General features: G+C 33.2%; 1 long non-coding RNA gene across 2 annotated transcripts; it reads left to right on the top strand.

Moving 5' to 3' along the window:
* Positions 1–12,407: 12,407 nt before the first annotated feature.
* Positions 12,408–69,979, top strand: LOC131803849 (uncharacterized). Of its 2 annotated transcripts, XR_009342800.1 has the most exons (4): positions 12,408–12,606; positions 12,716–12,880; positions 68,657–68,860; positions 69,801–69,979. It is a non-coding gene; the product is annotated as an uncharacterized LOC131803849 (long non-coding RNA). The 2 variants fall into 2 exon arrangements; XR_009342799.1 differs by lacking the exon at positions 69,801–69,979 and having other exon boundaries at positions 68,657–69,281.
* Positions 69,980–72,089: the final 2,110 nt, after the last annotated feature.

Here is a 72,089-nt window from a genome sequence, read left to right as displayed (position 1 = left end):
AAAAATTCGTTTACTAAAGAGCTTTTTTCTTCATGCATATTTATATTTTTGTTCATTTCATTCTTGAGAATTTCCATGGTTTTGGCTGAAGCCACGATACCACGTACATTTTCCTGAAAATAACTCTGTTGCAATTCAAAATTATGTTTTAAAATTTAGATTGCCGTATATAATTTGCAATGTCTCTGATATCTGAGTATATACGTCATCGAAATTTACGTAAATATAAAGATCAGAAATCCTCTTTTCGATTCAATTGAAATTTGTGGTATATTTCATATAAAAATTTATTCCATTGCGGCCACTAAATATTATCGAATTACCATCCAAAGTAGTAGGCTTCTGCCCTGCCTTAAACTCCAATCCCATGCAAAGGTATGCAACATAGATGGTCTGTCAGAAATTCTGACGTATATGACATACTTTTCCGACGTATTATACATACGTCGAAAAAGTCAGAAACCTAGACAAATAATAAGAGTTTTTGACATTAAAGTGGTAATTGAACACGAAGGCATATAATATATGGGATATTTTGTTGTTGCATTATTTCAATAGATGGCGTTGGTAGTGAAAATATATATTATGACACATTATCTTATCTGTTGCTTTTCTCGACAGCTTAAAGGTATTTTTTTTCGCGATATCGGCTAAAATATTTCTGCAAATTTTCTAATAATTTTTTGCCATGTCGTCGGTCATCTATTACCTGATCGAGACAATAAAAGGCTATGTGTATTCTGTTCAATCTTTACAGTTGTATGCCTTTGGAACAAAACGCTAGACTCAGATTTAAAGCTCTATGAAATAACTTTGTCAGATTTGGAAGACTTACACAAGGAAACTATCCTCATTACGATCAGCAAAGTTTCAATAATACGACCTAAACGTGGGATATTATAGTATTTTAGACGTTTATGACATTTATGCTTTTTCTACGTTTTATACACGTATATGACGTTTACAACTTTTCGACAGTCGGAAACCTAAAAATCTGTCAAAGAGACCATCTCTGGTATGCAACGATTGGCCTACAATTGCTACCTGTAGGGTGGCTGTAAAATCAAGGAACAATTCAGTTGTCGGTTCATTATATCCCCTAAAAAAGTTCCGATTATCTCGAAAATTATGGGCTACTACTCTGGGCCATACACAAATTGCAATCGTGACGATCGATTAATAATTGCAACTTATAGGGTGAGAACAAGTTAACTAGAAAAGACGGGCTCACACGCATAGGTAGATCGCAGAGCCCTTTCATATAGGAATCAGTATACTAAATTGTGGATTTAGGACAAACAATAACAAATTGTACAAACTTTAGTTCAATTAATCTTTTAGAGTGTAATAGAGCAATAATGTTGTGTACAATTTTGTACCATGCGCTTACTTAATCTTATTGATCGTTTTTAGTTCTTTAACTTTTGAAACAAAATATTGCTGTAAAATTTACGTCTATTATTATTCATTGCATTTCTGATGACACTTTAAATTGTATGCACTCGTATTAAAGTATAATAAAGAATCTCCATCATTTCATTCCATACATTTTCCGCAATCTTCTTACAGATGTAAAAAAATGCGCATATCATGGCGTATGATGTATGTATGTTGAACACCAATGTATTGAGATTGGTAATCATACGCAACACAGAACATACATCTAGAATTTTTGTGCGTATAACAGATATCCCTGTTGGTATTGAATTCAATAATTAGTCTTTGATATTAAAACAACAATCATAACATCATATGCAAACTCATATAAATATACATACAATGCAATTCGTATATATTAATCATACCTGATGGTGTGAATTGTTTTTTTTAAGAATATTCTTGAAATGATGCATCAATGTTGAGAAAGCCACAAAACGAATATGTAAATATAATTATGTAGTCTGACATGGGCGCAGCCATGTACGCTTATAGTCAAGAGCAAAAGTTCGCGCACATTAAAAAAAATTATTATTCCATTTACTCAATAAACATGTATCATTCAAGATGATAGTTTGGTATTAGAAAAATACAAATTTTGAAAAAAATCAATCCTTAAATATTTTTACAATAAAATTTTATGGACTTTTAGTGAAAATATGTTCACCACTTTCATGTAAAAAATAAAAAATAAAATAAAACACATGAATTATGAGCAGTCGAATGTCTATATATGTATATCTCTGTATTTTTGTTTAAAGATGTCGCATTTAAAAATACATTGTGATATGTCGTCATAAAATAAATAAAAAATAAATCAATAATTGTGGGAAGTAAACATGGGTGCTTTTTGAAGAATTTCCTTAAGGGTCTACAAGATTTGAACAGTATTCAACACTGTACTGCATTGTATTTATAAATACAGATATTTCAATTGTGTGTGTCCATAGTTTAGTCTATGTTTTGAACAATGTAGGGGTAATATTTTATGTATATTAAACTAACCATAAAAAAGTCACAGTTTGCCAAAATTAAAAACACTTTTATACCCCCGACAAAGATGAGAGGGCATATTATTTTGCCATTTAATTTCTAAAAAAGGAGTCAAATGTTATGTTTATAAAACTATGTCCGTATACCTGTCTGTCCATAAACATCGTAGCCGGATAGTTATGTTTCCTATAAAAATATCCGGCTAAGATTTAAAGTTTTAGTATTGTAAAATCTTTTACGGAAATATTAGTTTAATACTGGTTCATTATTGTGCATAATATGCACATAAAAATATCTGAAATTCTAAGGTATATTTAAGGTTAAAAAAGCATTTTCTAGGATAAAAAACCTGTTGCCACAACATATTTTTTAAATTGTCTTCTATTTTCAATAGTATTCAATATTTTACTTATTTAAGCCCAATTTAATATATCATATTGGATATTCGATCGATAGAAGTGTCGGCGAATTTTAGGTGCTTGAACGTCCTAGCAACACTTTTCATCTCAAAAAACTTCAAAATCAGATTTTGAAATATAAATAGATAGAACACATCCTTAAAAAATTCTTAATGCAGACGAGACATTGGAATGCTCGACTACAATTTCTTTAGTTTGGCACTTTACTTTAGGCACATTAAAAATGTTTAACGTCATGTTCAAAAAGCAAACATTTAGAATTTAAATCACAATTACTATTGTTTTTTGCACTTATTGGATTTTCTACAAATTTTCTAGGGAAAATAAAATTTATCTACTGTATACGGTACTCGTTGGTTGCTTTGTAATAAACCCATTAAGTGGTAATGAGATATATTGATATTTAACCATGTTTTTAATAGAAGATTTGTGCTCTCCCAGCACCTTCCTGCTATCTAAATCCATCATTTATTTAGTTACATTTAGGGGACACAAATTAATACATAGTGGTCATTTATAACATTTAATTGAAATTTTCGATTTTAAATTTAATTATTATTCAAATTAGTTAACAGTTTGCCTCGATTTTTAAAGATTAAACAAAAATAAAATAAAATGATCTTTTGTTGTCAGGTGTCTCAATTCGTTTCATTTATTGCAAAATATTATTTCAATCCACCAAAAACATATTGAAAACTCATTATCTACAAATTCATATATCTTATATACATATTTATTTACAAAAAACTTCCTTTTCAAAGATAACTCCTAAATGCGGAAAGCATTTTTCTTGAACACTTATAAACCATTTTATGAACATGATTTCAAATTCATGGATTTCATTTCAAAAATTTCGCTATTTAGTTGCATTTACCATGTGTGTTTAAGTGTGTGTTTCAACTAAACGAAATTTGGTTGAAAACCGAAATCCAATTGTCTGCCGTACATTGACGGTGTAACAAGTGTTGAGAAGAGCATTATTTGAAATAATGATTGCAGTGTCAGAAAACAAGAAGCGAATGTTAAAGTTAGATATCCATGGCGAACATGTTGGTTTCCAAACACACAACTTGGCTGTATATGGAAGGGTTTTGTTTTTAGTGTTTGTTTAAGAAATTTTTGATCGGAATTAAATTTCATACCTAACATGATAAATGTGCAACCATTCTATTTATTTGATGTCTGATTTTGTTTCCGATAGATTTCTTAAATTAATTTAATAGAAAATTTGGAAAAATGTATGGAACGTCAAAGGCTCGTTTGCAGTTCCTTATAAAATTAATATTTTGTTTCTTTTCAAAAATAAAACAAGTAAAACAGCTGTAAAGATCTTAAAAATATCGAATTTAGCTGTTATGTTAGGATCTGCACGACGACGTGGACCTGTATAAGCAACTCTTATCATAAGCCATTACAATATTCAAATGCGAAACTTGGAAAAAAATTAGGTGAATAATGTAGCTAAAATCTTCAAAATACCGAATATAGGGAGGTACTATTATGTGGGGGCTATACCAAAACGTGGACCATGGACAATTTTCTGGCATAGGCTGTAGTATCTATTACGAACTTAAAAGTACCAAATTTGAAACAATTCTGGTGAATAATGTCGCTAAAATCCTCAAAGGACGAATATCGGGAGGTACTATTATATGGAGGCTATACCAAAACGTGAACCTGCACTGACATTTTTCTGACATAGGCTGCAGTATCCATTACGAGTTTTAAATACCAAATTTGAAACAATTCAGGGGAATAATGTCGCTAAAATCATCAAAGTACCGAATATCGGACGGTACCGTTATATGGGGGCTATACGAAGACGTGCACATAAAATTTTCTGTCATAGGTTATAGCATTCATTACGAACTTTAAATACCAAACTTGAAGCAATTCTGGTGAATAATGTCGCTAAAATCATCAAAATACCGAATATCGGGAAGTATCATTATAAGAAGACGTGGACCTGCACAGACAATTTTCTGCCTTAGGCTGTAGTATCCATTACGAACTGCAAATACCAAATTTGAAATAGTTCCGGTAAATAATGTCTCTAAAATCATCAAAATACCCAATATCGGGAGGTACCGTTATATGGGGGCTATACGAAGACGTGGACCTACATCGCCCATTTCCTGTCCTAGGATGTAGTATCCATTACGAACTTCAAATACCAAAATTTATACAATTCCGGTAAGTAATGTCGCAAAATCATCAAAATACCGCATATCGGGAGGTACCGTTATACGGGGGCTATACAAACACGTGGACCTACATGACCCATTTCCAATACCAAAGGTCCTGCCGACATAATACACATTTGAGTACAATTTTATCAACCTACTTCATTTCGTTCGGAAGCTAGAGTGATTTCCACAGACGGACAGACTTTGATAAATCGACATAGAATTTTATGCTGATCAAGAATATATATACTTTGTGGGGCCTAAAATGTATATTTCGAGGTGTAACAAACGGAATGACAAACTTAATATATATATATATATATATATATATATATATATATATATATATATATATATATATATATATGTATATATATATATATATATATATATATCGGAGCCGAGTTGCACAAAATGGAAACGTATGTCCTGAAATTCACTCCAGTTGGGCTAATATTAGGCTTATATTATGCCTTTCTATTTATAATATTAGCCCAAATAGTATGGCGTATGGTTTTGTATTGCACATACGACCAAATTTGGCCTTATAATAAGTATGCCAATTTTATCGAAATCGGTTCAGATATAGCTATAGCTCCCATATATATTGTTCTTGTCATCCTCAGCCGTAATATGCACTCTGTAACAACAATATTTGGGAAAAGCTCAGCTCAGAAAAACCTTTGCTAAATTTTATCTAGATCGGGTCAGATTTGGATATAGCTCCCATATATATATTTTTCTGATTTCAAGTTATTTGTGCACCAAATAGGCAATACAAGCCCGAATTGAAAATATACAAATGCTTCGTCACATTTAGTCCTTTGAACTTTAATTTATAATTATAATCATAGCTTGTATGAATTAATTCTCCCATAAAAACTTTTAATTGTATCATAAAGTCGGCTCCGCCCGACTTTAAGACTTTCTTTTTTGGTTTTTATTTATAAAAGGTCTCTTAGTGGTATTTTTACTTTTTATAATTTTAGTGGTTCACTCAATAAAAAAAATTAAAAAACCGTAATCAACACCGACTATGACTTAATATAATATTACTGCATCTGAAAGATGTTACTGAAAAGGTGTAAAAACGCTTTATATCATTGGTGTTTGCTACAAGCATCATGCTGAATATGATTATTGCGCCAAATAGTCATACCCAAGTTAAACATTAAGCACCTGACATTTATCTCAATTACGTATTACTCAATCAATCAACAGCAAAACATATTCAAAAGTAATATATATTTTTACTAGGTATATTTTACTCACAATCATAAATTTTTTAGAACTTCATATTTTCAAAAAACATTTGAGAAAAGCTTTGACATAAACTAAATCACTCGGCTAGCTTGTTTGCAACACTTGAACGTTTTTTTCCCAAATTGAATTCAATTGAATCTCTTAACAAGTCAATATTTTACTGAATATTGTAGTGACCCTTTTACTTTGACCTTACTCGTTCGTGCGTACGAAAAAAGTAAATGAAATCAAATAAAAACTGGATTGTGTGGGGTAGCGATTGCTTGTTTGCCTTGAACAAAAGTTCTGTGAACAGGCTATAAGTCTTTCTTCGTACTTTAAAGTAGATCTATGTTTGAAAAAAAAAGAAAATTGAAACATTACTCCTACTATTTGAAAACGGTGTGAACTATTTCGAAGGTTACAGTGTAGAGACTCCAGACAGAACAAAATACGTATGTGAGATATATGATTTTTTTATACCACATCTTTAATTAAGCTTTAACATCCAACTAAGTGTAAATATCAATCGGCATCTGGAAAACATTCTTACCTCCAAAAAATTGGTCCACGATTTGTTATACCCAATTATAACAGAACCACCAGATTAAAGGAAATTCTTTTCATTTAGTCATGTTTTCAATCGAATTTCCTGTGAATTAGCAGCTTGCAAAGAACTGCCCATATTGGTATTGGTATCGCGCTATTCGTAGTTTTGATGATACAATCTGCCTTGGCAAATATTTTTTAAACAGTGTTGTCCAACAACATATAATAGAAAACCTTTAAAGTATGTCTTTTATACCCTCCACCATAGTATAGAGGGTATATTAAGTTTGTCATTCCGTTTGTAACATCTCGAAATACACATTTTAGACCCCACAAAGTATATATATTCCTGATCAGCATAAAATTCTATATCGATTAAGCGTTGTCCGTCCGTCTATCCGTCTGTCCGTCTGGAAATCACTCTAGCTTCCGAACGAATTGAAGTAGATTGATAAATTTTTGCTCAAATGTATGTTATGTCTGCAGGACTTTTGGTATTAAAAAAGGGGCAATGTAGGTCCACGTTTTGGTATAGCCCCCATATAACGGTACCTCCCGATGTTCGGTATGTTGATGATTTTAGCGACATTATTCACCGGAATTGTTTCAAATTTGGTATTTGATGTTCATAATGGATACTACAGCCTAAGACTGAAAATTGTCTGTGCAGGTCCACCTCTTCGTAAAGCCCCCATATAACGGTACCTCCCGATATTCGGTATTTTAATGATTTTATCGACATTATAACCGATTTTTTTAAGTTTCGCATTTGAATATTGTAATGGCTTATGACAAATGTATCCTACGCAGGTTCATGTCTTCCTATAGACCATAATATAATAGCTACATTCGGTATTTTAAGGATTTTAACAGAATTTTTAACGGATTTTATTGTTTTTGAGAATTACCAAATTCGATCCAAATGGTGGAGGGTATTCGGCCCGGTCGAACTTACAGCTTTTTTACTTGTTTTACCTTAAAAAGTGTAACCCTTACCTTAAAGGTTTGTACCCCCATAGAAACAAGGATGCCAAATAAGGGCAAAAAAATAAAAAAATAAATAAAACAGTCAGGACTATATAAGGCCCTAAAACACTATGCTTTAGAGCAGTTATAGTTTGGATTCAATTCTAAATTGATTTTCACTAAATTTGACGGAGACATTTTTACCTTTTATACCAAATAGCATTGCTATACAGTGCATGATATCACTTCGAGAAGGATTTTATTAAAAAAATATATATCGGAGCAGAGTACCACAAAATGGAAACGTATGTCCCGAATTTTCACTCCAATTTTGCTGATATTAGCCATTATTTGCACAATAAACCTGAAATCGGATTAAGGATATATATGGGAGCTATATCTAAATCTAAGTCGTTCTCGATAGCTATAGCTATATCTGAACCGATTTTCTCTAAATTTGATGTACCTTTTTCTAGACTGAATTCGGTCAGATGTACCAAAATTCGGTCATTAGGACTTATATTGGTCATTTGGTGCACAATTAACCCGAAATCGGGTTTGTCCTTGGGCCAAACAAACATTGTTTGCAAATTTTCATCTCAATCGGATAATAAATGCGACCTGCATTTTTTTCACAAGAATACATGGACGATTGAACAGACGGACTGACATGCATAAATCGACTCAAAAAGTGATTCTATGAAGATACTCAAAAGTAACTATCTGTCTATCTCGCTTCCTTCTCCCTGTTACAAAGAAGTGCACAAAGACATAATACCCTTACCACTATGTGGTGGAGGGTACAAAAGTGGTAAGGACACCGAAAATAGCTTAAATCATATGATAACAAAACGTGATCAGTTTTTGCAAGTATGGCTTCTTCTCAAATTACCAACATTTGCCCAAATTAGTATTTCAAATATGGTTAAAATGTAAAATATACTTGCAATCGGGTCGTACCCTTACATGGGAGTTATAACCCATATCATACCCTGCAAAAGCGATTTAAGAAATCTTGAAAGTTTAGGAAGAATTTCTGGAAGGATAGAAATCCTCTTCTTACTAAATGTGCAACTCTTTCCCCTCTTTTCCACCCTTTGTGTTCGGTATTTCACTGATTGCAGTCCCAATGAATTGTTTATTTTGAGTTCTCACTGGACGAATTATTTTTATATGAAAGAAGTAGGTCGGTCATTTTTTTTTAAATGTGTTTGCTTCTTTCAGCTGAAGCACAATGTAGGTCCTAAAATTGCAAGGTAGATGCAAATTTTAGACATGAAAGATCATTTAATTTTTAATATTATTCATTCCGAATTCAAAACAATGAAATATGTACACTTCAATATAGTATGTCAAATTTAAAAAATTTCACGCCAAAACATTTTTTCATTCACATTTTTATTGGCATATTTTCACGCGATTTTCATTTCTGCCAAGATACCATTCCAAAATTCTATGTATTTTCAAAATCCGTCAAGCCGTTCTTGAGTTTTTTTGTTCCTTTTCTGCCAAGAGATAATTTCGAATTTGTCTGAATCGTTAAAATCATGTCAGCGGTTCTTGAGTTATAAGCGTAGTAACTAACACAACTTTCTTTTATATATATGTATAATAATTTTGTTAAAAAATGTCCTAATTTATAAATAACAATCCCCAACGCATCTGTTCATATACTTTTAATTTAACTAGCACGAAGCTACTTCATTTTGACATTATATGTGCCTATTTAACTTCGCTTGCTGTAACTGTTCAAATATCCCCAAACTATGGCATTGTTGTTGGTACAACCGTTTTTTGTATGAAATGTTCTCTTTGTTTGCTATTTCAATAATGAAGAATAACTTTTATTTTCCTGTACTTTGTTTGCAGTAAACTCTGCTAGGTAATGTTCCTTTTTTTTCGTATATGGTAGTTTTGGTTAGTTAAAAAAAAACACCCCAAAGCTGGAACAAAAAATTTGCACCAACTATTTAAAGTTAAAATTATTTTCGTTCAGTTTTATATTTTGTTAAAGTTTAATGCAAAGGTTTGATTCTGTTAGCAATATTTATATAATCATGATGTTGTCATGGTGATCACAATTCAGTATTTTAAGTTAGATTACGAACCCTAGTTATATCTTTCTGAATTTATGTGTATGATATATGTATGAAAAACATTTTGTACCTACTGTTTGAGAATGAGGACACCTCTTGCATTTTGAGCATTTATTTGGTTTTTAGTGAAATTATAATTAAAATTTTGTTATTGAATGCATTACTTATTTGCCATTCAAAACAATCATTGCCTTTACATTAAAGTATTGTTAGCATAATAACATATATTTCATTACTTTAACAGATGCTTTTCGTCCAAAATAATTTAACGTTTCACAGTGATACCATCGGAGCTCCACATAACAGTTAAAATTCTTTATGGGAGAATTTAAGCATACACGCTATGATTATAATTACTATTTAAAGTTCAAAGGACTAAATATGCGGAAGCATTTGTATCTTTTAAATTCGGACTTGTATTGCCCATTGGGTCCAAAATTAATTTAAAATCAGATAAAGATATATTGGAGCTATATCCAAATCTGAACCGATCTCGATAAAATTTAGCAAAGGTATTTCTGAGCTGCATTTGATATATTTCCCCAAATATTGTTGTTAAAGAGTGCATATTACGGCTGCGGAGGACAAAAATAACAAATCGGATGAACAATATATATGGGAGCTATAGCTATATCTGAACCGATTTCGATCAAATTCGGCATACTTATTTTCAAGCCTAATTTGGTTGTATGTGCAAATTTGGTGCACAATAAAAGGCAAATCGGACGAAGATATACATGGGAGCTACATCTAAATTTTTACCGACTATCTCCAATTTCAATAGGGTTCGTCCTTGGGCCAAACAAATGTTGTTTGGAAAATTTCATCTCAATCTGATAATAAATGCGACCTACATTTTGCTCACAAGAATACATGGACAGACGGGCTGGCATGCATAAATCAACTCAGAAAGTGATTCTATGGAGATCCTTAAAAGTAACAATGGGTCTATCTCGCTTCCTTCGCCTTGTTACAAACAAATGCACAGAGACATAATACCGTTACCACTATGTGGTGTAGGGTATAAAAACATCATTATTGACAATATCAATATATGCTACTGCAGACTAACGTGGCGGAACCCGAGTGGCAGTAGAAGTATAAATGACAACACTGTGACAATCATTTCATTTTTCATAAATACATTTGATAATGTATTTCGCTATGTGTCCATTGACGATTGTCGTTGCACATGCATTATTCCGCGATGTAAAAGGGATGCGGGATGTGGTACTTAACAATGATTCCAAACAGATGTCAACATATGTCATCCATTAGATGTGCTAATGTGCAACACAACATTACATTATTGCATAAAAAAGAGAGATGCATAGAGATCCTGATCCTAAGATCACGTATGTAGCTGAATTCGCCCCGATCTATCAATTAATGGAAATGTACGCTTCGCTGAAACGCTTCTGATGATATTTCGATATTTTGCTAAGGTATGAAAGTGAATTATTAAACAAAACAAAAAAATCTTATAAAAAATTAAGACTGTGTATCTGTGTATGCTTCCTTCATTACTTACCACTTCAACAGGAACTCCTTCGCGTGGAGTATCACTACTCCGTTCTGTAAAACGACCCACGATACCCTACCCGACTATATGATACCCTACACCACTATTCGTATTTAGTAGAACTCACGTAACAAATAAGTTTATATTGGTAAGTTACGCATATATTTAAGCGAAGTAATGCTGTGTAGTGCATAATATGACTTCGATAACGATTATATTTATAAATCGATATACCGGTCCGAGTTTCACAAAATGGTAAATTTCGGTTGAATATGAAAAAATCTATCCAATTTGGATGATATTACATATATTTTGAGCAATAACCGTAAAATCGGATGAAGATGCATACCGAAGCTATATCTTAATCTAAACCGATCTCGACAAAATTTGGCATACGTATTTTCGAGCGGTTTCTGATGCCCGGTAACCAATATCATTCTTGTGGAGTGCATAATACGCATGTGGGGGACTTACAACTCTAAATCCGATGAAACAAATACATATATGAGAGCTATAGCTATGTCTGAAACGATTTTCCCCAAATTTCATCTACTTGCTGAAATTGGTCGGATGTACTAAAATGCAGGTCATTTGGACTGATATTGGCAATTTGGTGCTGTTGGCCGAAATCGGTTGAAGATATATGTATATGGGAAATATATCTAAATTTGAACCGATTCTCACCAAACAAACAAATATTTTTTTGCGAAATTTCATCTAAATAGGATAATAAGTGCGACCTGAATTTGGTCGGAGGGACTGACACGCATAAATCGACACAGAAAGTGATTCTATGAAGATCCTCAAAAGTAAACATGAGTCTATCTCGTTTCCTTTTCCATGATACAAACAAATGCACAAAGATATAATGTCCTTGCCACTATGTGGTGCAGGGTATAAAAACATAGAATATGGTATTGAAATTTTCCCTGGGATTTGAAAATATAATAGAAATATTGAAACATGATATAAGTAGGCTCAGAAATTTTCAAAAAAAAAAAACCACAAATTATAATACTATTTTGCATTTCAATTTCGAAATTCATTAAAGCGTTAAAAACGAATGTATCCAATGTTTTAAAATTGACACATTCATTGCCATAGAACTGCAAGGCTGAAACTTGTTGTCTGAATGAAAACCCATACGCGGTAGCTGTTGAGCAACCCTCTAATATCATCTGGAATTTGGCCCAAACGTAAATGGCTTAAGTTTTCAATGAAAAACAGTTTGTCAATGTTCATTTGAAATTTGTTTTCGTTTGAAATTTGTTTTCATTTGGAATTTGTTTTGTTTTTGACCAACAGCTGCTTTATTCTGTCGGGAAAGGTATTGGGAAAGAATACAATGACATAAAAAGTGCAATTGCTAGAGGGGACTGAAAAATAATTAACTGAAAATGGTGAAACTGGACTATTCCGGAAGCAGTTCGATGTTTGGTGGGACTAAAAGGCCTTTCAAATGTACATATGGTAAGAATATCTCTTAATAAGTAATTAAGGCGTAGGGTTCGGCCGGACAATCATTAGAAAATATGTCCGAATGAACCCGTTACTTCCAACACAATTTTTATTTGCCAGCAAACAAATTGCCAAGACGGTTGACAAAATACCGAATATTTCACCGCTCTCAATTACGATAGCTATACCGTAACATAAACCAGTATAAGCCACTTCGTGGTACAATGTTAAAAATCTATTGAAAATTCGAAATTGCAAATATGTAACAGTGGTTTAAAATTTATATAACTAAAACGTTATGTAGGGGTTATATGAAACGTCCAATTTCGTAATATATTTAACTCAGCTGACGTTCTTAACGGAATCTCCATATATTAAATTATAACAGGACACAATAGGAAATATTAATTTATGCAAGGGCAACCTAAATAAACTGTTCTTGAAACTACAATATTTTTATATCACCATGGTATATGGCGTTATATCTTTGTGCATTTTTTCGTAACAGCAACTTTTTTTCAAATTGGTGATTTGGATTTAGCTCCTGCAGATCTTTTTCTTTGTCATATTCTACTCTAAGAGGATGGGGTTTCAGTAGGAAATTGGTCAATTTTAGAAAAGGGAACATTTCTCTGTAGAAATCCATAACCTTTTCACTTATTATTTTTTCCCCGAATTTACCAATGCCCTTATATATCAATACTAAAACCTTGAAACTTTATTCGATGCATTAAGATCTTACAATGACATTGCTTACTTCTTCCTTTGCTCTCAGTCAAATTAATTCCTTGGTGTGTTAACAAATTCACCTTATTTTATTCTTCAACTTCCTTTTATCTTCTTAAAAATGGGAAATCATGAGAAAAAAATACAAAAACATTGCCACTCAGATTAGTCAAGCCACCCATCATCAGAGTTCGGATATAAAGTCTTCATTATCATCATGTGAGTGCTGAGTGGTATCCAACAGTTTCATTTCAAACAGTCCTTACGAGTCTTAAACATAGCATGTTTATTGTTTTTCCCTCATCATCGTGTCAGAAGAAGTAATTAGCGGTTAGTGATAGTGGAGTGTATTTTCACACTACAAACAGCTTTCCTAACTTTGGAGTGTAAAAAGTGTCCAGAATTTCAATTAGCTACAATATTGCAGCTACATTCCACCATTTGGAAGTAACTTAAAAATTTTCAAAAAAAAAAAAAATAAAAAATCAGGCGGAAAGTACCGCTCAAATGAAAACAGTTATGTGGGGGCATTACGAAGACGTTGTCCCTGCATAAGTAGTTTGTGTCATAGGCTGTAATAAATGTTCCGAACTTTAAACACGAAATTTGAAACAATTCCGGCTAATAATGTCGCAAAAAATCATGAAAATGCCCAATATCTGGGGGTACCTTTATCTGGGCGCTATACTAAACCGTGGAGCTACCCAGATGATTCTCTTCTAGGGGATAAAGTACTCAGAAGAATCCTCTTGTGTGGATTTTAAGACAATTCCATTGAAAAATTTTACTGAAATCATCAAAATACCGAATATCGGGGGATACCGTTATATGGGGGCTACCGTTATCGTGGGACTATATAGACAATTCTCCTTCAGGGTGTAAAGTACTCACAAGGATCTCCTTGTGTGGTATTTCAGACTATTCCATTGCAAAATGTGGCTAAAATCATCAAAATACCGAATATCGTTATATAAGTTCTATATGATATGGTGGGCCTATATAGACAACTAGCTGAAACCGGTGCACTTCGCTACCCCTTTTAATTTTATATGCATTCAACATTTTATGTACGAATACTTGTTGGTTAAAAAAATAAGAAAAATTTCAAAAAATATAATTATTGTAATACTTTAAGGCGTAAACAATCACATAGCTCGGTCTACCAAAGCGTGAACATGCAGGTACAGCTGACCATGAGGAAAGCAGGAATATGCCAAATGTAGTCCGAAGGGTTTGTCCTTCGGATTTATTCGGTGGCATTTCTGTTGAAATTAGAGAAATCGAGGTAGGAACATACTTTCCCGTAATAATCGTATCCTCAATTAAATTGTTGTGTAGTTTTTTACTGTTAGATTAATACTATTGCAAAGGCGTTGTGGGTCAACTCTTCTTAATAAAATCATATGCCAATCTGAACCGATTTTAACATAATTTGACAAAACTTACTTTTACAACAAATTCCGTCACATCTTCCATATTTCATTGAAATTGGAGGTACATACCGTGTTTGGTACATCAAATATGTGAAATCGGCCAAGAATATATATGGGAGCTATATACAAATCTGAACCTATTTCAATATAATTGGACAAATTTATTTTCTGATAAAATCCCGTCACACATTTCAAATTCCATTGGAATCGAACATACATATTGTGTTTGGGGCACCAAATAAACGAAAACGGTCGAAAATATATATGGAAGCTATATCCAAATCAGTACCGATTTCAAAATAATTTGGCAAAATTTATTTTTTAAAAAATTCCGTCTCTTATTCCAAATTACATTGGAATCCAACGTACATATCGTGTTTGGTGTATCAAAAAAAAAAAAAATAAATAAACAAATAAATAAATAAATAAATAAAAAATACGAAATCGGTCGAAAATATATGTGGGAGCTCTATATTTAAATCTGAACCGATTTGAATATAATTACACAAATTTATTGTTGTACCAAATTTAGTCACCCATGCCGAATTTCATTGGAATCGAACATACATATTGTGTTTGGGGCACCAAATAAACGAAAACGGTCGAAAATATATATGGGAGCTATATCCAAAGCTGTGCCGATTTCAACATAATTTGGCAAGCACATTTTTTAGACAAATTTCATCAAACATTCCAAATTTCATAGAAATGTGGCTTACACAGCGTGTTCAATTCATAAGATACTTGAAATCGGTCGAAAATATATATTGGAGCTATATGTAAATCTAAACCGATTTCAATATAATTTGGCAAATTTATTTTTGTTCCAAAATCCGCTATTAATTGCAAATTTGAAGACTGTATCTGTAATCGAACAATAGATATATACATACAAAATCTAAATTTTTGGGAGGTACCTCCGATTCTGATGCTATATCTCCAGTTCCAAATGGAATTTCAAAAATTTATATTGCCTATGTTACTTTCAGGCAATGTTGTAGTATACATGGACATTTTCAGGAAAATCTGTGCAGCGGTTTTCGATTTCATAAATTACAAACAAACAAGCAAGCAAGCAAACATACAAACATTTTCCTTTTTTTATAGATATAGAAGAAATTTTTCTTATTTTCGATAGAATTGTCTTATGTTCGATATTTCCTGTGGCAGGTATATAACGGTTCCTCCAGGTTTTTAATTTTTTTCTCTTGGGATGGCAATTGTCTGCATTGGTCCACATTTTTCTATAACCGCCCACAATATTCGTGAATTAGATTAATTTAGGCAATATTTCCAAAATTGAGCAATGAATATTTTTAAAGGTTTTTTACCTGGAGGACAATAAAAGTTCGGCCAGTCGAATTATTTTATCTCATTATTCCCGCACCTTGGAGAAAGTATTATTCAATAATAATAGTGTTGAGGCAGGTAAAAGATGAACCATGTGTTATGCCAAGTTATCAAATATAGTTCCTTCTTATTTGATATAAATGGCACTCCAACCGTGTTACAAATCGGATTCCCATATTTTTCTTCAAGTAGTTTCTCTCTTCCTGTATAGCTTTCTATTGGCATTTAAAGTAGCAGCATTGTCTGCGTTAACTTTACAATGCAATGGATAAATTGTGAAACATTGAATTTTTCACATAAATGATTGGATATACCCTACTGTTTACATCAATATTGGGAGTTTTTTTTTTCGATTTTTGTTCCGAAAAACTAAGAAAAATGCTTCCAGGAAGAAGTCAATTTGTTAGAATTTGAGATAGTTTCAAGGCTATTCAAATTGCTGGGAATAATTGTGAATTCTTGTACATCTTGATATTTAGATTTAGAGCAAGCAAAGATGATATGTATAGGATAATGGAACAAAAATAGCATTAAACCTTTTCGTGCTTTGCCTTAAACAAAATACAAGAAAAGCCATAATACACACTGCATTACAATCATATTCGGTACGTGATATCAAATACAGCCTATAAATGTCTTTGCCAAATTTAGTAAACAAGTAAGCAAAGGCTATAGTCGTGCGGGGCCGACTATGTTATACCCTACAACACTACAATATGTTAGAAGCCCTCTTATGTCCAAATCCGTATTGGTGGATTTCGCTTTGAAATTTGGATTTTGACTAGGGACATTTGCCCAATATTTATGCACTCCGTCGGGCTGTTAGTTGTTGTAGTCCATTTTACAGCTAAATATAATCCAATGGTCATCCAAAATGCTAGAATTCTACCCTGTCCTTAACTCTCTCCACAGGCGTGTTGATTGGCTTCAATTGTGTGATCGGAAAAACATTTCTGTTTTTGGTTAATTTGAACCCCTAAATATTTTGCAATCATCTCCAAAAGCAAGAAGCCCCTCTATATGTCCAAATTTAGACTCATATATAAGATGTGCTTGTCTACGATATTCGGCTATATTCGTTAACGAAATCAGCATAAAAAAGCCAGAAGTCCGCCTTTTGTTTATTTCGTAAGTATTGCTGGTATTTTTTAACACACAATTAGTGGTCCAAAATTTCGTGTCCTTTGGTTTCTATTTGTGACCTTTATAACGGCTGTAAAACCAGGAAAATATTTAGTTGTTGGTCTATTTCAACCCCTAATATATTGCGGACATCTTTGAAAATAATAGGCCTAGCTCTTTTGAGTCCAACCCCACCCTTGTGAAAATTTTCGTGAGGATCGGACGATATTTGCAATCCTTATATAATATACCCTACCTGTGTTGTAAGGTAAAACCAGTAAGGAAAGCTCAAAACTCGGGCGGGGCCGACTATATGATACCCTACACCACTATGCATATTTAGTAGAGCTCTCGTAAAAAGGTTTATATTCTTCTTTTTATTTTATCATTCTTGTGGAGTGCATATTACGAATGTGAGAGGCTTAAACACCAAATCGGATGAAAGATATATATGGGAGCTATAGCTATATCTGAACCGATTTTCTCCAAATTTGATATACTTGCTTCTAGGCCGAACTCTGTTGGGTGTGCCAAAATTCAGGTAATTTGGACTGATAGTGGACATTTGGTGCACATTTAACCCGAAATCGGATGAAGATATATATGGGAGCTGTAGCTGTTTCTGAACCGATTTTCTCCAAATCTATATATATAAAAATCAATTTTTGTTTGTTGGTAACGGAATCAGTTGGAAACGGCTGGACCGATTTGCATAATTTTTTGTACAAACGTTCGTCATACCCGGAGTTAGGTTTTAAAAGAAAAAAATATTGACCACGCCTCCTTTTACGCCCACTATTACGATTTATCTAAAATCTTTATATTTGCCAAAATAGTGAAGATATCGGTTTGAGAATTATTACACCAGATGCTGTTGGCTTTCCATCCATTTCCATATTTATTTAGGAGCTGAGGAATGCGCCTGCTTTTAAATCTGTCTCTCTATATGTAAAAGAAAGTTATGTTAGTTACTACGCTTATAACATAAAGACCACCGGTCTGATTTTAACGATTCAGACAAATTCGGAATTGCCTCTTGGCAGAAAAGCATACAATCCAAAAAAATCGCGTAAAAATGTGAAATTTTGAACATTTTCATTTTGACTTTTAAAATGTACAATAGTAATGTTTTATTTTGCATAATTTTTTTCCATTTTGACATACTATTACTTACTTGAATGTACATTTGTAGTGTTTTTTTTGGAATTCTAATATGATGAGTAGTTTTTTTGGGTATTCGTAATACCCAATAAATACATAAAATCTATAAATAACAATTTTATCCGTTGTCGCTTTGTATGAAAATTCTAGAATCGGGAAAATCGACAATTTTTCAATGGAATCGATTTTCAAAATAATAGTACATTCTACCGACAAACTTCGTAATCACCTTTAAAAATTTGCCGCATAAAAATCAGCGAACCAGTTGAAGATTCTTTTTCTTTTTTTATATTGAAGTGTACATTTTTTTATTGGTTTGAATTCTGAATGAATAATATTAAAAACAAGTTAAAAAGTATCAGTCGGTATTGCCGCCAGAGATATACCCTCAGCCTATGTTCGATTATCTAAATATATTTTGACTAGTGTTAAGGTTATTCAAACGTTTGACCCTCTATGGAGCAGATCCCGAAGGAATGGGCAATTTTGCCCATTTCCTATCGGACCCAAAATATGATATAAATATTTCGACAGATGTGCAAAGTCTAAATGGAATCGGATGTTAATTTGGCGATTTATGAGCTTCATGGGTACTCAAAATTTCAATATTTTGTGGGGGAGGTACTTGATGGAGTGGACCGATATTGTCCATTTTCACACCTGTCCTAGCACTGACGCAAATATTAGGATTCGCAAAGTCGGAGCAAATTCGGATTAGCTTTTCTCTTTCTGTGCAAAAAATTTGTTTTTTTTTTTTTTTGAAAATTTCGACCTTTTGTGGGGGAGGTACCAGAAGGAGTGGGCCGATATTGTTCATCTTAACACCAGACCTTGGGTTAATATAAATATTGGGATGTGTGAAATTTGAAGACAATCGGACTCTTACATCACACTTTATGAGAGTTGTAATTATTTAAAATTTTGACCCTTTGTGGGGGAGGTACCAGAAGGAGTGGGCCGATGTTGTCCATTTTCACACCAGACATAGCACTAACGCAAATATTAGGATTTGCAAAGTTGGAGCAAATTCGGATTATCCTTTCTCTTCCTGTGCAAAAAATATATTTTTTGAAAATTTCGACCTTTTGTGGGGGAGGTACCAGAAGGAGTGGACCGATATTGCCCATCTACGAACTCGATCTAAGTTTGACAAAAATATTACGTTGTAGCCAATTTGGACCAAATCGGATACTCCCTTCGAGAGTTATCGTGCGCACCAGCCAGCCAGACAGACAGACAGACAGACAGACAGACGGACGGACGGACGGACGGACGGACATCGCTAGATCGGCTCCAAATGTTCTGAAACGGATTTGGTCCAAAGAGACCTAGGGTCTAAAACCGTTATTTCGACTAGGCACGTTTTGGCCATATCAAATGATATATACCCTCTGTAGCCATATGGCTGAGGGTATAATGAAATGAGGGCACAATACGATGTTAAATGCTTTCTACTTTAGGACCTACATCGTGCTTCAGCTGGAAGATGCGAACACATTTAAACAAACAAAAATGACCGAAGAAGCGTTATGGGGTTGATTTCAAAAAGTGGACCTGCTTCTTTCATATGACAATAAATTGTCAAATGAGAACACAAAATTCAAAATACATTGGGACTGCAATCAGTCAAATACCGACTATAAAGAACGCAAAATAGAAATTCTACCTAAACATTCAAGATACCTTTAATCGCTTTGGCAGGTCATGATATGGATCATAACGGAACAACCCGATTTCAAGTATATTCTACATTTTAACCATATTTTTCGTACTAATTTTAGCTTGGCCATTTTTTTTTCATTTTTTGGCCCTTATTTGGCATCTTTGTTTCTAAGGGGGAAGAAAACCTCTTCTTATAAATTTTTATTTTTCGGAAAAGTGCGCATCTTAGTCTTGAGTCTACCTGGGGTAAAAAACCCTGGGGTAGAAAATCATCTTACAGATAATTATCCTCATAGGAATTTATTTAAATATAGTCCCCACATTAGTATACCCCCAAGTCCACTTTCCCAACCAATGTGTGGTCAGAAAAGAAAATTTGGTATTCTATTGAATTCGTAACCCCCAAGAGAATATTGGTTGGGAACGAAGATTTGGGATGTACGTCTATATGAAATAAACTCCGAAATGTCAATCTGGGACTCATTCAGTCGGAAATTGTGGCAGAAACATGAAAAAAATACCAAATTATAAACTAACTTTATTGGATCTCCGCCGCACAATTTAAATGACAAACGATTAATGCCCATCTTACGGTAATCGGAGCAAAAGAGTAATTTTTTTGACAACATTCTGCCTTCAAGTATGAGGTGGACAAAACTGAATACCACGCAGTACGGGATTTTAAACGTTGGAAATACAAATTTCAAATTATAGCTTATTTGAATGCTTTTACAATATCAAAAATTGAGCTGAATTTTCACATGGGGCTATTATAGATGTTCTTTATCATATAGGTATTTAACACTCAAATTAAAGCCTATAGCTGAAAAATAAGATCAGGCTATTCAAAATATTTAAAACCGACCGTAATTATAATTTTTGCCATGAATATTAATTTATATTTAGTCATGGAGCCATTACTCATAATCAAGTCATTACTTATAATCAAAATTGGAGTAATTATAATGGCGTCATTACTTATTATCAAAATTGTGCCGCCTACATAAGTCAGATCTGTGATTTATTATGCTTTAAAGACTAAAAGTACGGACCGGCAACGCGGAGCGGGCCAGCTAGTTTGTTATATTTGCTTTAAGGCTAATCTCGGTCACATGTGCCAAAATTCGGGCCATTTGGGCTGATATTGGCCATTTGGTGGTCAATTAACCCGAAATCGGATGAAGATATATATGGGAGCTATATCCAAATCTGAACCGATTTCGATAAAATTTAAAACAGCTATTTCTGTGCTCCATCTAATACCTGGTACCAAATATCACGGTTGTGGAGTGCATAGTAGGAATGTGAGGGGCTTAAACACCAAATCGGATGAAAGATATATATGGGAGCTATAGCTATATCTGAACCGATTTTCTCCAAATTTGATATACTTACTTCTAGACCGAACTCGGTTGGGTGTGCCAAAATTCAGGTAATTTGGACTGATAGTGGATATTTGGTGCACATTTAACCCGAAATCGGATGAAGATATATATGGGAGCTATATCTAAATTTGATCCGATTCTCACCAATTTCAATAGGGTTCGTCCTTGGGCCAAAAAAAATATTGTTTGGAAAATTTCATCTCAATCGGATAATAAATGCGACCTGCATTTTGTTCACAAGAATACATGGACAGACGGACGGACGGACGGACAGACGGACTGACATGCATAAATCGACTCAGAAAGTGATTCTATGAAGGTTCTCAAAAGTAACTATGGGTCTATCTCGTTTCCTTCTCCATGTTACAAACAAATGCACAAAGACATAATACCCTTACCACTATGTGGTGTAGGGTATAAAAATATTATAAGTCAAATTAAAAAAATCGCATGCGATAAAAAATATGGAAAAAATGTCACAAAATACTACAAAATCTATATTAAAATCATAACTGGCATATTTTTCTACGATTCTGAATTGACAAAATTTGTCAAAATCGGTCCAACCATTCTTGAGATATAAGCATTCTAACTAACATCCCCTTCCTTTGTATATACACATTGTATATATTTCGTTATGTAAATCGGCATCCACGTAACAGTCAGAATTGATCAGTTCGTCTATTTGTGATTTCCGGGATTAAAAATATTCGTGGTTTAATGGAAAATTTGACTTTTATTTAACACAAATGTTGTGGCGTATTTCACCCACTAAATATTACCCGATGACCATCGAATTGGAAGGCTTCTGCCCAGACCTATGCTCTAGCCCCAACTAACTTCCAATTAATTTGATTGGTCTATAATTGCGACCTGAAGAGCAACTGCAAAATCAGGAATTTTTTCAGTTTTTGGTCCATTTCAACCCCTAAATATTACGCGATCATCTCCAAAAGAAATAGGGTTCTATTCTGACCCTAGCCCCACCTCCATTCTAAATTTCGTGAAGATCGGGCCATAACTGCGACCTGTAGAGTGGCCCAATCGGACCAAAAACTGAAAAATTTCCCGATTTTGCAGTTGCTCTATAGGTCGCAGTTATAGATTAATCGACGGGGGAGTTAGCATGGGGCTAAAGCTTAGGGCTGGGCAGAAGTCTTCCAATTTTGACGGTCATCGGGTAATATTTAGTGGGTGAAATAGACCATAACATTTGTGTTAAATATATGTTTAATAAATGTTAAATAAATTTTTAATACCGGCGAAATCACAAATAGACGAACAGGTCAATTCTGACCGTTACGCAGATGCCGATATTTAATATATCGGATATATATAGCGTAATATATACAATGTGTATACAAAGGATAGGGATGGAAGCTAGAATGCTTATATCTCAAGTATAGCTGTACCGATTTTGACAAATTTTGTCAATTCAGAATACCCTCTTTACATTAAAGTATAAAATTTATAAAAATCGCATTAAAAGATGTCAATAATAATGCTAATATAGATTTTGTAATATTTTGTGATTTTTTTATTTTTTCATATTTTTTATCGCATACGATTTTTTTAATTTGACTTAAAATATTGAAGTATGTATTTTGTGATATTTTTTTAACTTACAACACAAGTTGGGGTTATTATATACATATTGCAATTGTCGTCCGATCCTCGCAACAATGTTCATAAGGGTAGGGTTAGGCTCGGAAGGGCTAGGCCTATTGTTTTCAAAGATGTCCCCAATTTATTTAGGGGATGAAATGGGCCAACAACTAAAAATGTTCTTGATTTTGCATCCGTTATAAAGGTCACAAAGAGAAACCAAATGACACGAACCACTTTTTTTTGTAGTGACCTCTGATCGCAAGATATTTAGGGGATCAAATGAACAAAAAACAGAAAAATTTTCCTGATCACACAATTGAAATCAATTGATACGGAATTTTTCATGAGACCAGGGAATGAGTCCAGCGTTTTGGATGACCATTGGATTATATTTAGATTTAACTAACAGAACTACGGAGTGCGTAAATATTGGCCAAATGTCCGTGGTCAAATAACTATCTGGGCGCTGCTCTATGACATAATTTCAAAAGCGAAATCTTCCAAAATGGATTTGGACGTAAGGGGACATCCACCATATTGTAGTGTTGTAGGGTTTCACATGGTCGGCCCTGAACGACTATAGCCTTTGCTTACTTGTTTTAATATAATCCTTCTCGATGCAATATCATGTTGTCTATATCATGTTCTCTTTGGTGAAAATCGATTCAGAATTGGATATGCCTCTCATATATTAATTCACTTTTGAAACAAAACTATAACTACTCTAAAGCTAAATGATGATAGGTGGTATTATCTTCAAATAAATTCTTTTGTTACGGGAGCCCTACTAAATATGCATAGTGATGTAGGGTATCATATAGTCGGTATATAGTTTTATTTGCCTGATAGTGGTGTCGAATTTCCAAAGTAGTACTCACTCTGTGCCACTTCCTGATTACTTGGTATAATAAAAGTAAGTTATTTTTTTTTCTTTTTTTTTCGATCGGTCCCAACGCCACACTCACCCGCCCCTGCCGACCGAGGTTGTAGATATCACATAAAGACCTCATAGGATTATAAGATTCATAATTGGATTTAGCCAAGCAAAGTTTAAGTGGTATGTAATTTCGAGTATTACGAGCAGGAATATTAAAATTTAATTCACCGGTTAAAAACTGTGAATCGATTTCGCCACGCAAAAGTTTTATAATAAATAAAGCTCTTAACATTAAACGTCTCTTTTCCAGTGTCGGAAGATCAATTAGTTTTAGGCGATTCTAATATGGTGGAAGTGTATCATTTATATCCCATCCTAATCCTGTGAGAGCAAATAAAAGAAATTGGGTTTGTACTGATTCCAATTTAGCAGAATATGTTTTGTAAAAAGGACTCCACAATACGCAACCGTATTCTAAAGTGGGCCGAACCAAACTAATAAATAAACGCTTAGTCACATAAGGATCGTCAAATTCTTTTGACCATCTTTTTACAAAACCCAGCAATGACTTGGCTTTATATACACATGAATCAATATGCAAATTAAAACGCAATTTATTGTCTAAAATTACACCAAGATCAACGAATGAGTCTACATTGTCCAATTTGTAAGAACCAATGAGGTAATCACTTTTAAAAGGTTGTGTTCTAAACAAAGACAGTTTTTTTTACATTTCTTGAGATTTAGCTTCATACCATTAGCACTGCACCAATTAACAAGGCAGTAGATATCATGTTGCAAGTTAAGGGAACTAATGTGAGAGTCCATATTACAAAAAAGTTTGACATCATCAGCAAACATTAGGATCTTAGAGTAACGTATAACCGTTGGAAGGTCATTTACATACAATACAAAAAGTAGAGGACCTAAATGGCTACCCTGGGGGACACCAGAGTACACAGTTATCTGTTTAGAAAGAACATTATTGAAAGAAACTCTCTGTGTACGCCCTTGCAAATAAGATGATATCCATGATAAAAATAATGTTGCGAAACCCATTTTGTCAAGTTTATGTAATAATAATGTGTGATCCACTTTGTCAAAAGCCTTACTGAAATCAGTATATATAATATCAGTTTGGCATTTTATTGAAAACCCCCTGTGTACATAACATATAAGTTCTAATAAATTAGTTACAGTTGACCTACCCTTTACAAATCCATGTTGGTAAGGCGATATTATAGACGAAACAAACTGCGTTAGTCTACGCGAGACTAAAAACTCAAACAATTTCGCTATTGCACTTAATTTTGCAATACCCCTATAATTTTCGACGACACTTCTATTATCAGCTTTATGCAAAGGAATAATAAAACTAGATCGCCATACTTGAGGAAAATAACCAGATGTCAAAGAATAATTAAATATAGTGGTTAGAGGTAAATAAAGCTCATATGCGCATGACTTTAAAATGTAAGCAGGTACTCCATCAGGACCAGGGGAATTACTACTTTTTAACGATAGAAGACCATTTAAAACCTCCTCCTCAGACAGAATAATTTGGGGGAAATAATTTAATCTACTAATATTATAAGCATAATTGTCATTATGATTGGATGAAGGCTTAGAGTAAGTATTTTGAAAAAAGTCAGCAAACAAATTTGCTATTTCAAGGTGGTCCCCTGATTCCCTGCAACCAAGTTTCATGCTACTAGGAAATTCGCGGACTTTACGTTTTGAATTTACAAATTTATAAAAGCTTTTAGTACTCTTCTGAAAGTTATTTTTAATTTTTCTTAAATAAATCGAATAAGACTTTAAATTTTCAATGTTATATTTACTTCGAGCTTGTGAATATTTTGTATAATTTAAAGTGGTATTACATTCTTTAAATTTTTTAAATAACCTACTTTTTATGTTGCGCAAGCGCCTAAGATGTGGGGTAAACCAAACTGGTCCTGAGTCAGGATAGAACTTCAATAATGGAACTGATATAGTTAACGCATTTTTAAGTACGATATAAAAATTTGAAATTTGCAATTCAATGTCACCTTCATGAGACCAACTTGAATTGGACAATATAAAACGAAGGAGATTAATATTAGTCTTAGAAAAATTTAATTTGTGAGGCTTAGTTTTTGGTTTTGCATAATTTGTTTGAATATTAAGTTCAAGGTCTATGACAAGTGTTGGGTGATATTTATCTTCCGGTTCTACAAAAGGTGAACATTTACTTAATGAAGTATTAACGGATGAAGAAAACACTAAGTCTAATATTTTACCTTTAAAATTATAAATATTATTGAGTTGATATAGACCTTGGTCAAAAATATTTTGCCAAAAATTTTCCATATCGTTAGACCGTATTGTTGACGAAACAGGTACATAATGTGCCGTGTCATCATCAAGGATCCACGATGTATTTGGTAAGTTAAAATCTCCAAGACAAATTAATTCAGAATTTGGCGAGTGAATATGTGAAACGTTTTAATTAATTCAGAATGTTTTAAATAAATGTTTGAATCAGAATTTGGAGGAATATACGAACATGTTATGTAAATAGTTTGGTTAATGTAAGATAATTTCACACATACAAATTCAACATCTTGACTATCAGTAAGCATAACACGCTCAGAGGAAATGGAATTGTGAACTGCTATGAGTACCCCTCCACCAACTTTATTTAATCTATCATTTCTAAAAAGTTGGTATTGATCGGATAAGATTTCAGTATCACGGATATCCGGTTTAAGCCAAGTTTCTGTAAAAACGAGAATTTTAAGATCTGATTCAAAAGACTTTAAATATGTATTTTTAAGTTTAGTGTTTAGGCCTCTAACATTTTGATAAAGCAAAGATATAGATTTATTTAGTTTTTTGGGACATTCGAATCAGAAGGTAGCGTTATTGGTTTTACAAAATTTCGCCTTTTTCTAAATTCAAATTCTTTTACCAATGTACCGTCTGGCCAAAAAGAATATTTTAACATTAGATCATACAATTTAGAATGAACCGTTATTTATGATAAATCACGTGGTATAGATGAGTTAAATTTCAAAATGTTATAATCATTATCAAGAACGTTTTGAATTTTGGACTTGATATAATTACGAATGTTATCTACAGAAGTACTAGGATGTAGTCTAGAAACAAATATACTTTTTCTGGGAGCAACTACGATTAAATCGTTATTACTAATAGAAGGAGCATTTTCTGGAGCACATATGACTATTGGAGGCGGAATCTGTGGATTATTAGGGGTAACTTCTGAAGATCGGACTTCAACCGGAGTCTTTACACTAGGACTCGAAGCTGTTGCAGGATTTAAATTAGAGCATACAGATGAGTATTGCGCCGGAGGCGCAAGTTGATTCTCTGTGTGTAAAGTTCCCAGGTTTTTGCGTGGCGGAGCCACAGATGGTGAATTTAAAGTTATTAAATTTTCACCAGAAGCAATTGCCGAGGACTTTTTACGTTTTGGAGAACCATCAACATACTCAAAGTTCATAAAAAGCTTTTCAAAATTTTCAAGCCTTGTGTGAACTGCGTTGAAGTCCTTCTTCATGGCAGCTATTTCAATTTTAGACTCTTTGAAAAGACGATAAAAGTCAACTTCTAGAGACCTACAATTGATACATGCCCAACGAAGCCCATTTTTACGATCAGTTATTAAGTCAAAATGTCTACCGGTAAATCCTGCAAATTTTAAATGACCATGTTTGTCACATAGCCAGCAGGTTAATACTCTTTCGTTTAGGTTTGTTTACATTTGTAAACACACTCCATTTTATTGTGCCTTAAGTTATGCTTTACAGGTATGAAATTATTTAAAGAAGATTATTATAAATTTACTTAGATGCCGAAAAGTATGCTTTAATTTCAAATTATTAAAACCAAATTTTAATTGTTGTTTTCAAACTGTATAGGGCAGTATTAACAACAATGAATACCAAACTGTATAACACAAATGTCACGACAAAGCAAAGCAAGACAAAACAATAAGTAAACACACTAAGCTAACCAAAAAATTATAGTTGCTTATTTATTTAAATAACACGTCTTATCACTGATTATCACAATGCACTTGTACGGGACTCAAAAATTCACAAAATTTCACAAAATCACTAACAAAACAATACAATTAACAATTGAATTTTAAATAAAACTTTAGTCACTATTGACAATGTTAAAAACACTTCTAAACACAACAAGGGTTGCCAATCATTATTATTTTATAATGTACGTTTTTATTTTTTATTTTATTGTTTTTTTTTTTTGATGACTTATTTTTTTTATCTTTTTTATAATGTTTCATTTGTCCTACTGGTAATGCAGAGGGAATGTATTTGTAATTGCTAGTAATCCTATAGTGATACATATGCACAACAGAACTTCTTCTTCGCCACATTTAACCTAACTGTTTAAACGGTTATATTTCATGCACACATTTCATTGACTATTTACCAGTTTATCATATAATCCCAGCCGGGATAATACACGTAAATGATTATCATTAATTTTCTGCTGTCAACACTTAATTGCAGTAATCAGTACGAAGTCCAAAGAATGTTCTTAGAAAAGACCCCATCTGATGTTCCCTTTCTGCAGGTTTTGTGGTATTGGTCGTTGTCTCCACAACAAAGAATTTGTTTATAGTTGATTATCCTCATGCTATTGCCGACTTAAGGATTGCAAATGGTTATGTTCAATTGCCCCACCATTCTCAGCCCACATATAGGTGGTGACATTGAGAGAGTGATAACTTTCCCTTTCCTACTTATTTGCAGTGTCACTTAAAGAGTTGATGTTGGTTATGCATTTTTCACATTTTTTCCTTACAAATAGCACTTTCTGAAAAAAAGTCATGTCACAGGAAGCACTACTTCGAAATAGTAGTAACTGTTTTTTCCATGTTGCAATGACATTTCTAATGCTGGTAACGTTATCAAGTGGTTCCGTTTCATTTGTTGTGTGTCAAGCTGAATAAAAAATTCTCATCCAACGGCGCACATGAATAGAAACTAAATCCCGTGATGTTGATGACGATGGTAAAACTGCGTAAAAAGGTTGTAATATATTTGAACATGATTTGGTTAGAATTTTTTTCACCCACCTTTCAATTTGATGTCTTTTAGCGGTTCTTTTTTACCTTGAGTCTTTTATAGTAGCACATATAGTAAAAAGCTTTTGATAGTTTGTCTCCTGTAATCCTTTTAAAGTAAATCCTATTACATGAAATATCGTTTGACTTGCTGGAAACATTTTACAGTGCAGTGGAAGGGGGTGCTACATTAAAATATTGATTAAAATTCAGTCACATTATATTAGATGCAAATATATGTATAAATACGTTTTCTGGAATTTTAAGTAATGGAATATGTAACGCTGTTGCAGAAATTTCTGAATCCCGTCCTTGGGCTCATATGGGAAATGTAAAATTGTAATTTTGATTTGATTGTGTGGCAATTATTATGTGTTATAGGGTAAGTGTGCCTAAGTTCGGCATGTCCCAGTAGTCGGCACTTTTTATTTTTAAGCCCAAATAAATGAAACTATTATAACTAAATGTATTTTGCTTACTTCAAATATATTGTCAGCTATCTCTGTGCACAATTTTCCTAAGAAAAGATGAATTATTCTAATAAAAATTAAATTTTTGTCTATGAAGGTCCTCAACAATTCATATTCTTAAGAAAAGTATAGTAAACAAGTCGAATCAGTTTAACTAAACAAAAATATTATACTTAAATGAATTAATTTGTTACTATTATTAATTATTCTTACAAAAAAAATTGGCATGCCGACTGTTGGAACATACCATACCGACAATTAGCAAGTGGTGCCGACTACTGGCAAAAAAGCATTGTTTTAATAAAACTACAAATTTATGAAATTTAATAAAAAGTTATTAAAACTTTATTTATTATTGCAAAAACTATACAAAATTTCGAATCTGAATAAATTAACTTTGTAATAATTGAAAAGTTCTACTCAGAATGATGAGCGATTAAAAACGCGAAAATCTTAAAAGTGCCAACTACTGGTACACTTACCCCACATGGTGAAAAATAAACCAGTAAAGAAAGTCCTAAAGTCGGGCGGGCCGACTTTATGATACCCTACACCACTTTGCTAATTTAGTAGAGCTCCACGTAACAATTAAAAGTTTTTATTTTAGAATTCAATCATACACGCTATGATTATAATTATAATTTAAAGTTCAAAGGACAAAATATGCCGAAGCATTTGTTTTTTTTTTAAATTCGGATTTGTAGGGCCATTTGATATATATGGGAGCTATATCCATATCTGAACCGATCTTGATCAAATTTTACAAAGATATTCAGATTCTGGGCTGTATTTCATATATTTCCCTGAATATCGTTGTACGGAGTGCATTTTACGGCTGTGGGTAACAAATACTAGAAATCGGATGAACATTATACATGGGAGCTATAGCTATATCTGAACCGATCTTCACCAAAGATGGCATACTACTTTCTAGACTCAATTCGGTCGTATGTGCCAAATTCCATCCCATTTGGGCAAATATTAGACGTTTGGTGTACAATAAAGGGTAAATCGGACGAAGCTATATATGGGAGCTATATCCAATTCGGAACCGATCTCGATAAAAATTAGCAAATGTATTTCTGAGCTGTATTTGATATATTTCCCAAAATATTGTTGTTGCAGAGTGCATACTACGGCGGCAGTGGACAAAAGTAACAAATCGGATGAACAATATATATGGGAGCTATAGCTATATCTGAACCGATTTCGATCAAATTTGGCATACATATTTCCAGGCCTAATTTGGGTGCATATGCAAAATTCCATACAATTCGGGCTGATATTACACCTTTGGTGCACAATAAAAAGCAAATCGGACGAAGATATATATGGGAGCTATATCTAAATTTTGACCGATTATCTCCAATTTCAATAGTGTTCGTCCTTGGGCCAAACAAAAGATCTTTGCAACATTTCATCTGGATCGGGCAATAAATGCGACCTGTACTTTGTTTACAAAAATACATGAACAGACGGACGGACGGACGGACATGCATAAATCGACTCAGAATGTGATTCTATGCAGATCATCAAAAGGAACTATGGGTCTATCTCGTTTCCTTTTGCCTGTTACAAACAAATGCACAAAGGCATAATACCCTGACCACCTTGTGGTGTAGGGTATAAAGATACAAATGCTTCGGGATATTTAGTCCATTGAACTTTAAATTATAATTATACTCATAGCGTGTATGATTGGATTCTCCCATAAAAACTTTTAATTGTTATGCGGAGCTCTACTAAATTAGCAAAGTGGTGTAGGGTATCATAAAGTCGGCCGCGCCCGACTTTAATACTTTCTTTACTGGTTTTTCATATCATTTCTAGTAGCCTTGCAGTATATACAAACAAACCTTATGTATTTTTATATAATTTTTTTTGCCGAATTCTATCGAGGCTAGAATTAAAATATTGAAAATTGTCGGGTAAATAAAAAAAAAATAAATAAATAAAAATTGAAAATTACTCTTTCCTTTACTCTTTTTTGGCAGGGATGATTATATTATTCTGCAGTACAGACTTTATAAAAGAATTTCCATTAAAAATTATAAGTCATAGAATGGTTATGTTCAATTATGGGTGGTTGTTCCATATGAACTCTTGTTTGACTTCCAGGAAAATACATGACTTTGTTCAATGTAGACGTTGGTGTCGATGTGGTTGCATTTGTAATGAATTCTTGGAAATACCTTCATTGTACTTAACATTGTTTTCGTTAAGAAGAATCTTTTCTTATATCTGCTTTGTTTTTGCTTATGACAAATGCACTCAATTAGTTTTTAATGTGTAAAGTTATTGTTAGCAATAAATAAACTCTAATGAATTTTAAATGAACCATTTGTAATGTTCACGTAACATTATGGGCTCAAATTATGCAAATGTATAAGAAATCGCTGGGCTACATTTTTTTGTTGGTATAAAAATATGATATAAAAATTATTCACAATTCAAAAATTTTCGAAATATATGAAAGTCTTTCTCGTAATATATTCATATTACATTAAAGTTGTTTTAACCTTTAAAAAACTAAATGACAACCAATTTACAATCGCAATAACTGTTGCAAATTTATATATCAAAAGAAATTGGCTCGATTAACGCTTTGATATCATAATTTCAATAAATTTCAAAATATTTTACAATTTTAAATTTTACAGAAGAAAGAATACTATCTTAAAAATTTTTAATGCACATGTATAGCGGTAGATTATATTTTATCGCTCAAACACAAATTCGGTTTTATTTTCTGTTGAAATAGCAAACTACAGCTATTTAAACATCATTCCTCTAATTGTCATTGCACAATAAAACGAAGATGTAAATTATACGCATTTTTGACTTTTCACACGTCACAAACATTTATTAGCTTTGTTTGCTGCTTCGTTCATTTTGTTTATTTAATTGCATATTATTTAAACTTATATTTACAATACTAAATCGGTACCATGTCCAGTAAAAGATTATTATTGCCACCAATCAGGTATAGGTACCCCCATATATAGAGCTAGTCTGCATATATTTATATTAAAAAGAAAAATATGAAATAGTTTTTGAAAAATCTTATTTCAAACTCTATTTACTACTTTTGAGATAGTTCTGTTAAAAATATGGTTAAAATCCGGAATATTCTGTCATAGGATGTGGTACCCATTACGAAATATAAATACCTAATTTTAAACACTTCTATCGTAAAATATGGCATTAATCATCAAAATACAGAATATTGTTGGTTACAGTTTTATAGAGTCTTTACGAAAATGTAGACTACACATTGTCAAAGGATTCAGAGAGCGAACATTCGCTTGACTCGAGCTTTAGGGAGAAAGCCTTTCAAACCTAAAGATATCCTCTCCTTGAAACCTACATTCGTACAACTCAGGCCTTAAGCTGCCTTTTCAAGTCAATTCCTCACAACACTCTCCGGGTTCTCTCTCAGTCCGTGTTGTTATTAGAGATTTCCTGGAAGAATCGGTGCTTCCAGCTCCCTCGGTACATTGCGTCTTTGTTCGCATATTTGCGTTATTTTGCGGGCAACGCTAACGGCATATACTCTTGTATCCTTGCAAATATCTCAAAATTTGTTATTTAAAGCTGTTACAAACGGAGTCTTATTATTTCCCATACATTAGTGGAGACTATAAATACCGCTGAAGGTAAGCTCATCTATTGTGACTTTCTTGGAATTTTGAAGTGCTACTTACTAACTTTGATGAGCTGCAACAAAAAGTACGACGTTAAACGTTCTGACAAAGCATTAAAATGATTAAAATGTACTCCCAAGTTTTGAATATCTTGTGGAAATATCTGCATAAGTTAAGGTTTTTTTTAGATCGTCGTGAAGCCCTCTCCTCTCGCAATATAGGAATTGGTATTGGACCGGTATAACTCGTTTCAACACCAACCATCTTAGACATAATTCTAACTATTTTGATTTGATTTTTGTGACCTCCGACGAATCTATGCTAGTTACTACGCTTATAACTCAAGAACCGCTGGTCTGATTTTAACGATTCAGACATATTCGAAATTGTCTCTTGCGTAAAAATGTGAAATTTGAATTTTTTCAGTTTGACTTTTGGAATGTACAATAGTAATGTTTTATTTTGTATGATTTTTTCATTTTGAGTTACTATTTTCGAATGTACATTTGTAGTGTTTGTTTTTAATTCTAATATGATGTGTAGATCTTTTTGGGTAGTACAAAGCGACAACGGAACAAACTGTTATTTATAAATTTTATGTATTTATTGGATAAGTGGAACTTTTTTTATCGCGTACGAACAGCTTTTTCAATTTGATTAACTTTATTGAATTGACTCGATTTTTTTTTTTTTGAGAACGGAAATTACAGAAGGGTATAGTACCAAATTATGTGGCCAGCCCACATGATTTTAACGATTCACACCATTTCGGAATGGTCTCTTGGCAGAGAAGATTAAAATCCAATCCATAAATCCATAGCGTAAAAACAAGCCAATTAATATATAAAAAATGTTTTTGTGATCTATATTTCAATATTTTTTTTTTTTCAATTTGACATGCTGAATGGTTATGTAAATTTTTTGTTGTTTTGAAATCTAAACGAAAGATGAAGAACTTGAAATTAGTGCGGAATACGATGTTGAGTGGGCCTACTTTTTTCATATGGCAATAATCTGTCCAATGTGAATTCAAAATGAATATGAACAATCAGTGAAATGCCGAATGCAATATGCAGACAATACGAATGGTAGAACGAATTAAAAATTTAATAAGGATACATGTCCTCCGAAAGCTCTTCCGAAACCTTCAACATACTTAAATCGCAGGTACCGATATAGGGGGACTATGCGCAATAACGAGTAATTACATTGCAACAACCAATCTGGGGGTTGGGAAATTCTAAGTGGGGGTTTTGGGTTACAACCCATTATAGCTTTAACCATAAAGAAATGGCCTCAATTATCTTTCTCTATACTTTTAAAAATTTATGATAGAGTTTTAACATTGATTCAATTCAATAGGTTACATGTAGAATCATATGAACAAAATATGGGTCATGTCGGTCTACATTTTGGTATAGGCCCTATTTAAGGGTAGATTGAAGAAAATGTCCTTTCAAAAAACTATAAGTATTGGGCCACGTTTTGGTATAACCCCCATATGAATGTATCCCTAATTTCAGTTATTACCGGGGTCTTGGCCACGTTTTTCTATTGGTCATTATTTGACATCTTAGATTCTCTATTTTGAGGGTCTTGACCAAACTTTCCAATCGATTTTGCTGTATTTAGGCTACTCTGTGAGTAGAGAACCTTATCTTATAGAAAAATGCCAACAGTAGATATTTTGGTATAGTCCCCAGGTCGGCCGATTTAAAGTGATTTTTACCGATTGGCGAACAAACACTCGGGCATTGCTTAAATGTCATTGACTTTTACTATGAACAAGAACATAGACTTTATGGGAACTGTAATGCACAATTTGAGGTGCTAATGTAATGAGTGTAAAAGCATAATTAACTTGGACTATTCTGAAATTATTCTGCCCTCCTTCCATGGGTATTTATTTCTATTTAGTCGAGTCAATATTTATACTAAAATATGTGCACCTTTATAAGCCAGATTTGTGAATTATTATGTTATACAAACTTTGTATTAAAGACTGGAAGTACGGGCCGGCAACGCGGACCGGGCCAACTAGTAATTATTAATAAATTCAATATTGCAACCGTGCCTATTACATGTCGGAGGTGTTATTTTTATTATTTATTTCCGAAATTATAAACCGAGACTTCCACTGCAACCGAATTAGATTCTTAATTAGGATATGAAAGGATCGGTAATCTAACTTGAATTGTTAGAGACTAAAGAGGTTTTTAAAATTGGGGTATGTTTTGTCATTTTTGTAACCAATTTTAGGAAAATAGGAAAATTAAAACAAGCAAGCTGAAATATCAGTATTTGTCAAAGTTTATCCTGACTGATGGAGCAGACGGATAAAAGAAATACATAAAATAGCGATTAAATGCAAAATGTTAGTAAACCGATTGTTGTTGAATTGCTTAAAAATGCCTCACATTATTAAAACCATTCCTAAACTTCAATGTTTGTAAATGGTCAGGATAAGAATCGTCTGAGTACAAACATACTCACACTCACACCTTACTAAAACAAACTAGGTTACTAATTGATCCGAATAATTCAAGCAAAGGTAAAGTAAACAAATCATCTTCTTCATTAACAAAAGTTTTAAGAACATTAGTAAAAAACAAGTAAGCAAAGGCTACAGTCGAGCGGCGTCGACCGTTGAGTACCCTACAACACTATAATAAACCACACAGTTTATATAGGCGAGATACTCGAAAGAATTCCACAAGATATTGTGACGAATAATAAAAGAAAACCATCAGGATTCGTTCTCTAATTTTCGAATAATAGCAACTTAAACTAATTTGCTCATTTCCAATTTATTGGTAGATGTTGCACGTAAATGGTCTTCCTACATCTGGAACAAATATTTCCCAAAGACCTATAATCTCTCAGAAGTGGCAAAAGATTAACATTTATTATTGGTTTTTGACTGAAACGCATCTATATGAGATACAGACATTTGACTATATTCTTCAATGAAATCAGCGTTAACGAAATAGTCAGAAATGCGTCTTTCCTGTATTTGTGAATTCTCCAAAAAGTCACTGGAATGGACATTTTCGTATTTTGTCTACAAATTTGGCAAACTCCTTCATACATTGAATATTTTTGGATGGCCATCCGAAACTGCTTGGCTTTTGCAATGTCCGGTAACCCCCATTCAAATGTGCGTGAGGATCGGGCGATAATTACGACGTGCTGATAATTTTGCAGTTTTTTTGGTCCATTTCAACCCCTAAATATATGGCGATTATCTCCAAAAAGAGTAGGCTTCTATTTTGACCCTCATCTGATTACCTTGCAAAATTTCGTTAGGATCGGGCCATAAATGCGATCTGTATATGATATCCTGATATCTCAACTACTTAGTTTTTTTAGCTGTAGAAATATTACCAAATGTTTAATTCAAAATGAAAATATGCCAAAAATATGACAAAATTGAAAAAATATGAGAAAATATTACAAAATCAAAATTTTCAGCTTTAGTGAGATATTTTTATACGATTTTTTAGACGTTTTTTCTTTCCTGCCAAGAGGCCATTCTGAATTAATGAGAACTGTCGAAATCAGTTCAGCCGTTCTCGACATATAAGAGATCTTTCAAGCATATCTTCTTTGATGGACATATATATATCGCACATATTTTGCTATATATCCGATTTGTTGGATGTTAACATCAATGTAAAGATCAGAAGTAACCTTGACATGGCTTTGTGATTTCGCCAGGATTTAAAATATTCGCGGTTTAATGAAAAATTTTGAATTTTTTCAATACAAAAGATATGGTCTATTTTACCCGCTAAATATTATCTGATGACCACCTAAATTGGTAGGCTTCTTCCCCGCCTTAAACTCTAGCTACATGCGAAATTCCGCGTCGATTGATCTATAATTGCGACCTGTATAGCTACTGCAAAATCCGACATTTTTGCAGTATTTGGTCCATTTCAACCCCTAAAAATTTGGCGACCATCTCTAAAAGAAATAGGGTTCTATTCTGACCCTATCCCCACCTCCACTCTAAATTTCGTGAAGATCGGGCCATAATTGCGACCTGTAGAGTGATTACAAATTAACATGGACAGACGGACGGACATACATAGCTAGATCGACTCAGCTCGGCGAGCTAGGAAGATCCATATATACTTTCCTATGTGGGAAACCAATATTTCGAGGTGTTACATAATTTTTGGCCCAATCAAACTTATAATACCCCCAACACATAGTGTTGTAGAGTATAAATATGAAATAGGCATCCAATGGAAATAGTGGAGATATATTTCCTTTAAGTTAAGATTAGGTTCGTCATGCGTTTGTAAACCCTCGAAATACACATTTTAGACTCTGGCTACCGATCAAAATTAAGTAGATTGATAAAATTTTACTCAGATGTGTGTTTGATTTTACGGCCGAGTAGGTCCAAGTTTGGTTTAGCCTTAACATAAATGTTTTTGGTGTTTTGTGTCAAACTTTTCACCGAAAGTGTTACAAATTTGGAATTAAAAGTTCCTAATGGCTACCAGAAAATTTCATATACCAGTCCAGGTCGTATAGCTTCTATATAACGGTACCTCCCTATATTCGATATTTTGACTATTTTAACGATATTATTCTTTTTTTTTTTTTTTTTTGGGGCTTGGCAAATCCGCGATCTTAATCTTAAGTTTAAAGAAATATTGAAATATCAACAGTGAACCCTCTGTATTCATAAAAAACAAGGATTTTTACAACATTTAAAATATGTAAGAATTAAATATTATGTAGCTAAAATGTATAGGGACTTCAAACTTTAAATTCATTTATGGGTTTTGGATATCAAATAAGCTATATTTTGACGATTTCCCTGCAGAAAACTCTCAATATGGGCCCACAATTTGGTAAAACCCACATAAGGGGCAATATTTACATTTTCCACGAATCTTAATTTATATTTATATCAAATGTCCATAGCGATAGCGTTTATTGAGAACATAAATATTTCAAAGGATGCTTGATACTGCACAAATATTTGGTATTTCAATTTTGCGACCTCTATGCAAATAATTGTACATAATATAACTAATTAATGTGTTATATAGTTTTTTATTCTGAAAATCACAATTCAATCTAATCAACTGTCTTTTTTTCAGTAAATGAGCGATATGTTAGGAAATTCAATGGGTTAAGGACTTAAGAATAAAAAGTCCTCCTATAAATGTGTACATTTTTGAACCATAACTACCAGTTGATTATTTGTAATTGGTATCATCAGTATTGTCTTCTAAATCTCGTCCTTACCGACAAACTGATATACATATGTATATTGCTGCAGGAAGTTTCCAAATGAAGAGTGAATTGACGATACACAGACAATAAATTAACTTGCCAACTGTTGTGCATCTATCAGGAAAATTTAGTCCTTCAAATATTTTTGCCCCTTTTATTACGAATAAAGCTCAGAGGAGTATTGTAACATTTTCTTTAACTACCTATCAACTATTACCCAAAATTAGTTCCACTTTGTAACAAATTAGATTTGATCCCAACCTGAAAATTCAATTTCGGACATTCCATCAGAAACAGTAACGGATAAGCAACAACCGAAAAATGGAGGAAGAAAATCAAATGAAATAAGCGCCAGAGTCGCAAATTTCCCACACATACAAAATTTGTAGGCATTCAATCTCTATTTGCTTAGCTTTGAAATAAAACTCTGTTTCCAATGTACAACGTCAAATAAATAGTTGTATTTTCTGTCATTGTTTACACGCACACATACATATATACAGGGTGAGATAAAATAAACTGCCATCTTTTTTACATTTTTTTATAATTTTACTCAAGTAAGCAAAAAATGTCGGAAATAGCATTAAATTTTAGAATAAGTTTTGATTTGCTTGCTTGAGGTGATCGACTCTTTGGTATTTTTTAATGCCAACCTTGCTTTCCAAAATACTCCAGACACAATAGTCCAACGGACTGGAATCCGGAGATTTTGGTGCAATGGAAATGAAGCTAGGGACCTCATTTAGTAACCATTCTTGGATGAAGCGTGCTGAGTGCGATGGTGCTGAGTCCTGTTGGAATGCCCAAAGTCTGCGGCTAAAATATTTGCGTGCCCAAGGCTTTGATACACCCTCCAGAATATGTTCGCAATAATATTCGGCATTTATTCTAATGCCACGGTCGATTAATACGAGCGGAGAGCGACCGTCGGCTGTTATGGCGGCCCACACCATCACCATGGTCAATTGAAGGAGCACATTTTCAGATGACCTCTTTGGCAAGAAAGCACGATCATTTTGTTTGTTAACAAACTGCTGGACAACGAATGTTTTCTCATTGGAGAAAACCAAATTCGGCAGTTCATCACTTTCGGCCATGCGAAGCAACTCTTTAGCTCGTTTGAGTCTATTTTCGTTCTGTTGCGGTGTAAGTTCTTGCACTTTTTGGAATTTCAATGATTTTACCCCGAACTCACATTTCAATATTTGCCAAATGGAATATTGCGATATGTTCAACTCACGAGCCATTTTTCGGCTACTGCGACGCGGGTTTCGATCTAGTCGCTACTTTTTTTTCGAACCATTTCTGCTGATGTTGCTGTTTTCTTCCGTCCACTTCCTTGACGTCGGGCTTCGCTACCAGTATCAGGGCTACGAGCGATGGTACGAGACACAAAAGATTTATTCACATTTAAATGCTGGTAAACGATATAAAGAAATCACACTACCACGCATGAATTCCATCACGAATAAATTTTTTTCTAGAGAATTCACATCAAAATGCTTTTGTACGCTTGTAAACAATATAATGAGCTGTCACTGGAATAATTTTAACAGTAGTCTGAATTTGGTTGCAGTTTTTTCATCTCACCCTGTATGCTAAAAAGTTTTGTCTTTACAAAAGCTGATTGAATACAAAGTTATATACATCTGCAGTTTGTTGGTGTAGGTTTTTTGTTAGATTGTGACTAGGACAAGTGTGACGAATTAAATGTGATTTTTTCCAGCTTGGTGGCATTTGCAACTGAGTCATGTGGCTGTTAAAGGTTTTCATTCGACTACATTTTGGTTTCTAGTTTTACTGTTTCTGTTGTTTCAACTGTAGGGTAAGGGCAATTTATCCAACCCAAAACTAACTGCATCGTGGCAATTGAACACAATTGAATAAGAAACTGCATGATCAATTGTAAAATCCAAAGAATACAAATAATAACACTTATCTGTGGAAATGTAAAATAAGTTAATGTAAAGTAGACAAATTAAAATACTAGGCCAGAAAAATTGAGACATGGAAATAAAATAGAGAAACTACTCATGGACTTTAAAAACAAGCAAATAGATGGGTGACAAAAATTTAGAGCATAATATGAAGTAAATACTATCTTCTCATTCCACAATTTCTTTATGCACATTACGTTTTGGAGATATGTATCTATTCACATCCAAAAATAAAAATGACATTTTTGGCAAGCGTAGTTTAATTTCAACTACGGTTTCAGGACAAACATATTTAAAGTAAATTCAAAAATGTATTTCGTCACAATAGTTCTCCCACAAAACTAGATGACCGACGAATGGATTTCTTTCGATTGTGTTATTTACTTTCATATCGAAATAAAAAGAAATGTTGTCTGATATCAGAAACGTTTAAAAAACTCCTCTATGTACGATGTGTAATGAGCTGAACAAATTTAAAAAGGAATTTTTATTATGGCTATTTAAGAAGCTATATATCGCAAGTAATCCGCTAAGGATAACAAGATAGTACACAATATTTACTGGGTATCGAGAGAGAGAGAGAGAGAGAGAGAGAGAGAGAGAGAGAGAGAGTAAGAACTGCTGGGGCTGCTATTGTATTTGGTATTTTTTGCTATAATGAGAAAAATTTTCCACAGAACATATTTAAGCATAGACAGAAAATGTTAGGTCGTAGAGCACAGAATGCTCTCCCTAAACACAATTTTGGGCAAGCAATTAAAACTTATGTGCAGTGAAACGTTTCCATTTATTTTGTGATTGATATTAGACTAGATGCTTATAAAAGAGATATGCAGCATGAATACGAAAATCTAAATGAACAATTATTTTTTAGTTTTAAATAAAGTTAAAACAAAGAAACATCTAAAAAGCGGGCAGGGTCGATTTTTTAGTACCCTACAACATGGGGTAAATAAAAAAAAAAACCTTACAAAAATTATCGCAATTCAATATTCAAACAAGTTCTATTTTAAACTGAAATTGCCAGAAGAAACGGTTGCAGAACACAGTAAAAGTCTGGCGGTACCGCTATATGGTGGCTGCATCAATACGTGAACGTAAATTTACAATTTCCAACAATTGGAGTTGTTATGTATTTATTTTAAGTTTCACGTACCATATTTAAATCTATTCTTTTGAATAGTGTGGCTAAAATCTCTGAAATACTGCATAAATGAAGGTAATTTCAGGAAATTGGGCCATAGAAAATCGTGAACCAATATAGACAATGTTCTGCCACCATAAGTAGATTCCATTACGGACTTTTAATACTGCATTTTAAACACTTCAGTGCCTTAAATCGTTAAAATACCGAATATCGAGTGGTGTCATTATATAGGGGCTTCCAGAAAAAAGATATATCTTTGTAAAATCTCTGTTTCAAATCGCAAGTCGTTTGGACTCTACCATGATTACAACAGATGGATGGACATGACTTAAACAGTTTAGTATTTTACACTTATCAAGAATATATATACTTTGTTGAATGTTCAATCATTATTTCGTTGAGTTATACATGGAATGACAAACTTAATATATCCTCCATATGGCGGAGGTATGAAAATGAAGCAACCAATTATACAATTAATTAAGAATAAACAATTTAAGGATAGGATGAAGCACTACATATTGTTATTTATACCCTCCACCATACACAGTATATTCCGTCCGTCTGTTGTAATCACGGTAGAGTCAAAACGAATTAAGATAGGAAGCTAAAATTTTGATCAGTCTTTTGGCTGCAGGCAGGTCAAGATCGAAAATTCACACCAAAATGCTTTTTTTGTATGCTTGTAAACAATATAATGAGCTGTCATTGGAATAATTTTAACAGATGTCGGACGAGTGGCTTATAAATGACAGCAGTTTGAATTAGGTTGCAGTTTTTTTTTATCACACCCTGTAGGTCTACGATCTCGTATATCCCCTATATAACTGCAGTTCCCTATATTCGGTATTTTTATGATTTTAATTTGACATTTTTCAATGGCATTATCTGAAAGTCTACACATGAAGTTCTCTGCGAGTACTTTTTCCCGTGAAAATGAATTTTCGACGTAGGTCCACGATATCGTATAGCCCCCATACAATGGCACAATATTCGGTATTTTGATTATTTAAGCCACATTTTCAATGCAATAGTCTGAATATCCACACAAGGAATTCTCTCTGAGTACTTTACCCACTGAAAGAGAATTGTCTATACAGGCCTACATTTTAGTATAGCAACGCTCAGGATAAAACGCTCCCCCAGGATATTCGGTATTTCTACATTTTGTATTTAAAGATCGTAATCGGTACTACAGCCTATGACAGGAAATTATTTATCCAGCACCTCGTCTTCATATAGGTCCCATACAAAGGTTTGTATTTTTCGACGGATTTTTTTAAATTTTTTTCCTTCCGAATGGTGGAGCATATAAAAAGTTCGGCCGGCCGTTACTTCTTTAATTACACTGTGACAAAGGAGAGTTAATGTATTTTGTGAGTTTAATAAGAAAGTTATAAAATATATTTTATAATGATACATATTAAGCATATATATTTCTTTTGTTCAGACACTTCATAAGAAATTTGATCTAGAATATTACTTCCATCGACATTTTTCCCAAAGAATATAATATTATGGAAAACAAGTAAGCAAAGGCTACAGTTGAGCGGGGCCGACCGTTGAATACCCTACAACACTATAATAAACGATACAGTCTATATAGGCGAGATACTCGAAAGAATTCCACAAGATACTGTGACAAATAATAAAAGAAAACCATTAGGTTTCGTTCTCTAATTTTCGAATAATAGAATAGGAAGATGTTACACGTAAATGGTCTTCCTAGATCTGGAACCAATATTTCCCAAAGACCTATAATCTCTCAGAAGTGACAAAAGATTAACATTTATTACTGGTTTTTAACTGAAACGCATCTATATGAGATACAGACATTTGACTATATTCTTCAACGAAATCAGGGTTAACGAAATAGTCGGAAGTGCGTCTTTCCTGTATTTGTGAATTCTCCAAAAAGTCACTGGAACGGACATTTTCGTATTTTGTCTACAAAAGTTGGCAAACTATTTACCACATTGAATATTTTTGGATGGCCATCCAAAACTGTTTGGCTTTTGCAATGCCCGGTAACCCCCATTCAAATGTGCGTGAGGATCGGGCAATAATTACGACCTGCTGACAATTTTGTAGTTTTTTGGTCCATTTCAACCCCTAAATATATGGCGATCATCTCCAAAAATAGTAGGCTTCTATTCTGACCCTCATCTGATCACCATGCAAAATTTCGTTAGAATCGGGCCATAAATCCGATCTGTATATGATATCCTGATATCCTAACAACTTAGTTTTATTAGCTGTAGAAATATTACCAAATGTTTAATTCAAAATGAAAATATGCCAGAAATGTGACAAAATTGAAAAAATATGAGTAAATTGTACAAAATCAATATTTTCATCTTAAGAGAGATATTTTTATGCGATTTTTTAGACCTTGTTTCTTTCCTGCCAAGAGGCCATTCTGAATTATTGAGAACTGTCGAAATCAGTTCAGCCGTTTTCGACATATAAGAGATCTATCAAGCATATCTTCTTTGATAGACATATATATCGTACATATTTTGCTATATATCCGTTTTGTTGGATGTTAACATCAATGTAAAGATCAGAAGTAACCTTGTCATGGCTTTGTGATTTTGCCGAGATTTAAAATATTCGCGGTTTAATGAAAAATTTGGAATTTTTTCAACACAAAAGATATGGTCTATTTTACCCGCTAAATATTATCCAATGACCACCCAAATTGGTAGGCTTCTTCCCCGCCCTAAACTCTAGCTACATGCTACTAATTTCGACCTGTATAGCTACTGCAAAATACGACATTTTTTCAGTTTTTGGTCCATTTCGACCCTTAAATATTATGCGATCATCTCCAAAAAAATAGAGTTCTATTCTGACCCTAGCCCCACCTCCATTCTAAATCGGACCATAATTGCGACCTGTAGAGTGTTTACAAATTAACATGGACAGACGGCCAGACGGACATACATAGCTAGATTAAATCAACTCGGTGGGATAGGAAGATCCATATATACTTTCCTATGTGGGAAATCAATATTTCGAGGTGTTACATAATTTTTGGCCCAATCAAACTCATAATACCCCCAACACATAGTGTAAACAAATTCGAACAAATTTTTTCTAAACTCTGCTTACATTGTTGTTATGTTTAAAACATCTAAATAAAAATATTTCTGCAGGATTTTTTTTACATTATTATTTTTTTATAAATTCGTTGCTTGTGATTCTTGTAGTATTTTGTAACTTCCTACACTGAATAACTGTCTTCACTCAAAGACCAAAAGAAATGTTTTCCATTGTTAAATGCACAATTTATATTACAAAGTTTAAATGAGCATAAACACTCTATCTTTTGTTCTCTTTAAATGTTTATACAGTTTTTGTTACAAATACACTCCTAATTTCACACACAATGTTCAACAATAGAATATGCCGAACATGGACTTGACAGGACATTTTAAACATTTATTCAACACTTCTCTACTTGGTTTGCACAAATTACAAAAGTCTTTATTTGGCGATGCATGTCGCCGCCCATGTTGCTATAGCCTTTTTCGGCTTCATAAATACTTGATTACAATTGGCGTGCACGCCTTTAAGTTCAAGAATAGAGGAACTTTTGTTAAGCAGTCTGTACAAAAAAGTTAACATTCCACACGGACAATGGCCATATCGTAAAATAGTAACAGCGCTATTTGGCGTTTCCTGCTGCTATGGAAGATGAGAGTTTCGATGTTACGTGACTAGGCCAACAAAGGATAATGTGATGGTTGGTATCAAGTGGCTTCATTTCATTTGTTAAATGCCATGAAAGAAATTCCATGTTCGGTTTATTATACCCTCCACCATAGAATCGAGGGTATATTATGGTTGCAATTCTGTTTGTAACGCCTAGAAATATACGTTTACGACCACACAAAATATATAAATTCTTGATCAGCATACAATTCTATGTCGTATTAGCGATGGCTTCCCGTCTATCTTTCTGGCCGCCTCTCCGTGGACGACATGGCAAATTCCTTAGCAGTAGGTCACACTCTATAACTCTATCTTATATCTTCACCCCCTTATATCCCTTTTTCTTAATATTCTTCTAGGATGAACACAATGGACATATAGGTCTCCGAATGGAGCGGTTACCAAATGATAACTGCGCGTTCTTTAACCTAACCTATCTAATTACTGAAAATTTAGTTGGAAATTGTAGGTAAAAATTTCAAAGTACCAAAAATCGGGAGGTACGGTTGTAGGCCTTAGCGTGGACCGAAAAAGTGCTAATTCAATATTAATCACAATTTTTTTTCGCATACTTCGATATTAATATAGCCTGAGGCTACAGAGGGTATTTATTATTTGGCACAGTACAACACTGCCTTACGGAAGTAATCGTTTTAGAACCTTGGTCTCTTTTGTAAAATTTGTTTCGGGACATTTGGAGTCGATGTAGGTGTTTCCGTCCAAGCTATATAAAATTTACACACACACTCTCAAATTCCGTCATCATTACTTAAAATTGTTTGTGGATGTCTCCAAATGCAATATCATCTAGAATATACTTACCTACAATATACTTACAATGTACAATAGTTAATCAGGCTTTAAAAATGCAATATAAGAACCGCCGGCGATAATGAAATATTTTCTGCTGTCACTCTTGCAATTGTATGGTATCTTTTCCAAAAATTAAAACACAATTCTTTCAGCTCTTTGATAAATACATGCTGCGAACACGACATATCCTTTGGACTGTGTCGTTTTTAACAACAACATATAACAAAATGTCGTCGGTGATTTTTATGACGACAATGGTCTTGTGGTTAATCCAGTTAGTTGTAAAGTTTTTATGTTTGATGTTCCCAACAGCATCAGAACTTTTTTGTGTCTCTCATGTCAGAATCAAAGCAGATTCAACAACGACTTACAACAAAACAGGAAGTGCAAAGAAATAAGACAAGGAAAAGCAGGGAGTGTAAATATGCATATATCTATGTGAGTGAACTGTCTTTAAATATATTTGTAATGTAATTTAATGTGTTTTTGAAATATGAGTCCAAGTGCAGTCCAAGTAGCACATCCTAAAAAGTAAAAAGGTTTTCATGATCCAAAATTATCTATGAGTATACCTATAAGTCTTCTTTTTGGCGCCTTTCCTCGTTTTCTTCCTTTTATACATTTTCTATGGGGTGTATAGGGAGGGAGTGGGTTTTTCTATCAGATATAAAAAATAATTATATTTAACAAGCATCTATCTGTTCGCAGACAATATTTGAGAAATCATGCTGTATTAAATACCTATACCAGTTCGGCTGCAGGAATTCCAAATATTTTATCATGTAAAATTATTATTTTTATATACATATGTATCACTTCTTATCATGTTTCATAATTTATGAACTATACCAACATTACAAACACACACAGTCATCAAAACAGTGAACCTTAAAGTTACAGACACATTCATTCATGAAAAGATTCAACCAAGCTGAAGAAACCTTCCACTGCAACCACGTTCCATTCATTATGACTTACCGGGGTTTAATTTGAAAAGTTGTTATTGAGAAATGTTAGTATTCTACCAAGAAATGAATATAGTGAGATTGAAAAATTTAATGTCCGGGAATGATTTCAAAATTATGCTGCTCATAACAAATAGATTGAATATTGAAACAAATAGGGATCCAGGAAAATTACCAAAATCACGCTGATATATGAAATGGGTGTGTGTGTGTGTGTAAAATTGCTTTACTTAATACTTAACGTACCTTCTCTAAATCGGTCCAAAATGGAATAATCATTGCTCTTAAACGTTAAATGAGTCCTATTTTCTCAAAATTGTAAAACCATAGTCAGGGTTTTATTGATATCGAAGACTGAGCAGCGAAAGAGGTAAAACCCCATATAATTGCATACCCAGATTTAATGTGCTTTGGATGTTTTAGTCACAATTTTAAACCAAATTTGCTTGATTGTGTTCCTAGTATGTAGGGAACTGTTCATATAAGTCGAAGTTTTGGTAAGGATCCCATATAACCGTACCTCCATAGATTTTTGTCACACTTTTCCTCGAAGTAGTTTCAAATTTCGCAATCTTCGTTATTCCCCCATATTATAGTACCATTCGATATTCAGCATTTCGGCGATTTCAGCCACAAATTTGGTGTTCGTAATAGACACCCCGCTCTCTGGCATATAATTGGCCATACAGGTCCAAAATAATAGCAAAGTCGATATAATTGTATTCGTCTCATATGTTGTATGACATTCATTGTCATTAAAAGTATGCCACATCCACATATGTTTAAATATAGCCCCATATGGTTCCTACCTCGGTATTTGACATAATTTCGAAGGAACTTCTGAAATTTCAGATAATTAACCATTTGTACATCGTGAGTATTTCAAAGAGGTATAAACGGAATGACAATTTACCCTTCTTCGTGTGGTGGAGGGTATTAAATAGTTTTAAGGAGATATTTCTAATACAACTTTTCCCGATGTTATCGCAATTTTCTTTTTAGAACTAAAATACCAATTATTTTTAAACCTGAACTTTTTTGAGCAATAAATATTTATAACAAACTGTATTATCTTTATTTCCATCGAATAAAGTAATTGATGTGTTCAAATCGAAAAATGTATTTAATGGAAAAATTTATACAATTCAGTATTGTTCCAATAAAACAAAGAGAAATGTGTTTTTGAAGTTGACACCCATATCACTCTGACGTCAAATATTTTCGTAACTGCTGTAATCATACCTCGTTGTCAGAAATAAACAAACATCAATTATAATGTAAACCATGTGCCAGTATTCAAGTGTATATGGGAGGGTGCATAACATATGCACACAAGGCAAGTTACACACATCTATGCATACTTATTGGAATGCGTATATTATGACGAAATTCCGACATTGTTATGTGTTGCAAGATGTGCAACAACCTAAAGGGAATGTTTCTTTAATGGGAATTGTTCATCTTTAGTGTTCCTCCGCAATTCTGTTTGCAGTAGTTGACGGCATGTCTTAAATTCATGACATCTTTGTTTATGCATTGGTGTGGGTGTAAGTGAAGCTGCGTAAGAGAATACATACACACCTACCGATTCATCTATATTAACTATGAATTTAAGAAAGATCATGAAAGTGAAATCCTTTGTGTATTTCCTGCAAGGAAAGAAACAATAAAGAGAAGAAGCGAAAGTAAAACCATTTCGAATTTTTAAATTTATTTTTTATGAAGTAATATTGCTCTGAATTCTTATACTACCCTCCCTTTTTTTCTTTCTTGGCAGCTTATCCAAACACAAATTGTTTCAAATTAAATTCCTATCGAATATTCGAGGAAGAATGTTTAATATTGGTTTTATTTTTTTTATATGTTATATTAGCATTTAAATGAGGGTTTTTTTTCTTTGCGCTACTTCAAATTAACAATACATGTATAGACATAGGTACATATACATTCTAAAACATTGCATTTTTCAACTGAATGATTGCAAATAGCTTGAGGCTGATATGCATTATGAGAATCATTTTTTGAATTTCGATAGTGAGTATCATTATCGTTTCGTTTGAAGAATGATCAAAGTATCGGAAATAATTGAAAATCAAGCTTTACAAATTTGTTCCTAAAGCATTTTTGAAAAAAAAACGAAGTGTTTCATTTAAATTTAAACTTAAGGCGATGCTGCTAAAGTTTGACATAGAATTATTTTCCATCCACTTACTTCATTTTACCGATTGTGTCGGTAATTCAAGGAAATATATAGAGAATCGCAATACAGAGCACCAAGAGAATTATATGTGATAAGGCTAAATACTAATAGGGCAATTGAAAAAATATGAAATTACCCATACACAGAGCGCCCCTAATAATTTGACCTATACTGTGCAAGACTTAAAGCTTTACATTTAATTAAAGACCCTTGGATGACAACTAGAATCATGAGTATTGAGCGGTTCATATTTGACCAATTTTTGGTAAAGCTTTCTCATATTCTACAAAATACTTATTTATTACTTCTGTAATGGTATTCTCTATTTGTAATACGGGAAATAATCGGTACTTTTCATACGGAAATCTTTAATATAAAAAGGATTGTTATCTATCGGTAGCTCCATGAGAGCTACTTCAATTTTGTCGCTAACTCAGAGACAAATTTCGTTACTTTCTGAAAATTTGAGCAATTGAACATTTTTTATTATCGATAACTGTCGTTGGAAACATTGGCATCAAAAAAAATTTTATCCTTTGACTTATTCCATTATTATGCGTGAAGCCGTATTTGTCTTTTATGAAAATACCTTTATACTTGCCTTTAATGTTGAATTTGGTTTTTGGATTGTATCATCTTTTTGGTGCAAAACTTATCAACAATAAAGTTTGATGTAGTTTTTATACCCTCCACCTTGGAAAGGAGTGTATATTAAATTTTTCATTCCGCTTGTAACACCTCTAAGTATTCGTCATAGACCCCACGAAGTGTATATATTCATGAGCAGCATAATATTCTAAGTCGATTTAATGACGTCTGTCTGTCTGTCTGTCCCTTTGTTGAAAGTCCACATCATTTGACGTAGAGACTTTAAATTTGGCACAGTAGTTTTTATTGTGTCTAGGATGGCTCTTAGTGAAAATGAGATATATCGGTCCATGTTTTGAGACATAGCGGTTGCCCCCGATAGTAGGTATTTTAATGGTTTTAGCCACATTTTTCCACCAATTTGTCTAAATTGGTATTTGTAATTGGTTATGGGTTTTAGCTTTCGGTCAAACCACCAACTTGTCCAAAAATCAATATTTGTAGTTCGTTATGAATTTTAGCTCCAGTGGCGGAATTTTGTTTACATAGGTCCTCGTTTTCGTGTAGCTCCCATATTCCGTCAGCTATCGATATTCGGTATTATAATGATATAAGCTGTTTTTTTCCACAGGTTTGGCTAAAAAATGATATTTGTTTATAATTTCAGCTTAGCTGAGAGAAACCCCCATATAACGGTACCTCCCGATATTAGGTATTTTGATGCGCTTTGCCACATTTTTAAACGCCTTTCTCTAAAAATTGATATTTGTAGTTCGTAATGGGTAGCAACTGCAGTGGCAGAACATTGAAAATCTAAATCCACGTTTTCCTATAGCGCATATATAACCGTACCTTTGGATATTCGGTGTTTTGGCGAATTAAGCTACATTTTCTAATAGAACTGTGTGAAATATGGTATTTGTACTTCACGATAGGTTCTACAACTCGTGTCAAAATATTATCCATATTGGACAACAGTTTCCTTACAACTGCTCGGTATTTGACATTTGATATATAAACCGGTTTTCGGTGTGTTTATAATCCTAGAAACATTTACCCATGAAGTTATATTAAATTTGGCACTTAAGACTTGCAATAGATTACAATATTTTGAGGTATAAAATCACGCTCACGTTTTGGTGTAATAACAACTCCAGCTACTATATTGTTTTTGAAAACTGCTTTCTCCTACCTATCTTACACTTTTGAATGCAGATTCTTTTGTATAAAAATGTTTTTTTTTTTTTACCTAATGGTGGAGGATACTAAAAGTTCGCCTCGGCCGAACTAAATGTCTTTTTACTTGTTTTTGACTATGACGGAAAACAGAAGTGTATTGCACCAACAAAAAAAAAAATATAACAAATAACAGGAAGATGACGAATGTCTTCCAGATATAGTCTCAAGAGTTGTTACTGTTTTCTTTTTATACATAGCGGTAAAGCTACTATGTCTTTGTGCATTTGTTTGTAACATGGAGAAGGAAGCGAGATAGACCCATAGTTACTTTTTAGGATATCCATAGAATCACTTTCTAAGTTGATTTATGCATGTCAGTCCGTCTGTCCGTCTGTCCATGTATTCTTGTGAACAAAATGCAGGTCGAATTTATTATCCGATTGAGATGAAATTTTGCACATATCATTTGTCTGATCCAAGGACGAACCCTATTGAAATTGAAAATAATCGGTCAAAATTTAGATATAGCTCCCATATATATGTTCGTCCGATTTGCCTTTTATTGTGCACCAAACGTGTAATATCAGGCCGAAAATTATGGAATTTTGCACATACAACCAAATTAGGCCTTAAAATAAGTATGCCAAATTTGATCGAAATCGGTTCAGATCAGGGTTGGGCATATTGCACTAAATTTTTAGTGCACTAAGAATTAAATAATTAGTGGTAGTGCAATTTTTAATTCCACTACCACTAAAGGGTTAGTGGTAGTGAAAAATAAATAGCACTACCACTAACCCTTTAGTGATATTTAAAAAAAAATTGCACTACCACTAAATTTTAGTGGTAGTGAAATTTTAATAGCACTACCACTAAATAAACAATATTTTGGGAAAATATATCAAAGGCAGCTCAGAAATATCCTTTGAACTTTAAGTTATATAATTGAATTCTCCCAGAAACACTTTTAATTGTTATATGGAGATCTACTAAATTAGCAAAGTGGTGTTGGGTATCATAATGTCGGCCCGCCCAACTTTAAGATTTTCTTTACTGGTTTTTTTTTGCTACTTGTTTATTTTATGACACGTAATTTGAACACTGACACTTTGGCGACAACAACATCGTCTGTTGTGCCAGCAAGTTTAACGATAACTATGTCATTGACAATGACGTAACATCAACTTGTTGGATAGTCAAAACGCAACTTAAAAAAGTTGTGATTTTTTCTTTATGTTGTGTTTTAAGAATAAGCTAAATAAGATAACTTCTCTTAGTTTATGAGAAATTAATAAAGCTATGGTAAATATTGGACTTATATTGAAAATCTTTTTCCATTTCTTCATTCCAATCAAGAAATAAAACCTACTTCGCACAAATTTCAAATATAAACGTGTATTTCTTGCAAGTAGTCTTCTTTATATACATAGCAATGCATTTTATCAGTCCCACCTGACTATTCCATTTCCTACTGTTAACTTTATATCAAGAATCGGATTTTGCCTACGGAGAAATGTCAAGAGGTACACAAACGTCGTTGCCATTAGCTCAAAATTGGCATATGTCGACTCAACATGTTTTTCTGAAAATCACAGATTTAATTTTTTCTTGTACATGTAAAATTATGAAAACGGATAACTAGGCACGATTGTTTTACTTTTTTTACAATTCGTATGTTAACATATACTTCTTAAGAGCTATCGCAGTTGTGAACTGCTTACGACTATGTGACCCAGTTGCCAGATGTTACATTTAGCTTCATGTCGGGAGGAAACCATGGCACACAAATTTTAGATTTGACAGCGGAAAAACCTTACACGAAGTTCTGTGACACCAGCCTCAGATTTTCCGCAAACTCCCATAAAAATATTTTCCAACACTATACGGGTGATAATAGAAGCCCGTATTCGCGCGAACATATATCTACACTGTTAAGAAAAACAAATGTAATGTTAAATTCATGATTTATAAAAATTATGCAATTCAAGCCATATAATTTCACATGAATGGAACTCTATTTATTCAACCATTCCGTCGGTTGTGCCAACTTCCAAAAGAGTATTTTTTATTTTTATCCTTGGACCAACATTTAAACTGAAGTTCACTCAACCAACTTTTGATTTAACTTCCGGCTAGATATACATTTTCCTTCACTTTTTGTTGTGTGTTTGAAGTTTTTATGGACGTTCTAAATATGCACTGCATCTGGCCATGAGTTAAATACAACTGCAGGCGACGACTAAATAAGTACGTGAACTAAATTCTGGTTGGTTTTATTTCCAACTTTTTTTATCCTGGTAACAAATATCTGACTAACAAGTTTTGTGGCGTGTCCCACATGCAAACCTCCATTACAAACGAAATTCTTAAATTTATTGGTATTTATGACAAACTTGTAAAAAGGCCCAATCCTCTGAATCAAGGCCTTTACATTTGCCTAATCTGAAGGACGTTGGCGTTTTTAATAATTTCGGTGACAACATAAACCCTGAAATCAAGTTGCTAAAATACAATTTGACAAAACTAATTTTTCTTATATTGTATGTTGAAAACAAGTTTATCAATATTCCGAATATCGAGTGGTGAAGTTTTATGGGGATTATATGAAGATGTGAACCTATATGGTCAAATTTCTGTCACGAAATTCAAACAACAAATGTGAAACAACTCCTGTAGAAAATTTAGGAAAATCATCTAAATACCGATTATAAGGATGTACTGTTATATTGGGACCATATCAAAACTTGGACCTATGTTTGGTTTGGAAAAAATATTTCCGACACTGAGAAAACAAACTGCCAATTTATAGCGAATTCGGATTAAATTTGTGACCAAATAATAAATTCGGCAGAGCCATAAGATAAAAAGAATAAGAGTCTGGGCTCATTGCTTACATTTTCCTCTACAGGGGTTGTTATGTATTTTAATTCTTAAATGCCGAATTTGAAAACCAAACAATCAGCAAATATCAGGAGGTAGCGTTATATGGGGGCTATAGAAAAGCGAGGAGCTGTATTGACATTGTTCTGCCAGCGGATGAAGATACTATAAGAGAACCTTAATACCGAATTTGAAACAATTCCATCAATAATTGAGGCCAAAATCCCCAGAATAGATAAGATTTACAAAAAATCGACCTATATACCTAATTTTCAATGACAATTATCGTCGAAAGTATTCAAACTATTTTGCTAAACTTCAATGCTCTAAGTCAAATACTATGGACTCTATATTGATTTCAACATAGATATCGTTCAATCGACGTTGAATGCTATGCTGATCGCAAATATATATCGTTTATGGAGTCTCCGACGAGTATAAGGAAGTTTTACAATCGGAATGACAAATTGTTTTGCAAAATATTTACTTTGCTAAAATATAAGACAACTATTTCTCGGAAACTAATTTCTATAAAAAGTTTGTTTCTCGTATATATAGGATAACTCTTTTAAAGAAACGTTTAATTATATACTGTAGCCTTTTCACGAGATAAGAAATTTTACTTTACCTGTGGCAGATGATAATATGTATTTTATCTAACACATTTTTTAGATATCTGTATTTTTATATAAAAATGATAATGAGTTTTTACTTGTTTTAAATTTTTACGTTTCTGGAAAAGGATTATTTTTGTATACCCTACACAACATAGTAGTAAAGGTATTATGTCTTTGTGCATTTGTTTGTAACATGGAGAAGGAAGCGAAATAGACCCATAGTTACTTTTGAGGATCTTCATAGAACCACTTTCTGAGTTGATTTATGCATGTCAGTTCGCCTGTCCGTCCGCCCAACCATGTATACTTGTGAGTAAAGGGGAACAGGTGGAATTTATTACCCGATTGAGATGACATTTTCCAAACAATATTTATTTGGCCCACGGACGAGACCTATTGGAATTGGTGATAATCGGATCAGATTTAGATATAGCTCCCATATATCTTCAACAGATTTTGGGTTAATTGTGTCCCAAATAGCCATTATAAGTCAAAATGTCCTGAATTTTGGTAGAAGCAAGTACATCAAATTTGGGGGAAATCGGTCCAGATACAGCTATAGTTCCCACATATATGTTTCATCCGATTTGGTGTTCCACAGAAATGATATTTCGTTCCAGACATTAGATGCAGCCCAGAAATACCTCTGTCAAATTTTATCGAGATCGGTTTAGATTACGATGTAGGTCCCATATATATCTTCAGTCGATTTCTTGTTAATTTTACACCTAATAGTCAATATCAGTCCAAATGATCTGAATTTTTGTATATCCAAAATATTAATTTTTAGATAAACCCGTGGAAAAATGTGGTAAAAATAATATCGGGAAATACGGTTATATGGGGGCTATTTAAAAACGAAAAACTATACATGCAATGTTTCGCCACAGGTGCTAGAAGCCATTATGAATTACAAATACTTACGTTTGAACAAATCCGTGAAAAAATGTTGCGAAAATCATCAAAATACCGAATTTTGGGAGTTACCGATATATAGGGGGCTATACAAAATCGTGGACTTATACATTCAATGTTTCGTCACCGGAACTGGCACCCATTATGACCTACAAATACCAACGGTTGAACAAATCCGTAAAAAATGTGGCGAAAATCAACAAAATACCGAATATGTGGACCGACATATCTCTTTTCTAATACCAACCATCCTAGACACAATACAAATTGTTCTGTCAAATTCTGAAGCTCTGCGTCAAATAATGTGGGTTGTATCGTGATTTCAATCAACAGACTTACGGACATCGTTAAATCGACTTAGAATTTTATCCATGAAAAAAAAAAATGAGAAAAAAAAAATTGTTCATTAAGGACACGAAATGAAGCACACTAGACAAGGACAGTATGTATTTTTAGTTTCAAGATTGTAAAACTTCCTACTTTATTGCCGATAGTTGTAGTTGTTGCATCAAAGAATACGAAAAGTTGAACATGTTTTTGGCCTAATTTGTACGAAGTTTGTTCAGAAAACTCATTAGCGTTACCAGTATTTGCAAGGTGAAGCTGTCAATTCACCAAAAGAGCATATTAACATAGCATATTAAAAGTTACGAAGACATTAGTGACCGGCGAACTATTGATGCAAAAATTTTATTTCAATTAAATGGATATTTGAGATTTTTGTTTTAAATTTTGACAAGCACTTTTGAAACTAATTGAAAAATGCATTAAATTGCATAATTATTTGTTATGTATGCATCATAAGCTATACCAAGAATGATAATTAAATAAGTCAAAATCGGTCACAAATTTAAGGAATGGATAATGTATATTGAATATATTTAACATTTACAAGATCAGTTGAAACGTATCCTCATATCGTTGGCACAATTTTTTGTGTTATATATTTAGCAGATTATTTCAATTTAAAGAACTTAACAGTAAACAAGTAAAAAAGCGGTAAGGCCGGACCGAACTTTGAATACCCTCCACCATTTAGAACGAATTTGAAAATTTTCGAAAAAGATAACATTCGCCAAAAATTCTGTTAACATTTTTAAAATACCGAATATAGCTGTTATATTAGGGCCTGTACGACAAGCACCTACATAGGCATTGTTTGTCGCAAGCCATTACCATATTCAAATTCGAAACTTGAAATAAACGGTGAATAAAGTAGCCAAAATCATCAAAATACCATACACAGGGAGGTACCGTTATATAAGAGCTATACGAAGACCTGGACCTGTATAGACAATTTTCTGTCACAGGCTGTAGCTTCCATTACGAACTTCAAATACGACATCTCAAACTATTTCGGCGAGTATTGTACCAAAAGTCGTCAAAATAAAGAATATAAAGAGGTACTGATATATGGGGCCTATACGAACACCTGGACCTGCATAGGCAATTTTCTGTCACAGGCTGTAGTTCCCATTACGAACTCTAAATACGTAATTTGAAACTACTACGGTGAATAATGACGCTAAAATCATCAAAATACCGAATATTGGGAGGTACCGTTATATGGGGGCTATATGAAAACGTGGACCTACGTGGCCCATTTACGAACTTAACCTGCCTGCTGTAAAAATAAACATGTGTGCAAAATTTTAGCCTTGTACCTCAATTCGTTCCAAAGATAGCGTGATTACAACAGACAGACAGATTTTACGCTGATCAAGAATATATATACTTTGTTGGGTCTGACATGAGTATTTCGAGGAGTTACAAACGGAATGACAAAGTTTATATACCCTCCATAGTATGGTGGAGGGTATAATAAAAATCAATGGGCATTTATTTATTTCTGCCCCATATATAGATCACCATTGTAATTGTTTTACATGTCAAACACATCTTTGCAAAACACTTTCGAAACTTTGATTGAATGCTATTCGAAAAAACTCCCTAGTAAGAGGAAAGTCAAACAAAATAGATGTGCAGAAAAACCAGCGTAAAGTACAAAAAAACAGCATGAACTCCTTGGAGCTCCGTCATCATATCCGCCAATCTTCAATATTTGCTCCAGACCAACATCTTTTATGTAAGCCCTGAACATGGCATCATTTTATTGAAATTTTTTCTTGAATATCAATTAATGCACTTTTGATTCAAACCAATTAATCTGAAGTGTTCAAGGGATAAAAAAATAAAGCAACATATTTATAATTGTGTAACACGAATAAAAATATATACATGCAAAAACGGTTAAAATGTAGTAAAATTTTCTAGGGACTTTAATTAAGGGAAATTGTTATATGGAATATATGCTAATGCCTGTTCTATTAATTAAATAGTTTATTTAGGTAATCCCCTAAACCTTTTAAATACAGTAGCACTGCAGGACGGGTATAAAGTCCTAGCATGGTGATTGCATGTTTGATAGAGTTGTTGGTCTAGAGGCTCCCTCTAATATAACCTCTATATCGTTTATATCCTTTCTGACTTATTCTTGCTATGGAGTTCTACCCATTATGTAATGATTTGAGTGACTCCCATTAAATCGCTCGAGCAGTACTACCCGAAAGCCTGGGATAGTGACAATGTTGGACTCTTTGTCATGAAGCGGAACCATCTTGCAACATTCTAACAAGTTCACTATGAGCATTTTCAATATATACATTACTCGTTATTTTTTATACCACATATTCCTACACCAAATAGTGGTAAGCATGGTACGATAAAAATAAGGTAGGTTAACTTTGAAAAAATTGCAAGTATATAATTACTATCAAAACAATAAAAAAGCCCACAACTTGTTGCATTGATTTTTAATAAATAATTGAAAACTGAATATAAGGTTAAAATTTATTTTTAAAATCATGTTCTATATATCTCTGAAGGTTTGGTTCACTACAAAAGCTGTAGATTTTGTCGATGCATGCGTTGCAATAAGCATAGTGAACACATCGGAATTTGAATATTTTCTGAACATTTTTTTTTGTTATTGAAAAGAATATACACACACAAACAAATAAAATTGAGACATTACGCCAATAAAATAAAAAAAATTAAAATCATATGGTATCATAGTCCTACTTTGATTTTATTGTACCATGGTGGTAAGGGTATTATGTTACAAACAAATACATGTTTGTAACAGACAAAAGGAAACGAGATAGGCCCATAGTTACTTTTTAGGATCTTTATAGAGTCACTTTCTGAGTCGATTTAGGCATGTCAATTCATCTGTCCATGTATTTTTGTGAAGAAAATGCTGGTCGCATTTATTATCCGATTGAGATAAATTTTCCTAACAATATCTGCTTGGTCCAAGGACGAACCCTATTGAAATTGATAAGAATCGGTCCAAATTTAGATAAAGCTCCCACATATATCTTTTTTCGATATCAGGTTTATCGTACACAAATGGCTAATATCAGTCCAAATGAACTGCATCTTGGCAATTCCGACTGAATTCATCCTAGAAACAAGTACTTCATATTTGATGAAAATCGATTTAAACATAGCTACAGCTCCCATATTTATGTAGCAGATGTGGGTATAGTTCCCATATATATCTTTATCCGATTTCAGATTTATTGTGCACCAAATGTGTAATATTAGCCCAACTGGGATGGAATTTGTCACTTGCGACTAAATTAAGTCTATAAACAAGTCAAATTTGGTGAAAATAAGTTCATATATAACTATAACTCTCATATATATATTGTTCATCCCATTTGTTGAATTTGTCCTGCACAGCCGTAATATGTACTTCGTAGTAACCATATTCGGGGAAATATATCAAATACAGCTCGGAAATACCTTTGCCATATTGTATCGAAATCTGTTTGGATTTGGATGTAACACCCATATATATCTTTATCCGATTTCAAGTTAATTGTTAAATAGGTAATACAAGCCGGAATTGAAAAGGCATAAATGCCTCGGCAAATTAAGTAGAAATCGATTGTCAGGAAGATTGAGGAAGATATTCCGCTCATAAATATACTATAATTAAAGTTGATATTATTTAATTTCCACAAATTTCCCATAAAAACTCCCTTCTCCTACTGATACCCCTACAATTGCTTAAAATTAGCAAAGTCAAAATAATTCACAATCTCACAGGTTATTTAAAGCCCTTCTAGCCAATGGAGATTCAGAGTTTGTCTCATATTGGCAAAATTTAAGAATAATTAAATAATTTAAGTGAAGTTTGGTATATATATTTCGATGTGTAGGAGTCATCGTAGTATTACCAAACTTAAGTTATGCTTATTTCTTCCGGTAACTCACCCACAAATGTCGAAATTTTCAATTATTATATTTTCACAAGACTTAGTTCAGGATTCACCAGTTCAGGAAAACTCTTCACATTCAAATATTTTTATCAGAACATTCCCAACAATAAAATCTTAATTTTAATAAAGAAAAATAAAAAAAAATTGAAAATGTTAAATCAATGTCAGGTTTTCTTAAAACTTATCTCATCTCAATACTTCTTGTGTCTTTTTTTAGTTCCTCCCGGGTACAAGTTCAAAGATTTCCAAAGACAACAAACTTTAGTCAAACCATATATTGAGCATATACATGGCGGCAAACCGACTGATACTTTCCAACTTGTTTTTATACCCTGTATCAAATAATTGTCACTCCGTTTGTAACTTAACGAAATAATTACCTATGACCCTTGCAAGTACGCAAAGGGTGATTTTTACTGATATAGAAATAACATTGCGTACGTCAACGTAAATAATTAAAACAAAACCTTCAATACTAAAATTATGTTGTTTTCACGCTGGTTTTTAATATAAGATATTAATCCAAGATATTAATCAAAGTATATTCCAATTAAATCAACCATCCATTCGATGCTTCTAAATACCCCTTTCAATCTTTCATCTATACCTCCTTCGTCACAAAGACGACTGCTACCATCGCAAGAAACTCTATGGATTTCCTAAAATAATGCAAAGAACTGAGAATGAGGTGCAGGGTGCTACATTCCATATGAATTATCTCGTGGTTGCTATATTTTAGGCTTTTTCTTAGAATTTAAACATTTTCTAGAATAGTTCTGACACTATTCTATAGTTAAGACAATAAAAGTATGCTGTGCTCCAAGTACGTGTTGGGAAATAGTAATCTTATGAATTACGAAGCAAAATGTATATGCCCTTTGCAAATTAAACAGACACACACGCATTCTCGTGCAGTAAGCATTGTTTCGTGTTGATTATAAAAGCAGAACCTGTAACATTACAAAAGGCGAATATGCTAAGCAGCAGGATGTATTTTAAACATATTCTATTTTAAAGCATTCATTCAAAGCGACGAGAACAAACTAAAGTACCATCTTATAGTATCAACAAATGTGGAATGATGGAAAATTCAATGAATAATTATACAAAATCCACGTGGAAATATGGAGAGAACAGATACAAAACAGTTCGCGGAAAAGGTTAACAATGTTAAAATATGGCGAACAATTTTCGTCAATATAATACCAATAGAAGAATGTACTTAATAAAATGAGTGTAGTGGTCACAAACTCCCGATATGAATTTTAATCAGAAAGGTGTGAAGTCTAATAGTCCCAAATTTTAAAGAATTAATAAATTAGGATCATTTTCACATCACATCCCTTTTTGCAATTATTAAGTAAAGAAGAGGTTCCAAGAAGAGAGACCTGATGACATTTTTATATAAAGATATATATCGAAAATAAAATGTTCTGATAAGTCTTATTGCAAAATGTACGAAGAGACAACGAACACCCAATCTTTCTTTTCCTGGCAGTTGCAAATCTCGGAACACACCACAGTCAATTACACAAGGATAAGTTGGTTTAATAATTAAAAAAAATTATAAGAAGAATGGACCGATGTGTTCATTGATTCGTTGTGGGGGAGGTACCAAAAGGAGTGAGCCGATATCAACCGTATTCACATCAGATTTTGTGTTAGTAGAAATATTGAAATATATAATTATTCAAAATGGTGTGTGGGAAGTACCGGAAGGAGTTGTCCGATATATTTTGTCTTCACACAAAAGCTTGCATTGACAAAAATATTGGGATGTGCGAAATTTTAAGGTAGTCGGACTTTTTTTACATTTTTTTAAGAGTTATGATTATTCAAAATGTATGGAAGATACTTGATGAAGTGGGCCGATATTGAAGAAAATTGGATGATCATTTCTTGTCATATGAGGTAAATTATTTTCTATGAAAATGTACACCTTTTGGGGGATGTACAAGAAGGAGAGGTCTGATATTGCCCATCTCCGAATATTAAGATTTATGAAGTTTGGATAGAGGATACTCCCTATGAGTGTTACCGCGTGCATGACCAAATATCTGGTAAATATTTTCATTTGAAAATGTTCCACTTTCCTCTATGCTGCAGTTAAAATATAAACTATGTAGAATTTTTTTACCCCCAATTAAACACTGAACTTTTTTTAAACAAATACATATTTAAAGCAGCAAATCTTAAAAGACCAGAGCAATGTTATATGAGTTCATTCTTAGAGAGAAAACCTATTTCTGACATATAACAGTGAAAATAAATGCAATGAGATTTAATGCCAATGTGATTTAAAGTCTACATAAATGTTACTGGGCAAATATTTGACCAAAAATGTAAAATATTTCTTTGTCAGAATCAGACCACCAAATATTATTTGACAGTAAATGGAAAAACAGCTGATTTTAGGAAAACAAAATTATTTGCCAGGAAACAAAAAATTGACCATGGGGCAAATGTTTTGTAAGGTCAAACAAGGATAAATATCAGTTTAAAATATTGGCCAGCATTTTGTAATATGATGTTTAATGAATAGAACGACAAACGAATGCAATAAGTGGTTTTGTTTATTTGATATTTCTAATATTATATATTCCAGAACTGCAAGAATGTAAATGTTTTACTACGATAATCGATTTTCTCTTTATTATATCGAAAAAAATTGCTAAACTAGTAGATTCTTGCAGGTTCTGGAACAGGATATAGGTAGATGCATCTACGCTTGGCAACATTGATATGCAAAGATTTTGAAATGTTTTGACAAAAATAAGTAGATTTTTCGGAACAACTCAAGTTTAGTAAAAACTCTTCAATTTTTCCCAGAGGTAGGTAATGTAAAAAAGCTGTAAGTTCGGCCGGGCCGAACTTTAAATACCCTCCACCATTAGGTACAAATTTGGCAATTTCTAAAAAAAAATAAAATCCGTTAAAAATTCTGTTAAAATCTTAAAAATACCGAATGCCTATACGACGATCTGGACCTGCATAGGCAACTTTTGTCATAAGTTATTACAATATTTAAATGAGAAACTTGAAGAAAATGGCACATTTTCTGTTTTATGCTGCAGTATCTACGAACTTCAAATACGTAATTTGGAACGATTCCGGTGAATAATGTCGCTAAAATCATCGAAATACCGAATATCGGGAGGTACCGTTATATGGGGGCTATATGATCACTTGGACCTACATGGCCCATTTACGAATTTATCCTGCCTACTGGCAAAATATACATGCGTCCAAAATTTTAGCCTTCTATCTCAATTTGTTCGAAATATAGCGTGATTATAACAGACAGACAGACAGACGGACAGACACACAGACAGACAGACGGACATGGCTAAATCGTCTTAGAATTTTACGCTGATCAAGAATATATATACTTTGTTGGGTCTGACATGAGTATTTCGAAGAGTTACAAATGGAATGACAAAATTAATATACCCTCCATAGTATGGTGGAGGGTATAAAAAGGTTTATTTCGCGCAAGAATGTAAATGTTTTACTACACAGTTTGATCAAACAATTTCATGGGGAAAATATATTATACGAATGTGAACATGTGTCAAACATGTTTTCCCATAGCACTATTTGACGCTGTTTATTGGCTGCTTGAACAAACAAAATCTGTCAAATATTTCACTGTAATGTGAAGATCGAATTAACTCTGTATGAATTTAGCATTTGTTCAGTCAAATATGGGAAAACAAATTTCGATCAAATATTTGCCCAGTGTGACCGTACCTTTAGTAATTAAATTGCCCTAAGAATATAGCCACGTACGATCCCCTTTACAGTACCATATCTCTTTTATTTCCAATTATATTTTTTACTGAAAAGAGTATTTATTATATTTAACTAAAACTGAAAATTAGCATCAGATATATGGCCTACAAATATCTTTTTACATATTTTACCCTTTTATATAAATTATTAGTACTACATACATAAAATGTTTAAAAGTAGGGATTTAAAGGGTTTTGTGTTGATAGTAATATATTTAATATTGACGAGTCACCTATATACAATTATGAGTGAGCTGAAAAATGTTAAATATGCTAACAATTCCGTTTGATTCATATACAGAAATTAAACCAGTAAGGAAAGCCCAAAAGTCGGGCGGGGCCGACTATATGATACCCTACACCACTATGCATATTTAGTAGAGCTCTCGTAAAAAGGTTTATACAGAGCATTTCAGAACTCTATGAGATATTTGGTACAAAATCAAAATCTATCTAATTCTATCGTGCATTTTACGAACTATAGCTATATCTGAACTGATTTTCACCAAGTTTGATGTATTTGATTCTAGGCTGAATTCGGTCAGATGTGCCAAAACCCAGGATATTTGGGCTGATATTGGACATTTGGTGCGCAATCAACACGAAATTGGATGAAGATATATATAGAAGGTATATCCAAATCTGAACCGATATTTGTAAAACTGAAAAAGAAAATATTTCTTGGCTGCATCTGATACCAAATATTATTCTTGTATCGTACATTTTTCGAATTTGAGGGACTTAAAGTACAAATCGGATGAAAGCTATATATAAGAGCTATAGCTGTATCCGATCGATTTTCACTAAATTTGATGTACTTGCTTCTAGACTACCAAAAGTCAGGTCATTTGAGCCGGTATTAGCCATTTGCTGCACATTTAATCCGAAATCGGATGAAGATATATTTGGGAACTATAGCTATATCTGAAACGACTTTTACTAAAATTGGTGTCCTTGCTTCTAGGCTGAATTTGGCCAGATATGCCAAAATTCATGCCATTTCGGTTGATATTGGCCATTTGTTGCACAATTAACACGAAATCGGATGAAGATACATATGGGTGCTATATCCAAATCTGAACAGATTTTGATAAAATTAAAATCGACTACTTTTGGGCTTTATCTGATATCTGGTACCAAATATCATTCCTGTGAAGAGTATGCTATGCTATACTATATCCAAATCTTATATCTGGTACCAAATATCATTCCTGTGAAGAGTATATTACGAATGTAAGGGACTTAAAGAACAAATCGGATGAAACATATATATGGGAGCTAGAGCTATATCTGAACCGATTTTTACTAAAATGTGTGTACTTGCTTATAGGTTGGTTTCGGTCGGATTTGCCAAAATTCATGCCATTTGGGCTGATATTGGCCATTTGATGCACAATTAACACGAAATCGGATGAATATATATATGGGAGGCATATCCAAATAGGAACAGATTTTAATAAAATTAAAATCAACTATTTTTGGGCTTTATCTGATATCTGGTACCAAATATCATTCCTGTGGAGTGCATATTACGAATGTGAGGGATTAAAGACGAAATCGGATGAAACATATATATGGGAGCTATAGCTATATCTGAACCGATTTTTACTAAAATTGGTGTACTTGCTTATATGCTGGTTTCGGTCGGATTTGCCAAAATTTATGCTATTACGGCCATTTGGTGGAAAATCCCCCGAAATCGGATGATGATATATATGGGAGCTATATCCAAATCTGAACCGATTTCGATAAAATTTTAAACAGTTATTCCTGTGCTCCATCTAATACCTGGTACCAAATATCACGGTTGTGGAGTGAATATTACGAATGTAAAGGACTTAAACACTAAATCGGATGAAACATATATATGGTTGCTATATCTATATCTGAACCGATTTTCACTAAATTTGATATACTTGCTTCTAGGCCGAACACGGTTGGGTGTGCCAAAATTCAGGTAATTTGGACTGACAGCGGACATTTGGTGCACATTTAACCCGAAATCGGATGAAGATATATATGGGAGCTATATCTAAATTTGATCCGATTCTCACCAATTTCAATAGGGTTCGTCCTTGAGCCAAAAAAATATTGTTTGGAAAATTTCATCTCAATCGGATAATAAATGCGACCTGCATTTTGTTCACAAGAATACATGGACAGACGGACTGACATGCATAAATCGACTCAGAAAGTGATTCTATGAAGGTTCTCAAAAGTAACTAGGGTTCTATCTCGTTTCCTTCTCCATGTTACAAACAAATGCACAAAGACATAATACCCTTACCACTATGTGGTGTAGGGTATAAAAAGGAAAATTAAATGTGGCTGTTCTGAAATGTTAATACATTTTTACACGAAAAATAAAAATGAATAAAATCTATCCGAATGCACCCATATTTTTTATGTGCTGACAATCCTAAATGCCAATTTGCCTGTAAAATGTCTAAAAGGGGACTAAATCATTCATAATAAATACAACCTCTGTAGTGAAAATAAGTAAAAAAGCAGTAAGTTCGGCCGGGCCGAATTTGAATACCCTCCACCATTTGAAACGAATTAGAAAATTTTCAAAACAAAAAAAAAAATAAAATAAAATCCATTAAAAATTCAGTTAAAATCTTTAAAATACCTAATATTGCCCATATATGGGGAATATACGATATTGTGGACCTATATAGACAAATCTATGTCTGGGGGTAAATCACTCAGAAGGGATTCCTTGTGTGGAGCTTCAGACAATTCCGTTGAAAAATGTGGCTAAAATGATCAAAATACCGAATATCGGGAAGTACCGTTATATAGCGGATATACGATATCGTGGACCTATATGGACAATTCTTTTTCAGGGGGTAAAGTACTCACAAGGAACTCCTTGTGTGGAATATCAGACAATACCATTGGAAAACGTGGCTAAAATCATCAAAATACCGAATATCGGGGGGTACCGTTATATGGGGGATATGCGACATCGTTAACCTGAGAAGAGAATTCTTTGTCAGGGAGTAAAGTGCTCACAAAGAACTCCTTGTGTGGATTTTCAGACAATTCCGTAAAAAATGTGGCTAAAATCATCAAAATACCGAAAATGGGGGGGTACCGTTATATGGGGGATATAAGATATCGTGGACCTCTATACACAATTCTTTTTCAGGGGGTAAAGTACTCACAAGGAACTCCTTGTATGGGTTTTCAGACAGCTCCGTTGAAAAATGTATCTAAAATCGTCAAAATACCGAAATTCGGGTGGTACCGTTATATGGGGATATACGATATCGTGGACCTATATAGAAAATTCTCTGTCAGGGGGTAAAGTACACAGAAGGGACTCCTTGTGTGGAATTTCAGACAATACCATTGCAAAAGTAGCTAAAATTAACAAAATACCGAATATCGGGGGGTTCCGTTATATGGGGGATTTACGATCTCGTTAACCTGTGAAGATAATTGTCTGTCGGGGAGTAAAGTGCTCACAAAGAACTCCTTGTGTAGAATTTCAGACAATTCCATTAAAAAATGTGGCTAAAATCATCAAAATACCGAATATCGTGGGGTACTACACGATATCGTGGACCTATACAGATAATTCTTTTCCAAGAAATAAAGTACCCACAAGGAACTCCTTGTGTGGATTTTAAGACAATTCCGTTAAAAATGTTCACAATACCGAATACTGGGGGGGCGTTATATGGGGGATATACAATATCGTGGACCTTTATAGTTAATTCTCTTTCAGGGGGTAAAGTACTCACAAGGAACTTCTTTTTTGGAATTTCAGACATTTCCGCTGAAAAATGTAGCTAAAATCATCAAAATACCGAATATCGGGAAGTACCGTTATATGGGGGCTACACGATATGGTGGACTTCTATAGACAATTCTCTTTCAGGGGGTAAAGTACTCACAAGGAACTTCTTGTGTGGAATTTCAGACAATTCCATTAAAAAATGTGGCTAAAATAATCAAAATACCGTTATATTGGGGCTATACGATATCGTGGACCGATATAGCCCATCTTCGAACTTGACCTTTCTGCAGACAAAAGACAGATCTGTGCAACATTTAGAATTTTACGCTGATCAAGAATATATATACTTTGTTAGGTCTAAAATGATTATTACGATGAGTTACAAACGGAATGACAAACTTAATATACCCTCCATCTTTTATACCCTTCACCATAGTATCGAGGGTATAATAAGTTTGTCATTCCGTTTGTAACACCTCGAAATATACATTTTAGACCCCACAAAGTATATATATTCTTGATCAGCATAACATTTTATGTCGATTTAGATTCTTTGTCTATCCGTCTGTCCGGCTGTGGAAATCACTCTAGCTTCCGAACTAATTGAAGTAGATTGATAAAATTTTACTCAAATGTATATTATGTCTGTAGGACTTTAGGTATTGAAAATGGGCCATGTAGGTATAGTCCCCATATAACGGTACCCCCCGATCGGTATTTTGATGATTTTAGCGATACTTTTCACCGGAATTGTTTCAAATTTGGTATTTGAAGTTCGTAATGAATACTATAACCTAAGACGGAAAATTGTTTGTGCAGGTCCATGTCTTCATATAGCCCCCATATAACGGTACCTCCCGATATTCGGTATTTTCAAGATTTTAACAGATTTTATGGTTTTTGAGAATTGCTAAATTCGTTCCAAATGTTGGAGGGCATTCAAAGTTCGGGCTGGCCGATCTTACAGCGTTTTTACTTGTTGTTTTTAGATTTTCGATTACAAAAAATCACTTCACAGAAAACTGCAATGAAACAGTGGGCGGTTTTGAACACGTTAATTGCAAAATTACTCTAATGCAAACATTGTAACTTTATATCCATTAAATTCATATGCCGAATTATTATCTTTCGGAATAATATTTAATAGTTAACTTTAATAATTCCAAACCCACCGTTTTATATTTTTTAATTCATGAAATATTTACAGTCTCAACAGATGCGAATATCGATGATAAATACATGAAGGGGAAACAAATCACAGAACAGAGGATAATACTTCAAAGGTTTCGGTTTCAATGATGGCTTGTCAATCATGAAGGAATTCGATGAAGGTTTCACCAGTTCATTGTCAGTTCGCTTGTTCACTTTTTACAAGTTGAAAGAACGTATATGATGCTTAATCACATTAAAGGTAAACAGTTTAAAATTAGACGGATTATAAAGGTCATTGAATTTGAAGTTAGATCAGGAAAAGCAAATGCCAGTAAACTTATTTCGCGAAAAAAATGTTTAAAATATTCAGCTTCAAATTTCACAATCAGTGTTTTAGAAGAAATATTAACATAGAAATGGAAACGTTGGCGTAGAGGCGTAAAAATTTGATTAAACACATTTCATTTTTTTTCTTTGATTTCGAATAATGTTTTTTAAGTTATCCTAATTGATACTTTAAACGGACAATGCAGACGTTTATAACATTTATGTTTACATGTTTTCGGGAGTATTTTGTAATTTATACAAAAATTCAAACATTTTCATTAATGTCGTCAACAGTAATATGAGCATACATAATTTATTTCAATAAAATTAAAAAGTTTTTGGAAACATCTGAAGCAAAAACCTTGAAATTTTGCACGACGGTAATACTTGGTGTGTAGACGTGTGAAAAGGCTTGGATTTCGAAAATTCGAACTAAAAGGGTGCGAAAAGTACTCAAAAGTTATTTACAATATAATACCCTGTATGGACGAACGAAATGTAAAAATTTGAAGTTTTTACACACTCCACCGTGTTAGGAGGTTATATTAACTTTGTCATTCCGTTTGTAACATCCCCAAACTCATAAACTAGATATATTCAGGATCATAAGTCGATTTAACGATTCCCGTCTGATGATGCACTATGTCAAATTATGTGGGCTGTAATTTGACATAGTGCTTAAAAATTTGGTAGAACAATTTGTATTATGTTTATATGTTTTCAGGAGTATTTTTGTAATTTGTACAAAATTATTCAAAAGTAATTATTAATGGCGAATAATGAACATTACGGTTGTGTCTGACCTGTTATCATTAATAACTTATCTCTTAAAATAACCTACTCAGATGCAAAAATTTTAATTGAGCTTTCAGGTATCAAATATCTAAGAGTATATAAGCAGACTTTCGTTTGACGAAAAGCCAAAACCCAGTCGAATTCTTGGCCGCCTTTTTCTGGTTTCATGCCACCTAAAAGTATGCAATGATGCTTTAGAGTAGTTTTGTGCGTTGGTGATATATATCAAATTCCAAGTAAAAAAGGTGTATCTCTTTAAATTCTACAAATAAATAAATTCAACAATGATATAATAATAATATTTGATATTTAGTTATTGTATTCGACCTTTATTTTAAATTATTTCAACTGTAAGTTTACTAAAATTGAGCTCGAGGTCTTTGTTATTTTTATACCCTCCACCATAGTATGGAGGGTATATTAAGTTTGTCATTTCGTTCGTAACACCTCGAAATATACATTTTAGACCCAACAAAGTATATATATTCTTGATCAGCATAAAATTCTGCTGATCAATGTCCGTCCGTCTGTCCGTCTGTCAGTTTGTGGAAATCACTCTAGCTTCCAAACGAAATGAAGTAGGTTGATAAAATTTTATTCGCCGGACCGAACTTTTAATAACCTTTTTTTTGTAATTGTTGATATTAATATCATACAAGTACATAATTTAATAATACAAAAAAGGAATGCTTAAAATATATAACTCTTAATTTGAGGTTAATTACCTTAATTTCACAAGTTGTATCATATCGTTTAATATTTCCGTTTGACATTTGGCATAACGGTACGTGGGTAATTAATAACTAACATACACTCAGCGTGAAACCACCAACCACATAAATGAATAATTAATGATTAAACTATTTTATTTATTACAAACTGTCCAATTCAATACTACAAGCATATTGTTCTTCTTTCCGTGTTAATCTTTTTTTGAAGGTTACACAAAAGCAAACATAAGGAATATTTAAAAAATAATTAAGCAAGGCTTTACATAACAGAGAACTATTTTTAAATTTGTAGTTTTACTGCCAACGCCTGACATTATGGCATTTTCTCATACCGACAAAAAAGTTTAAATGTTATTTAGATGTATGGATCTAAAAAAAAATGAGCCTAAGACAATGAAAAATTATATTCTATATATCGACTCCTCATAGGTGCCCTCCTAAAAATAATCTCCATTGAAACGCAAATCAACTAAAAATTTTAAAAATTCAATTAAACATATCTCATATAATTTAATGTTCACACACTTTCCATATATGTTCATTTACATGCTCATACGTTTGTTTCAAAAGAAGGACATCTCACAGTATGGTTGAAAAAGGCCGATGGCAATATTGTGGTTATTGTTCTTTCTTTGTCTTTTCATGTTGAATTCGGAGAATATGCTTCCAAAACGTCTCCTGTTGCCTCCATAGTTAGAATGCTGTTGAACACACAAGCAAAGGGTGTACGCCAATAATAAATTCATATCTATTTATGAGGGGCAATTTTGGCATATTGCAACCAGTTACATATCTGTTTCTGCATAAGCTCCACAAAGATGACGGAGGCAACGTATAGAAGAAGTAGAATATACAACATGTAAAGAATGCGGGCCAGTGATTGTTTCAAAGCATAAAAAGTTAACTGTTTTCTGCTACCATTTTATTGTCATTTCTCTTTTTTAGTGATGCTACCAGATTTCGAGAAATTGAGATTTTGGTTAGTCGAGGAAGTAATAAAACTAAACACTGAATATAGTATTTAGAAAATATATTCAGATGTGCAAAAGCTTTCGGAATATCTAGCACTGATTCCATAGTTTCTATAGCTAATAATGTTTAAAAATTTGAAGCGGTATTAGATGGATTTTTGATGGATTTTTGAACCTGGCTTATTCACGATATAGGCAATTCAGATATCGTCGGATACTCATTTGGCATTTTTATAACGGTTTTGAGCAATTAGCTGAGATACACAAATTTTATCCTATAGTGGCAAAAATATTGAGACTTGTGAAATCGAGAACTAGACCAATATGAGGTGTAGACCGATGTAGACAATTTTCGCATATAAGTTTGGCGACATTTTGGGATTAATTTTAGTTCAATATGAGCTGAAATTATTCAAAATTTTACTTGAAAAGTGGACGGATGTTGTCAATATTTTCACTTTACCTATGCCCTATATAAAAGATTTCATGTACGAAACTACAATTACCTGGGATACTGCCTTTAATTTATGTGTGGTATATGATTTTTGTTTTTTATATCCTACAATACTATGTGTTGGGGGTATTATAAGATTGATTTGGCCAAAAATTATGTAACACCTCGAAATATTGGTTTCCCACATAGGAAAGTATATATGGATCTTCC

This window comes from Musca domestica, unplaced genomic scaffold (genome assembly GCF_030504385.1).
Source record: "Musca domestica strain aabys unplaced genomic scaffold, Musca_domestica.polishedcontigs.V.1.1 10, whole genome shotgun sequence".
Classification (NCBI taxonomy): domain Eukaryota; kingdom Metazoa; phylum Arthropoda; class Insecta; order Diptera; family Muscidae; genus Musca; species Musca domestica.
Note: the sequence above shows the minus strand (reverse complement) of the source record. Positions and strands in the feature narration are given on the sequence as shown.